Below are 72089 nucleotides of genomic sequence, written 5' to 3' on the forward strand. Positions count from 1 at the left end.
GTATGAAACATATAAGGTGTAGAATGTTTACGTCTATGCTAAACATATAGGGTTTACGATTCGTTCAGTGGACCATGACCGTTATTATATTTATAAGGTAACATATAGTTCTTTTACGTCAGTATGAAACATATATGGTGTAGAATATTTACATCTATGCTAAACATATAGGGTTTACGATTCATTCGGACCATGACCGTTATTATATTTTTAAGGTAACCATGGAATCTTAGTGAACATAAGTTCTTCTTCTTTGTTCAAAACATAAAGGGTGCGTTTGGTTGAATATTCCTATAAATATTACAAATCCTATTCCCAAAATATTTCTTTGTTTAATTATTTAGGAAATATTAGTATTTTTTTTAATTAATTTTAGACCCATTAAGTGAATTAATTTCATTAATACTACCTAAAAAAGTTTAAAAATTAACAAAAACACCCCCACACACCCAACTTCCAATATGCTGGCTACCGCCGACGGCTACAAATGACCGAAAATGGTCGATAATTCACTGATGTGGCCTTTTTCGGCCAGATCCACTGTGTATCTGCCCAGAAAAGGCCACATCTGGTCGTCATTGACTTTCAAAGAAATGGCCGACGTTGACTGTCAACGACGGCCAAATCTTGGGCATCGTTGACCGACAACGACGGCCATATATTTGGCCGTCGCTAACGACCAGATCTAGACTTATTCATTCATCGACAGCCAGATCTAGCCGTGATCTGACCTTTTTCAGCCACATCTGTGGTCTATCTGGCCGAAAAAGGTCAAATCGACGCCCTACCGGCCATATCCAACCGTTGTGCATCGTAACGCCTTTCTCGGCCAGACTCCAGTGGTGGTGGCCGGAATCTGGCACTGTGGGTAGGTGGGGGTGTATTTGTTAAATTTTAAAATTCTTTATGTCGGTATTTTGATATTAATAAACTTAAGGGTTCTAAAAGTAATAAAAAATATAAACTAATATTTACTAAATAATTAAACAAACAAATATTTTGGGAATATTTTAATATTTGCTTAAGCGATTCTGCCTAGGACATGATTGCTTACGCGATCTGAAATCGCTTAACGTTCCACTCAACGAATCGTAAACCCTATATGTTTAGCATAGACGTAAACATTCTACACCTTTTATGTTTCATACTGACGTAAAAGAACTATATGTTTAATATAAATATAATAACGGTCATGGTCCACTGAACGAATCGTAAACCCTATATGTTAAGAGTTCGAGCAATAAAATGGCTTCATAGTTGTGATATGGATAAACAAGAAGATGGTGAAATGTTTAGAGCATTGATAAATATTAAACTCTTTTGAGATTCTTCTCGGTCTGATTTTAAAAGAGTTATTATTTTAAGGAGTAACGAAGTTTGAAAGACTAATCAACGGATTGTTTGTGCAGATAGTTTTGTACAGTTACAGCTCCGCACGATTTGTTCAATAAAGAATACTTTATTGCCAACAACTAACAATTTTATGTACGGAGTTGTAACTGTGCAAAAACCATTTGCACAAAAAATTTGTTTAATAGTCGAAGAAACTTCGTTTACACAGGGTCGCTTAAGCGACTGTAGATATCGCATAAGCAATTCTTTTCTTTTTCACTTGGTCGATTAAGCGATCGTAGATCGCTTAAGCGATCATGTGATTGGCAAAATCAAATCTACCCAAGTGCATGATCGCTTAAGCGATCTGTGATATCGCTTAAGCGATTCTTGTCTTTTTCACTTGGTCAATTAAGCGATCATGTGATGGGCAGAATCAATATCTGCCCAAGTGCACGATTGCATAAGCGATTCGTGATATCGCTTAAGCGATTCGGTTTGAAAAACCCTTTGTCGCTTAAGCGATATACGTAGTCGCTTAAGCGATCATGGGCAATATATACTTTTCCAGCTTTTCTCCTGAATTTTGACAAACTAAAATTACCAACACGTATTAATTCCATACTTTCTCCTCAATTTGATAACCTAATTCCAAACTAAAATCACCAACAAATATTTAGGCCATGTAACAAGAATACTAAATGTAAAGAATGATTTATTAAAGGTAACATAAAATTTAAAACATCAATAATTGAAAACAATAACTCATCAACGATTGGCCTTGGCAACTCCCTGAATTTCATCATTCTTCAAACCTAAATTTTTGGATCTGCATGTGATTCCTTCTGGCAACTGCTTCTCTTGTGGCCAGGTTGCTTGCAAATTGAGCACTTATTCATTTTTCGGGGAACCTCAGAGGATGATGGACTACGCTTAACTCTTTTTCTCCCCTTTGCTGTCTTCTTGAATGGCGGATGGATGATAATGTCAGCCAACTCTAGCGGTACTACCCACTGCTCTTCTGGAGGCACTGGATATATTGTTTCTGAATAAGCTAGCATCTAGTGATCTGCCATATAGAGAGGGGAGCAAAGTTCCATGCAAATTCTTGAACCAAAATTCGGCTTCTGTTGGTGTTTCAGTGCTGCTAGTGCATGAGGACAAGGTAAACGTTGAATGTCAAGCACTTTACAGCTGCAAGTTTTACTAACAAGGTTAACTACGGCATCCGGACCATAGCTGCGCACAGTGAACTCTTGAGCATTAAGAGGATAGGCAAATAGTGCATTTGACAGTTCCATACGTTCTTGCAATAATTTTTCAGCTGACGAAACAAGGGTTGTAGTAAAATTATATGACTCTGTATGACGCTCAAGAAACCACCATGACAATGTCCTCTGGATTGCATCAAAAAGTGCAACTATTGGAAACTCTCTTTCTATTAACAACTTCGAATTTATGGACTCCGCTATATTCATGGTCATGACATCAAACCTTTTTCTAGGAAAGTAAGCTCTACTCCATCACTCGAAACCAACATCATGCTCAAAATACTTAGCAACTCTATCATCCTTGATTTGGATTTGCTGGAAGTGCTCTTCGAACTCATTAACCCGATAGGCTTTTACTACCATGTAGTATGTCTGAAGGAGGCCAGCACACTTAAACTTTTGTTTTATGTTCTCACCAAGGTATCCATACAGAATCCGTGATGTGCTTGATAGTAAATAGTGGCAATCCCCTTCTTTATAGAGTTGTACCAATCGGATATTATGCACAACTCATCACTGTCAGGCACTATCGTACGTAATTGCCAAAAAAACCAAGTCAACGACTCGTCATTCTCAGAGTCAACCACACACCATGCAACAGGATATGTGTGATTCTCGCTGTCCTGTGCAGTGGCCACCAACAATGTACCTCCATACTTTCCCGTTAGAAAGCAACCATCAACAGCCAACACCTTTCTCATGTTTACAAAACCCCTTATAGCAGAACTGTAAGCAACAAAAAAATATTTAAACATCATATTCATGTCCCACTTCAAAGCCGTCTTGCTACCTTGGTTTGTCAACTCAAGCATATAACAGTACGCTTCTAATACTTCGTACCTGGCTCTGGCGTGCCCCTCACAAAATCTTGTGCATGTTATCTCCCTTTCTAGCATTTCCAATAACTAACAGCACATCTCAACTTTGTGCGCACAAGTCTTTGAATGTCTTTAGGAGATGGACCTTTCCCTTCAACGAACCGACTTTTGACAAATTGTCCAATAACATCAGTGAACGCTTGTCGATGCTCACCTAAAATATGTCCCAAACCACATGTGTGCTCATGGGTATATGTGCTAAGAATAAATTTTTCCAACTCCGCCAACCTTCTACAATAAAACCGCCACTTGCACTTTCGATCACGACATGCAACCGTCATAGCAAATGAATTTGACTTTTTGGTGATGAACTCAAAATTACCTCTCACGACAACAAGTTTTAGCTTCCTCACCACTTCCTCTTTGTTGTCAAATATATACCCAATGCGCAACTCTGATCCATCCGTAAAAACATGAGCTGATTCACTACTACCTCCAATTGCCCCCTCTGAACCTGCATTAATTACTTTAGTGTTCTCTTCCTCACAATCTACTCCTTCTGCATAATCTGTATTTAAAGGAATCTCTACATCTGTGGGAACATGTATAGGGTCCTCCTCCTCAACATTTTCATTCTGCCCCCCATCACCAACCTCTTCTACAGTGTCCTCCTCACCACCCAATTCACCGTCTACTCTTAATTTTTCAACTAACAAATCAATGGCCTTGTAGTTTAAATTAAAACCAGGCAAATCTCCGCCTACTTCCTCGTTATCCACTTCCTTTGAACCAACTCCAGCGGTTTTTCTACAAAAGAAACCCTTAAAATCGGCCTCGAACCATTATCAGCCACATCAATCATACATTACTTCACACTTTCATTCGACTTTAATAGAGCAGAAGGTACCTTACTCTGCTTAAAACATACTTCACAACTATATCACTACGCAAGCAACTCAAATCACCTCTTCTAATAATTTCATCAATCAACTCATCAAAACTAACATCTGTGCTCACAGCAATTGGTATAACTTCTTTGTTTTTCCCAATCCACTTCCAGCTACTTTCTTCCTCCACCCACTCACCAAAATATTCAACACCCAAAACAACTTGTCCTATGTGTAATACTAGCCAACTATATGTAATGCAAGAAAAAAAATATTCTTAAATGTTGTACTAAGGGTTCAAATATTTTAAAAAAAATCTGTACAGTCGCTTATATGGTCTGGTGTATCGCTTAAGCGATCCAGTATGAATAACCATGATTGCTTAAGCGATCTTATGCCATTTACTGATCGCTTAAGCGATCTGCTCCTATACACCAGACTTTTAGAAGATCGTTTAAGCGATCTGCTCCTATACACCAGACTTTTAGAAGATCGCTTAAGCGATCCATCATACTCAGAACACATTTTCAGTCATCTCCACCTACAATCGATCCATCATACCCCAGAACACATACCCAAAACAAATTTTTAACATATTTCACTCATTTCAACTTCCATTACATCAAACACAGCCCAACAACCTAAACAACTAAATCAAAATCATAACCCAAACCCAATCCATGCTAAATCAAAATCATAACCCAGATCTTTGTAAATCGAAATATGAAATCGAAAGAGAGATACACATACCTGGACGAAATGTCAGGAGGAGGAGGAGGAGGATCTGTGTTGGAGAAGATGTTAATGGCAGAGGAATGCGTTAACATGGCGGAAGGAAGAAGAAGAAGGTGTTTGGGTTTGTTTGCAAGAATTTTAACTCTTTGGGGATATATTATAATTTTTAAAAGATTAAATAATTATTCATTAATCCTAATTAACTCCTAATCATATTTAATTAAGCTTAATAAAAAATAAGGCTATTTAGTTAACATTTATAAACTACATAACCTTTTAATTAAATTTTAACTTCAAATGAATAAACTGCCCCTGATGTTATATTTGTCGCATTAATTAATAAACAATATTCGGAGCCACTTTCTCGCAATAACACGTGTTTAATTGCGATTGATTAAAGAAAGAATAACAAATGGATACATAAGTTGTTTTAGGTCAAAACCAACATCATCTGGGCCCAAGAAATGGGGTTGCAAGGAACAGTAACAAGTACCAGAGAACGGATACTCATGGAAATGATCAAGGAGAGTTGACTTTTATTAAGAATGGTGGCACAAACAAATATGTTATTGCCTGTGCCATCTTTGCTTCTCTCAATTCTGTGCTTCTTGGCTATGGTTAGTCTTTCTTCTCTCTATTTCAACCCAATTAATGTTTTAAAGGAAATGAAGAGTGTGGAGTGATTATGAATCATCGCACATCATCGCACTATTAAATGGTTGGAAATTCTGCTTTTTGTTTTGGTGTAATTGTACTTTATTAACCTACTTTTGTTCTAAAATTTTAGATTAATGTTTATAATGGAAAATACTGCGTTATCAAATCTTATTCAAAACCTAAAAATCAGCTTAGTCCTCATTATTTATTGACAGTTCGAAATAGCGAAGAGTATGGTAGATTATGTGTTGAACTATCAAATTTAATGTTGTTTGACCAACCGTTTACAAATGTTGCACTGCTTCTGTTTTCACTTTTGAGAAATAGTTTTAGGTGTCATCGTACGGGGAAAAACGATAGTCAATTTGTTGTTGCCATGTTGGCTGGATTGTTTGTGTGTGGTTCAAATTAATTCACAGCGTTCTAATCACTCTGCAGATGTGGGTGTAATGTCCGGAGCAATTATATTTATTAAGGAAGATCTAAAGATAAGTGAGGTGCAACAAGAAGTTCTTGTTGGAATTTTGAGCCTAATTTCACTTTTGGGTACTTTAGCTGGGGGGAAAATGATACAATATGTGAAGTGCTGGTATATAATAAGAGGCGTGGGAAGAAGCACCAGGAGATCAACCGTGATAAAGAAAGCAATTAAAGTGTGAAGAGTGTGAAGAGAAGAAAAAGGTGGAGGGACAGGTGGCGAAAGATTAGTGGTAGAGGGTTAAATTCTGTTAAGGAAGGAAATGAATAAAGGGAGCAGCAGAGGATGAAAAAGGGATCGAGAAAGAAGTTAGTAAAGGGGAGGTAGCTGGCCATCGAAGTCCAGCATATCTGTTTCCATTGTTTTGTTAATTGAATTCTTGCAGATCTGATGTTGAGATATAGTCCATAGTTGAGCGTAATTTTGAACTTCTCAATACAATATATACTCTGTGATTCTGAATGTTTACAGGATGTTTACATTGAAATGTTGAATACATCTGGTGTTAGTATTTTGTGTGTGATTGAGTAAGAAATCTGGGTAGGTTCGCAACAGAAAACATCAGATGTATTTGGTAGAAAATGGACAATAGCCCTTGTGGCCAATGTTTTTCATTCGGGTGCATAATGGCTCTTGCCCCATCTTTTACAGTATTAATGATAGGCAGGGTCTTGGCTGGTGTGGGGATTGGATTTGGGGTCATGGTCACGCCTGTGTATGTAGCTGAGATCTCAACCTCTGTTGCAAGAGGATCACTCACCTCCTTTCCTGAGATCTTTATAAATATAGGAATTCTACTCGGATATATCTCAAATTATGCTTTTTCTGGACTATGAGTACATATAAACTGGAGGGTCATGCTTGGTGTAGGGATCCTTCCATCAATCTTTATTGGATGTGCGCTGTTTGTGATCCCTGAATCCCCGAGGTGGTTGGTGATGCAGAAAAGGGTTGATGAAGCAAGATTAGTTCTTTCAAAGACAAATGAAAGTGAAAAAGAAATGGAGGAAAGATTGGCCGATATAAAACAAGCTGCTGGGATTGTCAATGCTGAGCATTATGAAGCGAAAGCTGTGTGGCGTGAATTAATAAATCCAACTCCTGCAGTTAAAAGAATATTGATTGCAGGGTGCAGAATCCAGTGCTTCCACCAGATTACAGGTATTGAAGCAACTGTGTATTACAGTCCCACCATCTTTAGAAAAGCTGGGATTGAGAGCAATTCTGAACTTCTTGCTGCAACTATTGTGGTTGGTTTTGCCAAAACTATGTTCATCATGATAGCTATAATTCTTATTGACAAAGTGGGAAGAAAACCTTTGCTTTATGTAAGCACAATTGGAACGACAATTTGCTTACTTGGCCTAAGTCTTACTCTTAACATTTATGGGGAATGGACAACTTGGGATTGGATTGGCAATCCTATCAGTTTGTGGCAATGGAGCTTTCTTCTCTGTCGGTATTGGTCCCATATGTTGGGTGTTATCATCTGAAATTTTCCCTCTAAGGCTACGAGCACAAGCTTCTGCTCTGGGGGCAGTGGGGAGTGGGGTCAGTAGTGGCTTGATTGCTATGACCTTCCTCTCTGTGTCTCATGCAATTACGGTGGGTGGAACCTTCTTTGTCTTTTCACTGATTTCAGCTCTGTCTGTTGCTTTTGTCTATAAATGTGTCCCAGAAACGAAAGGAAAATCTTTGGAGCAAATTGAAAAGCTCTTTCAGAATGAGGGAAAATGGCATGGTGTGGTGGAATTAGATGTAGAGCAACTAGTGAAGAGACAGTAGTGACTAGCGAGTGGTATTTTTGGTCACCTACACGAGAAAAAAATCTTCGATACTACATGACACAATACAACAAGCCAATGAGAAAGTCAATGTATTCTACTCTGATGTAACATCCTCCCATTTTTTGATTGTATTGCAACATGTTGTATGGAAAACTTTTTCCATGAGAAATAACTTACTATAGAAGCGCTTGTAATTCTGAAACTAAAATTAGTCATCAATGTTAGTTTTATGCATCTATTGTAAAGCCTCCAGAAATAACATTGTAAATGATTCTTCTACTAAATCATTATTCCCACTGGTATAGTCCTACAATTCCAGAACCACAAAAATAATATAGTCATCAGGAACTTCATGTTGTTCTTGTTGGAAGTGTGATTGAAATTCATTTGATCCCTTATTATGATTCTTTTACTTTTGGAGCCTGGTGGAGATTGCAATTGAGATCATGACCAAAGGTATCTGAACAATTAAGCTGTTACATATACAAAAGCTTCTTTTGATTCTAGATATATGGTTAGTTTCTAGTTCAATATAGTGTTATCTTTTTCTTGGATGAGCATTCTGGTGTGGTGGGCTTAAAGTTTTCTCAGCCTAATAGTATTAACATGAGACCCATTTCTGGGTCATTGTTATTCTTATGTAAAAGGTAAGAAACGGATACTAGTTCTTGAAAAATATTTTATTCTTCCGCTCATGTTTTTGAGAAAGAACTTGATTAACATGAATATATTTAAAGCAAAAGAGCATAAAGTCACATGGCTAGAGAATGCCATGTGTAAACATAAGGACAATCCATAAAGGTAACTTGATTGAAAATAAATGTACAGAGTTTGGACCACCAAAGCAATTAGGCAGCAATCCCTCTCTAAATTCAACCATCTTCAGATACCGCCGCTTTATTAGCCTTTTTATCCCAAAATTTTAACATTGAATATAAGACAAAATATGTAGGAGTAGGAACTTAGCCATGTGCAGCCCCCACGAAATGCTATTTCATAATAACTACTAACATGAACCATTCAAGATTATTGTAAATCCGTGAAAATATGTTCGAAGGAAAAATAAAAAATAAGAGGAAATGACTTTTTCCCATACAAGGTTTGCCCTTAATGACACTTTTTCATCCAAAAAGTTTCAAAATACTACTTTGCCACCCAAAATTAATATTTCATTACTACACAAAGCCAATTCCAACAGCGAAAATTCTCTCTGTCAGCACCATCTAGTCTCCTCTCTACAAAAACCTTTTCACTCCGATACCTTATTTATCGCTGATTGTCGACCAGTGCAAAGCTAAGGTTTTTGTTCTTAACTGATTTCTGACTGATTCCTAAAGCGAATATTCAATCAGTCACCACCATTCGATCCACCAACCTTCACTCTACAAAAATTCTTTTACCCTAGCTCCTGGCAACTTGCCGAACGCCGGCTGAAAAAGTAAATTGTATTTTGGGTATTAACAAAAGAGTAAATGACTTTTTCCCACCCAAATAATGGCTTAATGACACTTTCCCACCCACGGACTATTAAAATACCACTTTTCCATAACACCTTTTAATAACACTTTCCCACCTATCCCGCCAATAGCCGGTCGATTCTGGCATCGTTGTGACCCCACACCACCACCATCTCTTCCCTGATCATCACTCACCAAAACTCTTCAAACCTTACTCTCGCCAACCCTGCCAATCGCTAGCAATCGAGCAATTAAGGTTTTCGCAACCGCCCCTTCAAAGTAAAATTCTGACCAATCATGACCACCAAAATCCAACCTTCTACCACCAAAAAACTCATAGGCCTCCCCTCTTCAAAAACCCTAATAGCATGGACCAAGTTTGCTCTCCGTTCACAGTTAAATCGAAAAGCTTATTTTTTGGGGTAGAAAAGTGATATTTTAAAATCTATAGATGAGAAGGTGTCATTAAGCCATTATTTGAGTGGGAAAAAGTAGTTAACTCTTGACGGAATATCAACAATGGGTGAGAAAGTGGTATTTTAAAACTTTTTGGGTGGGAAAGGGTTATTAAGGCAAACCTTGGGCGGGAAAAAGTCGTTTACTCAAAAATAAAACATAAAACATGAAGATATTAATGAAAAGTTCAGGCCTTGCCGCCATAGAGCATCTTTTTCTCATTTAACTTTAATATATATTAAAGTTTAGGTAGATACTAAAAACTTGACTTTAGTTTTTTTAAAGGAAAACAAAAGAAGTCAATGACTATGATCAAGTGCATCTAACCTCTCATTAATCTTGATTTTTATTTTTATATGTATTATAATCCTAATATTCATCGTATTTATGCATTAAAATACGCCTGGACTTTGTCAACCTCTGCCATGGATGGGAAAATCATGCTTTGAAGAATCAGTAAGAAGTTTATGTTTTAACCATTCAAGAGTGATTCACTGATTTCAGCTCTGTCTGTTGCTTTTGTCTATAAATGTGTCCCAGAAACGAAAGGAAAATCTTTGGAGCAAATTGAAAAGCTCTTTCAGAATGAGGGAAAATGGCATGGTGTGGTGGAATTAGATGTAGAGCAACTAGTGAAGAGACAGTAGTGACTAGCGAGTGGTATTTTTGGTCACCTACACGAGAAAAAAAATCTTCGATACTACATGACACAATACAACAAGCCAATGAGAAAGTCAATGTATTCTACTCTGATGTGACATCCTCCCATTGTTTGATTGTATTGCAACATGTTGTTTGGAAAACTTTTTCCACGAGAAAAAACTTACTATAGAAGCGCTTGTAATTCTGAAACTAAAATTAGTCCTCAATGTTGGTTTTATGCATCTATTGTAAAGCCTCCAGAAATAACATTGTAAATGCTAAATCATTATTCCCACTGGTATAGTCCTACAATTCCAGAACCACAAAAATAAAATAGTCATCAGGAATTTCATGTTGTTCTTGTTGGAAGTGTGATTGAAATTCATTTGATCCCTTATTATGATTCTTTTACTTTTGGAGCCTGGTGGAGATTGCAATTGAGATCATGACCAAAGGTATCTGAACAATTAAGCTGTTACATATACAAAAGCTTCTTTTGATTCTAGATATATGGTTAGTTTCTAGTTCAATATAGTGTTATCTTTTTCTTGGATGAGCATTCTGGTGTGGTGGGCTTAAAGTTTTCTCAGCCTAATAGTATTAACATGAGACCCATTTCTGGGTCATTGTTATTCATATGTAAACGGTAAGAAACGGATACTAGTTCTTGAAAAATATTTTATTCTTCCGCTCATGTTTTTGAGAAAGAACTTGATTAACATGAATATATTTAAAGCAAAAGAGCATAAAGTCACATGGCTAGAGAATGCCATGTGTAAACATAAGGACAATCCATAAAGGTAACTTGATTGAAAATAAATGTACAGAGTTTGGACCACCAAAGCAATTAGGCAGCAATCCCTCTCTAAATTCAACCATCTTCAGATACCGCCGCTTTATTAGCCTTTTTATCCCAAAATTTTAACATTGAATATAAGACAAAATATGTAGGAGTAGGAACTTAGCCATGTGCAGCCCCCACGAAATGCTATTTCATAATAACTACTAACATGAACCATTCAAGATTATTGTAAATCCGTGAAAATATGTTCGAAGGAAAAATAAAAAATAAGAGGAAATGACTTTTTCCCATACAAGGTTTGCCCTTAATGACACTTTTTCATCCAAAAAGTTTCAAAATACTACTTTGCCACCCAAAATTAATATTTCATTACTACACAAAGCCAATTCCAACAGCGAAAATTCTCTCTGTCAGCACCATCTAGTCTCCTCTCTACAAAAACCTTTTCACTCCGATACCTTATTTATCGCTGATTGTCGACCAGTGCAAAGCTAAGGTTTTTGTTCTTAACTGATTTCTGACTGATTCCTAAAGCGAATATTCAATCAGTCACCACCATTCGATCCACCAACCTTCACTCTACAAAAATTCTTTTACCCTAGCTCCTGGCAACTTGCCGAACGCCGGCTGAAAAAGTAAATTGTATTTTGGGTATTAACAAAAGAGTAAATGACTTTTTCCCACCCAAATAATGGCTTAATGACACTTTCCCACCCACGGACTATTAAAATACCACTTTTCCATAACACCTTTTAATAACACTTTCCCACCTATCCCGCCAATAGCCGGTCGATTCTGGCATCGTTGTGACCCCACACCACCACCATCTCTTCCCTGATCATCACTCACCAAAACTCTTCAAACCTTACTCTCGCCAACCCTGCCAATCGCTAGCAATCGAGCAATTAAGGTTTTCGCAACCGCCCCTTCAAAGTAAAATTCTGACCAATCATGACCACCAAAATCCAACCTTCTACCACCAAAAAACTCATAGGCCTCCCCTCTTCAAAAACCCTAATAGCATGGACCAAGTTTGCTCTCCGTTCACAGTTAAATCGAAAAGCTTATTTTTTGGGGTAGAAAAGTGATATTTTAAAATCTATAGATGAGAAGGTGTCATTAAGCCATTATTTGAGTGGGAAAAAGTAGTTAACTCTTGACGGAATATCAACAATGGGTGAGAAAGTGGTATTTTAAAACTTTTTGGGTGGGAAAGGGTTATTAAGGCAAACCTTGGGCGGGAAAAAGTCGTTTACTCAAAAATAAAACATAAAACATGAAGATATTAATGAAAAGTTCAGGCTTTGCCGCCATAGAGCATCTTTTTCTCATTTAACTTTAATATATATTAAAGTTTAGGTAGATACTAAAAACTTGACTTTAGTTTTTTTAAAGGAAAACAAAAGAAGTCAATGACTATGATCAAGTGCATCTAACCTCTCATTAATCTTGATTTTTATTTTTATATGTATTATAATCCTAATATTCATCGTATTTATGCATTAAAATACGCCTGGACTTTGTCAACCTCTGCCATGGATGGGAAAATCATGCTTTGAAGAATCAGTAAGAAGTTTATGTTTTAACCATTCAAGAGTGACTGCCAGTAGTAGATAGGTCACCAAATTTGTATTTAACAAACTAAACTTCCTGAAGAACCCATCACATTTTCTGGGTAATCATCATATTCACATGTAATAACCAACGCAGATCAACGACAAATATCAAACGTTTAAACAAGTTTAGCCACACATGCTGGTAGTTCAAACACATGACACAACCAACCATATTTAATAAACTGGTAGAATTTCTCTGTCATTTGACTAATTAAACATGGATTATTCTATTATTTCCTGCTCTATAATATTGTTATCTGGATCTATCATGACAGAAAATGGCGACATGAAAATTCATTTATTTCTTATTTCTCTCTTAATGACAACAAACGTTGCCGAATCTTTTTGTTCCTTGATATCTTTCCAGAGTGTCTGTAAAAACTTCAAAAAAAGAAACCTGGAGATAGTTGCCAAGCTAAAAAGCTCCTACTGAACTTTATTATGTATGGCACATGCTGAAGGAGAAAAGTAAAAGATAAAATGCATCATAGTGATGAAGACAAGGCCATGAAGTAGGTACCAATATTGATTGGAAGCTGAAAAATCACTATCATAATTTGTTTAATGAAATCAAAATTAAATGATGGCTTCTTCCTGCAGTATTAACATTTATGGTCCCCTATAGTCAAATATAGATCAAAACCCCAATCTGTTCTAGTTCTTGCTCTTAAGATTGAACTAACTTTTTCTTCAGATTTTCATGTATTGCAAGAAAATTGAATTACAAGAAACCACCATGGTGGAATTATCTGAGTGGTCCATAACCATACACAAACAGCAGCAAAATGACATTTCTCACTGATATTTAATACGTTGTCTTATTAGTAGATTAAAAATTAAAGGATATACGGATTGACTGCTATATGGATTTACATATCAAGAATCTGAATCTGAATGAAATGATAAATGAAAAGCAAACTCTAACTAAGAGAACATTTATTTTCTGTAATCACAGTTTGTGAATATGAGACAATCAGCAAATTGCCATGCTTTATTGTGTACTTACAAACTTGAGAGCGAGGAATTGCAGTAGATACAGCAGTCCAACCTTAGATGATCAACAATACTCCTTTCTTCGATTTTAAGCTGTCTACTCTGCTTGTTCCACAGATGAACTGCAAAGCTTTGGCGGCGAATAAGGTCGAGCTTCTTATGCAACCATTTCGAATGAATCTCGTTTCGAGGTCCTCTAAAGAAACTTCGAATTCTACTCCAATCCACAGGGTAGAAAGCCGATGGCGGCATCACGGTGATGTTAAACCCAGGTCTACCATTCACCCTTGATACAACTCTTGAGACCAAGTAAGGACCATTGTGACCCCACTTGTTACCATCAAATGTGAGAGCAAATTCTTGTATGAACTTAAAAAGTAATGGATGATTCTTATCAAAAATCAACACAGCATTGTTCAATCTGGTCCAATTCTTGGTTCCAGCATTAACAGTTTGTGCTCCAATTGTATTTCTCAACTTGGAAAAACTTTTGAGTACTATAACATCCGTATCCAAGTAAATGCCACCAAATTTATACAACAAAGCAAGCCTAAGTAAGTTAGACATATTTTGACCCAAGGAAATGAATCCAGGATTCACATTCCCTTTCTTCAATTTTTTGAACCACCCTTCAGCATAAGTATTCTTGAATATATAATCAAAATCAGGCTTAACTGCAATCAATTTGAAACCTTTATCTGAAAAAGGCTGAAGAATGAGATTTCCTTTACTTGAGTCCAATGAATTTGAGACCATAACCAGACAAGCATTGGGATGGGACTTAAATAAACTCTCTAAAGCCAAAAACTCTCTATGACCGAATGACTCAACTGAGGAAATCCAAGTCATGAAAAACTTCAACTTACATGAAGAATTCTCAAAAAATTCTTTAACTTTGGCTGAAAAACGCCTAGATTTTGCTCCCAAACGAAGAATTTTGAACTTGGTTCTCCTTTTATGCTCTTTTTTTGGTCTAGAAACCAAAGAACTATCAATGGGTACCACCAAGGAAAAGTTCTGTTTATGAAAAAGAGGCAACTGAGTCTTTAAAATCACAGGTGGGTTCTCTTCTTTCACAGCATACAACACAGAAGAACTGAACTTCTGAAGCGACTCACCGGCAACTTTTTCCGGCGAGAAAATGGCGGGAACCGGAGAGATTTTGGCGGGAAAGTAAGGGAGGTGAATGCTGAAGACAGAGAAAGCATTGTAAGCCGAAAGAAGAAGAAGAAGAAGAGCAAGAAGGGAAGTGGGTAAGCAAAAGAGAAAAGAAAAAACAGATCTTTTAATGGTTTGCAAATGCAGAAGAAAATAATGAAAGTGTTGATAAAGTTTGGTAATTGGGTACATAGTTTCGATGTCTTTTTAGCTTTTGAAGAAGCTAAAAAGAAGTTGAAAGTTTGGTGGTGTTGAAAAGAAGCTAAAAAGAAATTGCAGAAAGAGTAATGAAAGAAGAGAAGATTTTAATGGCGGAGGCGGCAAATGGAAATGTGTTTTGGTTTTGGTTTTGGTTTTGGTTTTGGACATTGGGAACCAAAATGTACATGCAAGTGGGGCTCTACTTCACTTTTGTAGAGAGAGAGAAAGAGACAAACCAGTACTTAAAGCCGGCTTTGGTATCTATGAGCTACTTACATTACACCAACTTTGGCTCTTCTTCTACTCTACAATCCCATATAATTTTGTTTTATTTCTTTGAAATAAGTTAGCGTCCGGTTCGGGGTAATATAAGATTAATCTTGTAATCTTTGTTTGGTTTTTAAGATTCTTTCATTCGATTGTTAAATAATAAAAGATTATGTAATTTTTTATTGTAAGTAGTGTTTACTGTTGGTAAAAATAGGGGTAATCATATTATCTTCCTAAGGGGTGTTAATATAAGATTACTGAGGTAATCTTAATTTTGACCCTATTTTGTCCTTAATCTTTTATCATTTCAGACACATTTGCCTTCATATGTGTACCAAATAATAATTACCCAGACCCCCAATATTTGAGAATTTAGCTAAAACACCCTGCCACAAAAAAGTTTAAAAGTTAACAAAATACCCTCAACCACCCAAGACCATCGCTGGCCGCCGGCGAAAGTCGTCATATCGGCACAAGACCTACAAGATCTTGCCAGTCATGTACCGATAAGGAACGACTAGATCTAGCCGTTTCACAGCCAAAGATGTGGCCGTGAAAAGCCATAGATTTGGCTGTGAAACGTCATATATTTGGCTGTGAAACGCCATATATTTGGCTGTGAAAATGCCAGATCCTTGACCATGAAATGCCATAGATTTGGCCGTGAAAAGGCCAGATCTTTGGCCATGAAATGGTCGCCGTTTCACGACCAAAGATCTAGCATTTTCACGTCCAGATCTATGGCCATTTCACAACCATATCTTTGGCCGTGGCAGCCATATTCACGGGTAGATCTGGTCGGATTATGCCTTATCGGTGCACAACCAACCAGATCTAGCCGATCGTATGCTATTATGGCGGCTACCGACAGTGGCTTAGGGTGAGTGGGGGTGATTTTGCTATAAATTAAAGTTGTATATGATTGGGGTGTCTTAGTAAAATTTCAAATATAGGGGGTTTAAAAAAATGATTTAAAAATAATATAATAAAATAATAATAAAAATAATATTATATTATTATTTAAAAAGGAGGGCAATTTAGTAATCTACATAACATACTCACTCATTTATCCTCCCAACCAAACATATTATTATAACATATTCATCAATTTATTCCAACCGATCAAACACATTTCTCTAAAGATTCCCTAGTAATCTATCTTTCCAATAATACAGCATTCCTTAGTAATATAGCATTCCTTGAACCAAACGCACCCTAAGAGTAAACCACTTTTTCCCACCCAAGGTTTGCCTTAATGACACTTTACCATGCAAAAAATTTCAAAATACTGCTTTCCTAGCTAAAGTTTATATTCCATTACTACTCAAAATACACTTCACTTTCTTAGCCAGCGTTCGACGAGTTATCAGGAGCCACAGTAAGAGGGGTTTTGTAGAGTGGAGGCCAGTGGATCAAATGGTGGTGATTAATTAAATATTTTCCACCGGAAATCAGCTATGAACAGGAAAATCTAGCTTTGTGATGGCTGACAATCGGCAAGAAATTAAGTGTGGGAACGAAAGGTAGGGCCGACTCAAAGGGTACCTTACCTGCCTAGGGCCCCAAAAAATAGGGCCAAATTTTTTATAAATTTGTTTAAATATATTACAAAAATAAAAATAATGTATAATTTCTTATCTAAGCCAATCCAAAGGGCCCCAAAAAAAACCAAAAGGCCCAAATTTATTATAAACTTTTTACTTATATTCTCACCCAAAGTTTGACGAAATAGCACGTTTGTACCTCTAGTTTCATATATTCTAATTTACACCCCTAAATTAACATATTGAATTTCTTTTAACAATGAAAGGCTAACATGGTCATTTACATGTCTCAAATTACTCACCCTCAATTCAATCCCACAATTCGACATTCACATAAATCATCTCCACCCCTCTTCCGTCGTCGGCCGTTTGGAGCTAATTTCGGTCAATTTTCTCACCAAAATCGATCGGAACAATCACTTTATCATTTTCCAAGTGTTTTCCCAGCCTTTATAGCCCTCGATTTGGCCGATTTTGTTATGAATCTCACATCCTAGTTCCACCGTGTGCGACAACCATTTCCGACCTTTTTGGCATGTACCTAGCATCATTGGCCTTCCCCAATACCACCATCTTCCTCCCCTCAGCCTTCTCACTAAAACCCTTATTTACCTCATCCGTTTACTCCACCAATCGTCAGCCACCAATACCTTTTGGGCCGCGACTTCTCAAGTCTTTTCCTGTCAATCCTAGCATTAGAAATCACCAATTTCACCACCCATCATTTCTCCAGCATCTGCTCTCTAAAACCCCCCAAAGTAATTTTTGTCTAGGGTCACAAATGTTCTTGAGACAGTCCTGGTGAGATGAGTTTTGTAGAGATGATACCAAATGTTCAAATGGTGGTAACAGAGAGAATATTTGCTGCTAGAATCAAATAGAATCGGTTTTGAGTAGTAACGAAATATAAACTCTGAGTGGAAAAGTGGTATTTTGAAACTTTTTTAGTGGTAAAGTGTCATTAAGGTACACCCTGGGTGGGAAAAAGTCGTCTACTCTTGAAATAAAAGATATACTTTTTAGATAATTAGGTACAGGATTGAATATTTATCCGACATTGTTAAGAAAACATTTTGAAATTTGTAATGTGCAGATTAACAATGGGTGTTTGACGCTAATTAATTGTACAAATCTTCAAATCAAAAGGATGCGATTTTAGTTTGTATAATAAAATTTTTATGAATTATGATTATACAATTAATAGCAAAATACAGTATTAATAAATAAAGAGGAAGATGGGCATTGACTTTGAAATTAATTTAACGAGCAAACGGTATGTCCCCACTAAGGTTTAACAAAATCACAAGTTAATACCCTTATTTGTATTTATTTCATATTATCACCCTTAAATTAATATCATTTTTTTTTGTTTTAACATATTTTCAACTTTTTATTATAACACGACACACGTTAGCATACAAAAGTGCGCCAACGTTTTCTTTGACAAAAGACATATTAATTTTAGCAAAAAAGGGCTCACATTAGTAACATATAAGTCGACAGTTTTTGGCTTTTTTCGGTCGATTTCGAAGTTTAAAATCACTTCTGAGATCACTGTTAGACTCTTCGCAACCTCCTCTACAAAACTCATACATTCACTTGTCGATCTCACTCACCATTTTTCATTACCTCCAACAATAATTAACAGTGTTATTTTAAGTATGAGAATCTAAAATAAATACAATTAAAAGTATCAAGTTAAGATTTCGTTAAATCTCAGGTGCGAATATGTCGTTTACTCTTAATTTAACATGTGAGTTATTTTTTTATTTTTTTTTTTGTTTCATAAGAATTAGTAGTAGGTAGCTAACTTTATGGTATTGCTCTTTGATTTTCAAAACCAACGAGTCTCATATGCTTTATATAAACTTTTCTTATGATCTCAGAATAATGGCGATTAAACTGAATAGGTGATTTGGAATGATTTTGTTGCATTAAACTTTAAAGTATTAAATTTGATGCATGTAAAAAATAGGATATCTTATTGATTCAAGGAATAACATGTAACTTAGATGCAATATTTGATATATTATCTCACTCGGGTTGTTTCATGTCAATTAATATTTAATTTAATAATCCATTTTTTTTTAAGTAGATAAGATAATGCTTAAATCAACAAGTAATCTTACGTATCCACCGTCAATTAAATATAATAAAGTAATGCATTTTTTTAGAATACCAAATGAGGTTCATTGCCCAAGTTAATAATTTTAATTTATTAAAAAAAAGAAGCCTAGCCATGCATCAAAATGGAAGCCGATGAAGCCGAAATAAAAAAAAATAAAAAAACTAGTGAAAGTAATGTCCATTCTTTTTATCATGGCCGTACACGTGGAAGCAAGAGAAAAGAGTTCCACTGAATTCATTTTGTGTTGCCAACTCCGTATTAATGGTATCGGGTTCCAGTTGCGGTCCTTCAGGAAAGTTGGAGAGTATGTGGTCGCTGCTACAATTGACGTAAACATCATTGTGTCTATCCTCCAATCTTTTAAAGTCTATGTATATATTATTTGATANGATGGGCATTGACTTTGAAATTAATTTAACGAGCAAACGGTATATTCCCACTAAGGTTTAGCGAAATCACTATTTAATACCCTTATTTGTATTTATTTTATATTCTCACCCTTAAATTAATATCATTTTTTTTATTTTAACATATTTTTAACTTTTTATTATAACGCGATACACGTTAGCATACTAAAGTGCGCCAACGTTTTCTTTGGCAGAAGACATACTAATTTTAGCAAAAAGCGGTTCACATTAGTAACATCTAAGTCGACAGTTTTTGATTTTTTTGGGCCGATTTTGAAGTTTAAAATCACTTCTGAGACTACTGTTAAACTCTCCACAACCTTCTCCACAAAACTCATACCTTCACTTGTCGATCGCACTCACCAATTTTTTATTACCTCCAACAATAACTAACAGTATTATTTTAAGTATGAGAATCTAAAATAAATACAATTAAAAGTATCAAGTTAAGATTTCGTCAAACCTCATGTGCAAATATGTCGTTTACTCTTAATTTAACATGTGAGTTATTTTTTTATTTTTTTTGTTTCATAAGAATTAGTAGTAGGTAGCTAACTTTATGGTATTGCTCTTTGATTTTCAAAACCAACGAGTCTCATATGCTTTATATAAACTTTTCTTATGATCTCAGAATAATGGCGATTAAACTGAATAGGTGATTTGGAATGATTTTGTTGCATTAAAGTATTAAATTTGATGCATGTAAAAAATAGGATATCTTATTGATTCAAGGAATAATATGCAGCTTAGATGCAATATTTGATATATAATCTCACTCGGGTTGTTTCATGTCAATTAATATTTAATTTAATAATCCATTTTTTTTTAAGTAGAAAAGATAATGCTTAAATCAACAAGCAATCATACATGTCCACCGTCAATTAAATATAATAAAATAATGCATTTTTTTAGAATACCAAACGAGGTTCAGTGCCCAAGTTAATAATTTTAATTTATTAAAAAAAAGAAGCCTAGCCATGCATCAAAATGGAAGGCTTCACCGAAATAAAAAAACTAGTGAAAGTAATGTCCATTCTTTTTATCATGGCCGTACACGTGGAAGCAAGAGAAAAGAGTTCCACTGAATTCCGTATTAATGGTAGTTGCGGTCCTTCAGGAAAGTTGGAGAGTATGTGGTCAGTGCTACAATAGACGTAAACATCATTGTGTCTATCCTCCAATCTTTTAAAGTCTATGTATATATTATTTGATAAGATTATTTCGATCCACTTAACTAACTACAAATATTTTGGATACGGGTTTGCGTTCAAACAAACAATTCAGATCTCACAATGACGCAAGGTTCATATCACTGGATTTCAATCCTTTCAATTAAGTAGACGCCCTCTACTCGATGCAATAATCTCAGGAGGACATGACGTCAATATTGCTACCTTTTCACTCACCAGATGCAATTTACAACGCCTTTTGGATGACCTAAAGCCCAAAAACAAACCCATGGACCTAAATCCACTTTGGATAGTTTCTACTTAATTAGACTCAAGATTTTAACATCTATACTTTTATAAAGTTCAATTTTCTCAACAATGGTTTTAATTCAAAAAAAATTACTTTTGAAAATTATTAATTTATTCTTCCACAACTGGGGTTTGATTAATAAAAACCAGCAAATCATATCCCAACTGTATAGCTTTTGTCAAAAGGAGATTCAAAACTAGTGTGCACATTTTATACAATGAACCCAGAAGAGCTGGTTTTTTAACTTTCCTCTTTCTGCTGAAAATGAAGAGTTGAGTACATGACTTATCTCATAACACCACCATGCCCATGGGCGTCCAAAGTTACATACATTAAGAATGATACTTCAGAGAATCGAGTTTTAAGGACCCAATAGTATCTTCAGACCGAAAAAAGAACAAGACAATAAATTGAATTCAGAAATTGTGAAATCCCCCCAAATGAAAGCTTCCTTGCTACATAATCCTTCAATTACACTCACAGAATGAACCAAACAACTTTTACTTGAACCAGATACTGCTTACTGAAACATCAAATTTCAGAGAAGCCCTCTTCTTCTCTTGTAATCACTTACTGTCAAGGTCAAAGCGTGTCTCCTTCCATCATTCTCTGGCACACGACATCCAACTGTTGCTTCTATCCTTTGCTTCCTTGACATGAATCCAGCCAGAGCTCCCTGAGGCCCACCAAATTTTTTAAGCGTATTCAAAGAGATATCAAGCTCAAAATCATGCAGCACATTTGACTCCGTTCCTTGATCAACAGGAGCACTAGTATCAACCAACTTCCCCGCACCAGCTGCAGCTTCCAAGGCTGCTGCTGTAGCTGCCATGCCAGCCCCTGCCCCTTCCCCATTAATTACTGCAGCTGCTGATGGATCATTACTGTCACCATTTGTCACTGCAGCTGTGTCTCCTTCATCCGGCTTAGAAACATAGTAATTTCTTGACCTTGTCCACCTTCTTGAAAATGGATCATACCCTGCCTCTCCTGCTTTCAAACTTGTATTTAAGGGCTTCAGTCCAGATGCATTTTTGAAGTTCTCAACTCTGTTTTTCCTATTCATCTCAGCAAGCCTAATAGCTTTAGCATCTTTTACCTTTGATTCCCGCGATGCCTCCAGTTGCTGCAATCTTTTCTTGATCCTCTCCACTTCTACTTCATCATGCCTACTTTGAGCAACTTCCAACTCCCTCCTAAGTCGGTCCTTCTCAGCAGCAATGTTTAATGGCCGTGATGAGGCAGATTTTTTCTCTTGCAACATCTGCTTTACAGTGGCTGCTGAATAGACAAACGTATTAGTTTTTTGTATAGCCTCCTTTTTTTCCAACACATCCTGTTTGCTTGGCATTCGGCCACCACTTCTCTCCACCTCTCTAACCCACTGTTTAAACTCTTCCTCAAGTGGAGCAGAGTCTGAAACCATAGCCATCTGCCACCGGGCAGCAGACCTTTCATCGCCCCAGGTGACATTGAGATACTTGTATGTTGTCTTGCTCTCTAGCTTGTATAACCGGTCAGGCTCTGTAGCATCGACATTTCGGACCATGCAGAGCCTATAAATAGGCCCACTCTTAGACCTGCCAATCCCAACCCTAACAAAGCAACCCACTATCAACTCCTCGAAGAACGGTTCCATGAACCACTTTGCAAGTTTTGACCTCTTGATAGTGATTTCCTTTATGTCTTCAAAAGTTGGTCCCCCTGAACCAGTCATGCCCCTTTCGTCATCACTGTCAGCCATTCCACCATCCCCTGTAGATCCTTCATCTTCACTGTGAGACCTACTTTCACCCTCACTCTGGCTGGAGCTACTCAGACTTGCAGGAGTAAATGTTTTTCGCTTGATTGGTGATAAACCCCTGTTTCCTGAACTGCCTCGAGATGCATCCCTCAACCTCCGGTGAGCCTCTGGGTCCTGCTGCTTCAACCGTTTTGCTCTCAGCTCATTCAATGCATCATCCTTTGCAGCTGCCCGATCAGCAGATCTAGTTGAAAGGCGCACACCTCGAGATGATGGAAGGGGAGGGGTCTCTTTTCTTGATCGGGTGGACCTCTCTTCCCGCCTTGATCTAAACTTATCCCTTAAATTCTTATCAACTTTCTTATCATCTCTTTCAAATATCATCATCTCTCTTTCAAGTTCAGTCATCTGTGCATGGTTATCATCATCAGATTCATTGCTGCTGTCACCTTCACGACCTGAACCACCATCATCAAAATCGCCTTCTTCCTGGCTACCCTGATCTTCATCTCTTTCAGCAGCTTCCAGCCTCTTCTTCAAAGGAACTTGAGATCCAGAGGGCTTTCTGCTAGCATACCCACGATCATCATCTGAATCATCATCCCTAGAGTCACTTCCAGAATATGAACCCTCACGCCGCCTTCTGGAGGGAGGAGCAGAATGACGGTTCCTTCCAGAATTATTTGTTCTTCCAGCTGCCTCCAGAAGCAAGTTCTCTAAGTCTGCCATGATCCACGCGCGACCCTAAGTGCTGATCAATTGTATCCAACCCTGCATAAGAATAAGCATTAATCAACTTTTTAAACAGTTAATAGTAAAACGGAGAATATATTCATTCAATCAAAAGAACAAGCACAGAACCACACACTCATATCACCAATTCTCAGCTCAAAAACATCATAATTTCAATCAAATAACTCTAGGAGGAGGTGAATATCGGATATAAATCAAAGTGCACCATCTATTTCTCTCTTGTTCACAAATCCACAAAAATATGCATCGAACACTTAGTCTTTAACTCGTTGTTTCGAAAATACACTTCTGGGTTTCTTAACAACGAGCTAATCGTGATTAAAAACACTCGCAATCTTGATAATGAGCACACGGATAAACAAATATGTCATTAAATATCCATTGTTAAAACCCCAAATTAAAAAAAAAAAAAAAAAAATTTACAAGAAGATACCTAATTTTGGGGTTGATTTAGGTTTTAAGGAGTAAAAAAATTTCAGCGGCACAGACAGATTTTTCGATATCTGTTTCAAAGGAAGAGCTACGAGACAGAGTGAATAATCAATTATCAAACAACAAAACGACGAGTCGGATTTACGAGTGGGGACGATTGAAAAAAGTAAGAGGCACGCTAATTATGTAGATTCTGAATCTCAATCAGTACAAAATTCTTTAAATGAATTAGAAAGAAACTAAAAAGAGAAGAGTTTCGGTACCTTTGTCAGGTAGTCGGCGGCCGGAACCGCGTCGATCGTCGGGAGAGTGTCGTCGAGAATGTGGCGATACTTCTTGCAGTGATTGAAATTTTAAAACGGGAATAAGAGAAAGGTGAGCTGAACGCTAATTGAAATTTCTACTATATTGTATGAGGGTAATTTCGAGAATTTGTATTTTTAGTTGGATATTTGTTTAGAGTGATGTCAATTTCCACACCGACCCTCCGTTGTTAAAAAATTATTTGCATTACGATTTTACCCTTAAATGAAATTGCTCAAGAAGGAAAAAAAGAAAACGCTAATTCATATAGGAAATTTAACAAAAATATTACGTTTACAACTGAATCTTACAATCTTCTCTTATAATCCTAACGTGATAATAAAATTGGCACTGTCATATTAACTGACGACTTTGACTAAATACGAATTGTCGTTCCTTAGAGACGAACGATTGCTTTTTAGGAAAGAATGATTTTTCATTCATAAGAAATTATTGTTCCATTCATAAAAAATATTTGTTCATTCATAAGAAATTATTGTTCCATTCATAAGGAATAGTTTTTCATTCATAAGAAATTATTGTTCCATTCATAAGGAATAGTTTTTCATTCATAAGAAATAGTTGTTCATTCATAAGAAATGGTTGTTCTTTCATAAGGAACAATCATTCTTTATGAATGAACAACTGATTTTTCACAAGAAACAATCATTCCTTATGAAAGAACAGTCGATCGTCCCTAAGAAATGATCGTTCGTGTTTAGTTAAAGTTATTTACTATTTGGTGTCTTGGTGTTATGGGAGCTAACATAACAATTGTCAACTCTAATACAGATTATAAGAGAAGATTATGAAATTGGGCTGTTAGCGTTAGAGGTGGGCAAGGCCCAGTCCTAGTCCCAGCCAAGCCCGGGAATGGTCCCAACTTGGCTAGGACCGGTCCCAGGCCCATGAAAATTCTTAGGGCCTGGATCGAGACCAGTCCTATGGGCCTAGAAAATTACATTTTGCCCTCCTAATTTATACATATTAGGGGCTAAATCGAAAATTATGTAGGGGGTTTATGTTATTTTTTAGGGGGTGATTTGTAAATTTTTTAATTAATTAGTAAATAAATATAAATGAATGTTTAATTGGTTATAAATTTATATGGTTTTAATTTAAAGAGATAATTTAATTTTAATATAAATATAATATTCATAGTTCACAAATAAACAATTAAATAAATTTGTTTTACAATGTCAAAATTTACATTGTCCAAAGTTGTATTTTTGACGAGGTCGAGTAGTTCGGGATCTTCAAGGTGCTATTATAGTCTTCTGTCTACATGGGTCCAATCCCATAAACATGTTATGACTTCAACCATCTCATTGGTTAAAGAGCATCTTCTGTCCTCAACAATGTGACCACTAATTGAGAATGTTGACTTTGATACAATTGTCGAAATTGGCATAGACAAAATGTCGCATGCCATTTGGGTTACAATGGGGAATCGACTTGCATTTTGGTTCCATCATTGAAGTAGATCCATCTCGCGTTTCTCCTTTTTGGTCATGTAGGACATGTCCATTTGTAGGTATCGTTATAGTTCATTTGGTCAATGTCTGTATAAGCTAGAGCTGCTATTATTGGAATAGGTGCCCTAAAGCCAATCAATTATTGTAGAATTGACTCTTTGTAATAATGTTCATTAATCAATAATAAAAGGCATTTTATTATATATCGCGTAAATCATTATTATTGCAATATGTATTGATATATGTCCTTAGAATGGTAGAACCGTGACGAGGGTATCAAGTGTTGGAAAATGATAGAGTCACCGAAGGTTGCGCACCGAATCTGTGCACCGAATGATGTGACAAAATCTTGACCATTGATTGATATTAACTGATAATAATAAATGGTCAGGATTTTGCCACGTCATTCGGTGCATAGATTCGGTGCACAACCGTTGGTGGCTGTAGCATTACTCATCAAGTGTTTTAAATCTTGATAGTGAGAACCCTATGAGCACATATAGTGGCCATTCTAGAAACGTCCGTAGCCCTAGTATTATTTTGAAGTAAGTGCACAGATAATACGGTAAGGCTATCATAGTATTGAACAACCCTGTCGAAAGGCAATGACTGATCTCACTTGTCAAGGTTGTTTGGTGACAACCTAGTGCAACACATGGGTGTTTGCTGTAGGCGGATACACCGCAGCAAGTTCACTGAACTGATCCACCAAAGGATTCCATATGGATGGTAACCCTAGTGTCTATGGAATAAATTCTCTAACGAATGGTGGTACATGTGATCCTTAGACTTGAGATCACCGAAGCACCTTATGCACCGATTGGTGCAGTTTGACACTAGTCTAATGTAGTTCTATTCAGAGCTGTCAATACGGTGGTGATTGGCTGCATCAAGGAGTGTATCAAGACTATGGTGAATTGACAGAGGATTCATCACTCCCGGGTACTGGAGAAAGTTATCTCACGGCGCAATTCAGTATATGGCAATGACACTAAAACTGTGGCCACAGTGGGATTGAGTTGTTGCTCTATCCGGATTATAATATAGGTCATTGGTCCAGAAGCTGAATACATAATATCGAGATTGACCGAAGGTTGACACTATTTCTATGCCTTCGTCTCGTCGAGATAACGTATGATGGAAGGATCGAATTGTACGGTAACCATATTGTTGACAGATAGCTACTTTGCTGAATCCGAATCTATCGGGTGGCCATGATGCCTTGCTAGGGGCCAAATCTTGGTCTGTGTATTAGTGAGACGATTAATTAGTGTTAATTGCGATACTATACACTGCCGGTATGATGAGGAGCCTATGGGTCACACACATAGAAGATAATTTAAGACATAGGAAGAAAGAAGGGCGTTTTCGTCTTTTTAGGCGAAAGGGTATTTTGGTAATTTCACAGTGCAATTAAATTTGCTGAGGTCGTAGCCTTTATTTAATTTATTAGAAAAATTAAATAAGTGAAATTACGTTTAAATATGTGTTCGCATATATTTAATTAAATCATCATTATTGTTAAATGTTAATATATAGATTAAATATATATTAATTGATTTTAATTGAGATAATGATGAAATAAAAATAAAATATCTAATTAGGAGTGTTTGGTAACATGGGGTGTTTGGGCTGGAGCCCAAGTCTATTCCATATGGGAATAGGGCATTAAAGTTTTACTATAAAAGAAAAATGTTATTTGTAAAAGGAGAGAGATTTTCATTAGTTCAATTTTTCTTTGAAAAACACAAACACAATAGCCCCTTAAACACTCTCCCACGGCAGAATTCATTTTTTTGCCCAAAATCAATTTCATTGATTTTTCTTCTTGATCTTAAAGCTAAGGAGGATCTAGCAAATCTCTCCTTAGTTCTTTGTGATTGTCTTCGTGTGGACTACGTGGGTTCGATCCTACACTTGGGTCGGTAGCAAAACGGTCATTGACAAATTTGGAAGAGCCTCCAAACGTGCGTATGTTTTTCTAAACTCATGATTAATTTCTGCAGATTTCTATTTTAACACAAATTATAAAATTGTACCTTTGATCTTGGCTTAATGGGAACGATGCTTGTTATTAAGATTTTGTTTTCCGCTGCGTATATGGACCGTTTCCTAACAGCTACTTCCACCACCATCGCTACTAATTGTCATATATGTCCACATGCTTGATCCTTGTTGATAAATGTCTTCATTAGGGTCTTGCTGATCGTCTCTACTGGGTGTTCCACTGTACCTAGACTGATATAAAGAAAAAAGGCTTTCTAATTTTATGTTAAAGTCTATCAAATAAGAACTATAATCATGTCCTAAATGCTGGCCTATCTTAGTAACCATACAATCAAATACATTTAATTTAAACCTAGGATCTACAATAAGGCACAATCCATATAAGAATGGAATATCTAACCAATATTTTCGGCATTTTGTTTCCATGTCTGAAACAATATGCATTAAGTTTGGATTATATCTATTTTTATCAAAAGTTTCAAAAATTTGAAGTAAAATATCTAACGCTAAATTAGTAGAAGGATGATAAATACCACTTAATGTATTAGTGAAATTGTAAAAAACTTTAAGAAATGAATGAAAAACATAGCAAACCGTCCAATCATCATTGTTGACGACTTTGTCCGGATAGTTCTTTTGTTCACAAACTCTGTAATTTGTGTTGCGGTTAGCATAGCTCTTTGCAACATCAAGTACGTGGAGTTCAAACGGATAGACATGTCCGTACATAACTTCCTTGGTCGAACCGGCGACTCCTCTTGGCAACAATATTTTATGTAATCATTCCATCTTGTATTGCTACCGGCGATGAATCAGATAGCCATGCACACCCTTTTAATCCTCACATGTATAACTTCTAAATTTGCTTTAACAATCAAATTCATGATGACGTGGCAAGCACATCTCTAGTGAAAAAAATTGCCTTCACCAAACGGATGGAATCTCTTTTTAAATAGCTGTTAGTAGCTGTATTATCAAGCGTTAGTGCCACAACTCTCTTAGTTAATACATAATCCTGCAAAACTTCAATAATTGTAAAATAAATAGTCTCAGCACTATGTTTAGTATATAATGGTTTAAAACCTATCAATTTTTGTTGTAAACACCAACTATAATATAGGTAATTATTGTGACACTAAAAAAGATCTGTTTTTGATCTAGCAGCTTAGATATCGTAATTAAATACAATAGATGTATTCGTAAAATTTTCAAATTCTTTTTTAGTTGATCTCTTATTTTAGAATAAAGTTTTTTTATGTCCCTTCTGTGGGGTTATGGTTGAATAATATGTAGAATATAAAACAATTTTTTTTTATTCAATTAACCCGTTAATCCCACAATCAAGATTGATATATACAATCTGCTTATAAAATAAAACAACCCATACAAGGTTTTTTGTTATTACCTACATTTGGAGGCTCCTTCCGGTTTATTTTATTTACTTTTAGCTAGTCGATTCAAAATTGAATCACTCCTGAGAAGTCCACGCAAAGGTAGGGAGGCTAATCCACATGCAAGGAAGTTTGTTAGAATCCTTCGGTGCAAGAAGAGAGAAACGCAATTGAGAGAAAGAAATTATCTCTCAAAAGCTAATAGGCAGCTACGGTTGCTTGGGAGAAAAATAATGAACTTCTTATGATTTAATTCTCCCATTCCTTTTCTTATATAGTGGGGAATAAAATATTCCCAATTAAGAATAGGAATATTTTTATTCCTTATTTTGGAGTGAGATATTTCCCAATTAAATATACCTTCCTATTTTACAATAGGATATTTCACAATTAAATATATATTCCTAATAAATAAATATGAATATTTATTTATCCATATATTTAATTAATGGGATATTTAAATATATTTAATTATATTAGATATATTTATTTAATCCATATTAATATTAATATAATTACAACTTTGCTAAATTAACTTCAATATAAATATTGAATGTTGGCAACGAACCTTCAGTGAATTTAATCGCACAGCAAAATTACCCAAATACCATTTTCATCCAAAAGACGAAATTACCCTTCATTTTCTTTCTCAATTAAAATTGCCTTTAATGTGTGTGACCCGTAGGCTCTTTATTATGTCGGCAGTGACCAGATTTATAATTAAGCATCAACTAATTAGTGTTCTGTACACCAATCAAGATTGGCCTCTAGCAAGACATCATGATTACCCAACAAATAAAGATTCAGCGAAGTAGCTACCTTTCAATAATATGGTTACTGTGCAATTCCAGTCCTTTCATCATCATTTATCTCATCAAGGTTTGAAGTGCAGAAGTAGTGTCAACGTCAATGGATGTACCTTGATATGTTTATATTCGGTTGTCGAATAAAAGACCATATAAATTGGATTCGAGTACTGACTTGATTCCACTATAGCCACAGATTTTGCGGTCGTAGTTCCTAACCGAATATCGTAGCGAGATAATTTCTCCTGTAAACAGGAGTGATGAATCCTTTGTTGATCCACCATACTACCATAACCATAGTGTACTTCTTGATGTAACCAACAACTACTACACTAATAACCCTAAACAAGATTACGTTAGGCTAGTGTCAAATTACATCAATAATTACACACGGTGCTCTGGTGATCTCAAGTCGAGGGATCACATGCACCACCATTTGTTGGAGGATATATTCCATAGACACTAGCGTTACCATCTTGTGTGGAATCTTCTAGTGGGTCGGTCCAGTGAACTTGTCATCAATCAGCACCTATGCGTCACATTAGGTTGTCACCTAACAACCTTGATATGTGAGAATTATCACTACCTTTCAGTAGGGTTGTTCAACGCTGTGATAGTCTTACCGTATAATCTGTGTCCTTGGTTAGATTAATACTGCAGCTACGGACAATTCTCAAATGGCCACCATATGTGATCATAGGGTTCTCGCAATTAAGATTTAAAACACTTAATTCCCTTGTCACGGTTCAACCCTTCTAAGGACATGTATCAATATATATATGAACATATAAATTAATGCTATGATATAGAAGTTATGCCTTTATTGATAATCAATAATATTATTACAAATGTCCTAATATTAAGTGCTTTAGTGCAGCTATCCTAACAATCTCCCACTTGCACTATAACTAATCATTCATGTATTTAATACCAAATGATGCTAAATGCCTATCATGCTTTTGCTACGACAGAGCTTTCGTTAGTGGGTCTGTTATATTGTCATCGGTAGGTACTCTACTAATTTGCACATCACCTCTCTGAATGGTCTCTTTAATCAAATGATATCTTCTGAGTATATGTTTGGATCGCTGGTGAGACTTTGGTTCCTTAGCCTGAGCAATGGCAACGTTGTTCTCATAGAATAGCTCGATTGGATCAACAATGCTTGGAACCACTACAAATTCAATAATGAACTTCTTGATCGAAACAACCTCTTTTGCCGCATCAAATAATGCTATGTACTCAGCTTCTGTTGTAGAATCTAGCTTTGTTTTGAACTTTTCCAACTCATTGCAACTCTGTTTAGACATAACACATTTCTTGATTGTGATCAAAAATCATGTTTGTCGGTTTGGAAACTAGCATCATTGTATTATCTTATTGTGAGCTCATCTTCTCCTCTATAAACCAAGAATGCATCCTTAGTCCTTTTCAGGTACTTAAGGATATTCTTGACAGCTGTCCAATGTTGTTTACTTGGATCTTATTGATATCTACTACAAATGCTAAAGGCATATGAGACATCAATCCTAGTACACAACATAGCATACATGATAGATCCTATTGCCGAGGCATATGAAATCCTATCCATCTTGTGTCTTTGGACACATATTCTTTAAGAGATATACGCCATGTGACATCAAAAGAAATCATTTCTTGGATTCTTCCATATTGAATCTTTTAAGTACTTTGTCTGTATACGTACTTTGACTTAGGCCAAGTAACCTACGAGATCTATCACGATAAATCTTTATACCGAGGATGTAGGCTGCTTCTCTTAAGTCCTTCATGGAGAAACACTTGAATAACCAAGTCTTTACCATTTGCAAGTTCGGTATGTCATTCCAAATGATTAATATGTCATCAACATAAAATACTAGGAATGCTATTGCGCTTCCACTGAATTTCTTGTACACACAAGGCTCGTCTTTGTTGTGGATGAATCCGAATTCTTTACGGCTTCATCAAAACGAATATTCCAACTCCTTGATGCTTCATTGAGTCCATAAATGGATCTCTTCAACTTGCACACCCTTTCTGCTTGTCCATCAAGAACAAAACCATCGGGTTACATCATATAAACATCATCCTCAAGGTTTCCATTTAGGAGAGCAGTTTTGACATCCATCTACCAAATCTCATAATCGCCGTATGTAGCAATCCAATTGTGTAAATTGAATCTTTGTAACTAGAAAAAATGTTTCATCATAGTCAATATTGTTAGAGTAGGTGGCCTAGAGCCAATCCAATTGTGTAAATTGACACTTTGTAATCATGTTTTATTATCAATAAAAGGATTTATCTATACCATATGTGTTAGAGTAGGTGCCCTAGAGCTAATCAATTATTGTAATATTGACTCTGTAATAAATGTTTATTTATCAATAAAAGGCATATTCCTCTATATCGTGTATGTAATGATATATGTCCTTAGGATGGTAGAACTGTGACGAGGGTATCAAGTGTTTCAAATCTTGATAGTGAGAACCCTATGATCACATATGGTGGCCATTCTAGAAACATCCATAGCCCCAATATTATTCTAAGGACACATATAATATGGTAAGGCTATCATAGTGTTGAACGATCCTGTCGAAAGGTAGTGACTGATCTCACTTGTCATGGTTGTTTGCCGACAATCTGGTACAACGCATGGGTGCTTGCTAGAGACAAGTTCACTGGACAAACCCACCAGAGGATTCCATATGGATGGTAACCCCAGTGTCCATGGAATAACTCCTCTAACGGATGGTGGGGCATGTGATCCTTAGACTTGAGATCACTGGAGCGCCTTATGCACCAATTGGTGTAGTTTGACACTTGCCCAACGTAGTTCTATTTAGAGCTATCAATACGGTAGTGATTGACTACATTGAAAAGCGTATCGAGACTATGATGGATCAACAAAGGATTCATCACTTCAGGGTACGGGAGAAGTTATCTCACTGGGTAATTCAGTAAATGGCAATGACACTAAATTTGTGGCCACAGTGGGATTGAGTTGATGCTCAATCCAATTTATTATTCCGGTTATTGGTCCATTAACTGAATACAAACATGTCGAGGATATCTGAGGTTGATACTATTTCTGTACCTCAGTCTCGATGAGATAACAGTTGATGAAAGGATTTGATTGCATGGTAACCAAACTGTTGACAGGCTACGGTTTCATTGAATCCGAATCTATCGGGTGGCCATGATGCCTTGCTAGGGGTCAATCTTGGTCTGTGTGTAGTGAGACGATTAATTAATGTTAATCGTGATACTACACACTGCCGATATGATGAGGAGCCTATGGGTCACACACTTAGAAGATAATTTAAGAATCAATTTGTGAGAAGGGTATTTTGGTAATCTCACAGTGCAATTAAATTTGCTAAGGTTGTTGCCTGTATTTAATTTTAATATTAAAATTAAATTAGTGAGATTATATTTAAATATATCTCTGTATATATTTAAATGAATTATTATTATTAATTAAATGTTAATATATTATTATATATTAATTGATTTTTAATAATTAATTAATTAAAATACCATAAAGGGTGTGTTTGGTTGCAAGAGTGAACTAGGGTTGGAGCCCATGGCTATTCCTAAGTGGAATAGGGTTTTAATTGTTGCACTATATAAGTGCAACTTAAAATTAAAACATAAGAGAATTATTCATTCAATTAAAACCCTAGCCACCCTATCTTTCTCTCTCTCAAGAAGAAAACTTTTCTTGTTCTTCTTTCTTGATTCTTGAAGCCCTTGATTGTTGTAGCAAAATAATCAAGGGTTCTGCGGATTATCTTCATGTGGACTTCTGTGAGTGCAATCCTACTTTGGATCAATTGGCGAAAAATCATGTGAATAGTAACTGTGAACAGTACCGTGAACAATGTTCCTATACGAAATCTGAGATATTTGAAGAAGCCTCCAAACGTACATAAGTATTCTAATCCTTGAATGGATTTACTTTATACAAATTTTGTTTATAAACATGTAAACGGTATAATCTATACTGGGATCTTGGCAAAGAAAGGTAATTGATTTACCAATTGAATTTTTTGTTTTCCGTTGTGTATGGTAGATCAATTACATAAAAAATTCGCATAGTTCCAGTACCTATTTTTACTCAGTTTTTTCAGTTCATATTGTTTATAGATTATGCGTGAATTGAGAGGTCTTTTTGAATCTTTTTTTTTCACCGTCTAATCAATATTGAGGTTTGGTAAACAGCATGCTCGAGCTTCCTGAAAACTGTGTTTAAAATAAGTAGAAAAGCTGCATAGTCCTAGTACCTTTTTTCACTCAGTTTTCTCCTAGCTTGTAGTGGACCTCGATTATGGGTTAATCAAGGAGTCTTGTTGAATCTTTTTTTGGGCTATCTAATCAATATTGAGGTTTGGTAAACAACATGCTCGAGTTCCCCAAAAACTGTGTTTAAAACGAGCAGAAAAGCTGCATAGTCCCAGTACCTTTTTTCAATCAGTTTTTTCATAGCATGTAGTGGATCTCGTTAATGGGTGACTCGAGGAGTCTTTGAATCTTTGTTTTCGCTGTCTAATCAATACTAAGGTTTGGTAAACTATTAGGAAGCGATCCATTTACATAGCGGAAAACAAAAGTAATAATAACAAGGATCGTTCCATAGAACCAAGATCAGGGTATAATTTTATAGTTTATATCAAAATAAGAATCTGTAGAAAACTAATATAGAGTTTAAGAAACCATACGCACGTTTGGAGGCTCCTCCAACTTTGTCTCTGAATGTGTTTTGCTATCGACCCAAGTGTAGGATCGAACCGACGTAGTCCACATGAAGACAATCGCAAGGAACTAAAGAGGGATTTTCTAGATCCTCTTTAGCCTTAAGAATTAAGAAGAAATGAAGAGTGTTTGATTTTTCAATCAAAACAAATTTGGCATGGGAGAGAGTGTTTTAGGCTGTGGGGTTTTCTTTTTCAATGAAAAAAATGAATAATGAAATCTCTCTTGTTCACAAAGAAACCTTTTTCTTTTATAGTGATGTTTTAATTGCCCTATTTCCATATGGAATAGGCTTGGGCTCCAACCCAAACACCCCATGTTTCCAAATACTCCCAATTAGATATTTTAATATTAGTTCATCATTATCTCAATTAAAATCAATTAATATATATATTTAATATATTAACATTTAACAATAATGATAACTTATTTAAATATATGCGAACACATATTTAAACGTAATCTCACTTATTTAATTTCTCTAACAAATTAAATAAAGGCTACGACCTTAGCAAATTTAATTGCACTGTGAAATTACCAAAATACCCTTTCACCTAAAAGGACGAAAACGCCGTTCTTACTTCCTTTGTCTTAAATTATCTTCTATGTGTGTGACCCATAGGCTCCTCATCATATCGGTAGTGTATAGTATCGCGATTAACACCAATTAATCGTCTCACTAATACACAGACCAAGATTGGCCCCTAGTAAGGCATCATGGCCACCTGATAGATTCGGATTCAGCAAAGTAGCTACCTGTCAAACATATAGTTACCATACAGTTCGATCTTTTCATCATACGTTATCTCGACGAGACGAAGGCATAGAAATAGTGTCAACCTTCGGTTACTCTCGATATGATGTATTCAGTTAGTGGACCAATGACCTATATTATAATCTGGATAGAGCAATAAATCAATCCTACCATGACCATAGTTTTAGTGTATTGCCATATACTGAATTGCGCTGTGAGATAACTTCTCCCGCACCCGGGAGTGATGAATCCTCTGTCTATCCACCATAGTCTTGATACACTCCTTGATGTAACCAATCACCACCGTATTGATAGCTCTGAAAAGAACTGCGTTAGGCTAGTGTCAAACTACACCAATCGGTGCACAAGGAGCTCCGGTGATCTCAAGTCTAAGGATCACATGTACCACCATTCATTAGAGGATTTGTTCCATAGACACTGGGGTTACCATCCATATGGAATCCTCTGGTGGGTTTGTCCAGTGAACTTGTTGCGGTGTATTCGCCTACAGCAAGCACCCATGTGTTGCATCAGGTTGTCACTAAACAACCTTGACAAGCGAGATCAGTCACTGCCTTTCGACAGGGTCATTCAACACTATGATAGCCTTACCGTATTATCTATGCCCTTACTTCAGAATAATACTGGGGCTATAGACGTTTCTTGAATGGCCACGTTATATGCTCATAGGGTTCTCACTGTCAAGATTTGAAACACTTGATACCCTCATCACGGTTCTACCATTCTAAGGACATATATCAATACATATTGCAATAATAATGATTTATGCGATATAGAATAAAATGCCTTTTTATCATTGATTAATGAACATTATTACAAAGAGTTAATTCTACAATAATTGATTGACTCTAGGGCATCTACTCTAACATAAACAACATGCTCGAGTGTCCCAAAAACTATGTTTAAAACAAGTAGAAAAGCTCACAGTTTTTTCCTAGCATGTAGTGGATCTCGATTATGGGTGAATCGAGGATTCTTTTTGAATCTATTTTTTCACGTAGTTTTTTCGTAGCATGTAGTGGATCTCATCAATGGGTGACTCAAGGAGTCTTTGAGTCTTTATTTTTGCCGTCTAATCAATACTAAGGTTTGGTAAACAGCATGCTCGAGTGTCCCGAAAACTGTGCTTAAAATGAGTAGAAAAGCTCAATAGTCCTAGTACCTTTTTTCACGCAGTTTTTTCCTAGCATGTAGTGGATCTCGATTAGGGGTGAATCAAGGAGTCTTTTAGAATCTATTTTTTTTTTCCATCTAATCGATACTGAGGTTTGGTAAACAACATGCTTGAGTGTCCCGAAAACTGTGTTTAAAACGAGCAGAAAAGTTGCATAGTCCCAATACCTTTTTTCACTCAGTTTTTTCCTCGTTTGTAGTGAATCTCGATTATAGGTGAATTGAGGAGTCTTTTTGAATCTTTTTTTTTTTTTTTTGTTGTCTAATCAATACTGAGGTTTGGTAAACAACATGATCGAATGTCCCAAAAATAGTGTTTAAAACGAGCAAAAAAGCTGCATAGTCCGAGTACCTTTTTTCACTCAGTTTTTTCCTAGCATGTAGGGGATCTCGATTATCGGTGAATCGAGGAGTCTTTTTGAATCTTTTTTTTCACCATCTAATCAATACTGAGGTTTGGTAAACATCAGGCTTGAGCATCCTGAAAACTATGCTTAAAACGAGCAGTAAATTCGCATAGTTCTAGTACCTATTTTTACTCAGTTTTTTTTAGCCCATACTGTTTATCGATTATGGGTGAATTGAGGAGTCTTTTTGAATCTTTTTTTTCATCGTCTAATGGATATTGAGGTTTGTTAAACAGCATGCTCGAGCTTCCTGAAAATTGTTTTTAATTGAAGTAGAAAAGCTGCACAGTCCCAATACCTTTTTTCACTCAGTTTTTTCCTAGCTTGTAGTGGATCTCGATTATGGGTCAATCAAGGAGTCTTGTTGAATCTTTATTTGGGCTGTCTAATCAATACTGAGGTTTGGTAGACTACATGCTCGAGTGTCCTAAAAACTATGTTTAAAACGAGCAGAAAAGTTGCATAGTCCTAATACCTTTTTTCACTAAGTTTTTTCCTAGTTGTAGTGGATCTAAATAATGGGAGACTCAAGGGGTATTTTTGAATATTTATTTTCGCCATCTAATCAATACTGAGGTTTTGTAAACAGCATGCTTGAGTGTCCTGAAAACTGTGTTTAAAATGAGCAGAAAAGCTTCATAGTCCCTATACCTTTTTTCACTCAGTTTTTTCCTAACATGTAATGGATCTCGATTATGGGTGAATTGAGGAGTCTTTTGAATCTTTTTTTTTTTGTCGTCTATTCAACACTGAGGTTTGGTAAACAGCATGCTGAAGCATCCCAAAAACTATGTTTAAAATGAACAGTAAAGCCGCATAGTTCCAGTACCTATTTTTACTCAGTTTTTTTTAGCCCATATTGTTTATCGATTATGGGTGAATTGAGGAGTCTTTTTGAATCTTTTTTTGCAATCTAATCAATACTAAGGTTTGGTAAATAGCATGCTCGAGCTTTTCGACTGTGTTTAAAATGAGCAGAAAAGCTGCAAAGTCCTAGTACCTTTTTTCACATAATTTTTTCCTAGCTTGTAGTGGATCTCGATTATGGGTGAATCAAGGAGTCTTTTTGAATATTTTTTTTGGCCGTCTAAGCAACACTGAGGTTTGGTAAACAACATGCTTGAGAATCTAGAAAACTGTTTTTAAAACGAGCAGTAAAGCCGCATAGTTCCAGTACCTATTTTTACTCATTTTTTCAGCCCATATTATTTATTGATTATGGGTGAATCGAGAAATCTTTTTGAATCTTTTTTTGGCCATCTAATCAATAATGACGTTTGGTAAACAACATGCTCGAGCATCCTGAAAACTCTGTTTAAAATGAGAGGAAAAGCTGCATAGTCCTAGTTCCTTTTTTCACTCAGTTTTTTCCTATCTTGTAGTGGATCTCGATTATGGGTGAATCGAGGAGTCTTTTTGAATCTTTTTTTTTTTTTTTGCCATCTAATCAATACTGAGGTTTGGTAAAGAGCATACTTGAGTTTCCCGAAAACTATGTTTAAAACAAGCATAAAAGCTGCAATAGTCCAAGTACCTTTTTTCACTTTGTTTTTTCCTAGCATGTAGTAGATCTTTATTATGGGTGAATTGAGGAGTCTTTTTGAATCTTTTTTTTGCCATCTAATCGATATTGAGGTTTGGTAAACAACATGATTGAGCGTCCCAAAAACTATGTTTAAAACGAGCAGTAAAATCGCATAGTTCCAGTACCTACTTTTACTCTGTTTTTTTTAGCCCATATTGGTTATCGATTATGGGTTAATTTAGGTGTCCTTTTGAATCCTTTTTGCCGTCTAATCAATACTAAGGTTTGGGAAACATCATGCTCGAGTGTCCTAAAAACTGTGAGCAGAAAAGATGTATAGTCCTAATACCTTTTTTCACTCAGTTTTTTCCTAGCTTGTAGTGGATCCCGATTATGGGTGAATCGAGGAGTCTTTTTGAAACTTTTTTTTGGTCTAATCAGCACTGAGGTTTGGTAAACAGCATGCTCGAGTGTCTTGAAAACTATGATTAAAACGAGCAAAATAGTTGCATAGTCCCAATATGCTTTTCACTGAGTTTTTTCCTAGCATGTAGTGGATTTTGATTATGGGTGAATTAAGGAGTCTTTTTAAATTATTTGTTTTGCCATCAAATCAATACTAAGGTTTGGTAAACAACATTCTTGAGCATCCCAAAAACTGTTTTTAAAACGAGCAGAAAAGCTACATAGTCCCAGTACCTTTTTTCACTCATTTTTTCCTAACTTGTTATGGATCGCAATTATGGGCTAATCGAGGTCTTTTTGAATCCCTTTTTTTTGCCATCTAATCAACACTAAGGTTTGCTAAAAGGCATGCTTGAGTATCCCGAAAACTATGTTTAAAACAAGTAAAAAAGCTGCATAGCCCCAGTACCTTTTTTCACTTAGTTTTTCCCTACCATGTAATGGATCTCAATTATGGGTGAATCAAGGAGTCTTTTTGAATCATTTTTTTTTGTCGTCTAATCAATACTGAGGTTTGGTAAGCAGCATGCTTGAGTGTCCCGAAAACTGTGTCTAAAACAAGAAGGAAAGCTGCGTAGCCCCAGTACCTCTTACCACTCAGTTTTTTCCTAGCATGTAGTGGATCTCGATTATGGTTGAATCGAGGAGTCTTTTTGAATCTTCTTTTTTGCCGTCTAATCAATACTGAGGTTTGGTAAAGAGCATACTCGAGTGTCCTGAAAACTCTGTTTAAAACGAGCAGAAAAGCTGCATAGTCCAAGTACCTTTTTTCACTATGTTTTTTCCTAGCATGTAGTGGATCTCGATTATAGGTGAATTGAGGAGTCTTTTTGAATCTTTTTTTTTTTTTTTTTAAGTGATTGATCTCGAAAAGGCAGCGGAAAAACAATAAATTAAAACCAAAAATCAATCACTTTCTACGCCAAGATCCGAGTACAGATTATAGTGTTTTCATGCATAAAATGAAACGTAAAATAAAACTGTATTACAAACAAATCCATACAAGGATTTAGTTCATACTGATGTTTGGAGGCTCCTCCAAATATCTCTGATTTCGGACACCGGCTACTGTTCATCATCTACTATTCACGTGATTCTTTGATAATTGATCCAATGTAGGATCGCACTCACGGAAGTCCACAGGAAGATAATCTGAAGAACCGACAATTGTTTTGCTAGAACAATTGCCAGCATCAAGAATAAAAAACAATCAAAATTGAAAAATTTTCTTCTTCACTTGAAGAAGAAAACGTGAGAGAGAGAGAACGTTTTGGGTGGTTTAATTGAATGAATCTTTCTATTTGTTTTAATTTTAAGTTGCACTTATATAGTGCAACAATTAAAACCCTATTCCACTTAGGAATAGCCATGGGCTCTAACCCTAGTTCACCCTTGCAGCCAAACACACCCGTTATGGTATTTTAATTAATTAATTATTATTATAATTAAAATCAATTTATGTATATAATAATATATTAACATTTAATTAATAATAATAATTTATTTAAATATATACATAGATATATTTAAATATAATCTCACTAATTTAATTTTAATATTAAAATTAAATACAAGCAACAACCTTAGCGAATTTAATTGCACTGTGAGATTACCAAAATACCATTTCGTCCTGAAAGATGAAAATACCCTTCTCACAAATTGATTCTTAAATTATCTTCTAAGTGTGTGACTCGTAGGCTCTTCATCATATCGGTAGTGTGTAATATTGCGATTAACATCAATTAATCGTCTCACTACACACAAACCAAAATTGGCCCCTTGTAAGGCATCATGGCCACCCGATATATTCAGATTCAGTGAAACCGCAGCCTATCAACGGTTTGGTTACCGTGCAATCAAGTCTTTTAATAAACTGTTATCTCATCGAGACCAAGGTACAGAAATAGTGTCAACCTCAGATATCCTCGACATGTTTGTATTCAGTTACTAGACCACTGTCAAGAATATTAAATTGGATTGAGCATCAACTCAATCCCACTGTGGCCACAGATTTAGTGTCATTGCCATTTACTGAATTACCCAGTGAGATAACTTCTCCTGTACCTAGAAGTGATGAATCATTTGTCGATCCACCATAGTCTCGATACACTTCTCAATGTAGCCAATCACTACCATATTGATAGCTCTGAATAGAACTATGTTGGGCTAGTATCAAACTACACCAATTGGTACACAAGGCGCTTTGGTGATCTCAAGTCTAAGGATCACATGCACCACCATCAGTTAGAGGATTTAGTCCATAAACACTAGGGTTACCATCCATATGGAATCCTCTGGTGGGTCTGTCTAGTGAACTTGCCTACAGCAAGCACTCATGTGTCGCACTAGGTTGTCGGCAAACAACCTTGACAAGTGAGATCAGTCACTGCCTTTCGATAGGGTCATTCAACACTATGATAGCCTTACCGTATTATCTATGTCCTTGGTCAAAATAATACTGGGGCTACGGACATTTCTAGAACAGCTACCATATGTGATCATAGGGTTCTTACTATCAAGATTTGAAACACTTGATACCCTTGTCACGGTTCTACTTTCCTAAGGACATATATCTAGGGTTGCAAAAAACCGGTTAACCGAACCGGATACATGCTTTTTGTAACCGAACCAGTTTTTTGGTTCAAGCCAAATTGCAAACTGAAACCGATTCGGTTTTTGCATAAACCGATTTGCAAATCAAACCGAATTTTTGGTTTGCAATCCGGTTAACCGGTTTGCAAACCGGTTTTATTAATAAATTTTTTTTTGCCTTTTTTTATATGTTCTAATAAAAAAAATTCCTATTTTTGGATGACAATTTCAAGAAACCAAAAAACCAAAAGATCCACAACAATTTGACCAATTAATCACCAATTAATGCTACTGAATTCTTCTCATCCAAGCATAATAACTAATAATCACCAATTACATTATCATAAAATACAAATTGTTCCTTTGATTTTTAATGATCAAGTACAAAAGTGATTAAGAAATAACAAGTGAAAGTTGTAAACAGACATCTCCCCTCCACTTTAAGGCTCAAGCATTCTTCAATTGGCCAAGTGCAATCACAGAATCACCTACAAGAGGAATGAAATCAGCTTTAATATTTTCTAAATAAAGAGAATGCATTTCGTTTTCAGCAAATGTCACTGCAGAAAATTAAAATAAACACATAAATAATATGATACAGTGAATGATTCCATAGGATTCTTGTTTATGGTATCTTAAAGTTATTAACTAATTTGTACTCAACCCATTTAACTTTTATTGTTATAGCCCTATAGGTAGCCAACGAGGTGACTTAATTTCACCAAACTAATTTAATGACATTGCACATTGCCTCATTTTCTGCCCCTTAACAGTAATCACAAATGACAAAATTAATCTTAATCCTCTCTCTTTCTCTCTCTCTCTCTCTTTCTCTGTCACAGTCTTTAATACAGAAAAATTATTCAATTTTATGAGTCCCAAAACCGTTTCAGTTACTCAACAAATCAAACATGTCAAACTGAATACTTATTGATCAACCAATCTTAACAAACCAGCTTATAAAATAATTAAGAAATGAGATCATAATCTTGTTTACTTTTCTTACGTATATCGCCCATTGACATACAAGATAAAAAATCAAAGTTAATATACCTCATATATTGGGTTGTCATTCAATCATCCATATGACTTGTGCTTTCTAATCCGAAACGCGCAATTTCTACAAATAATTGGACAAGCACATTAGATAGGTTATATTTGCAAAATATATTTAACAAAAACAAGAAATAAATAACCAAAAAATTAAAAGTAAATGAACAATTTTACCCATGTCAAGTTTTGATATTTCATCCAAGCTCTCCTCTATGATAAATGGTACACGCGAAGCCCGAACCCAATCCTGTGTACAAATAAGAGCCTCCACCATCTTGGGAGTGAGGGAGCTATGAAATGGATCTAATACACGACCCCCCATATTGAAAGCTGACTCAGATGCAGTGGTAGAGACAGGCATAGCCAATACATCTTGTGCTATCATAGACAGAGCTCCATATTTTGTTGAATTTAACTTCCACCATTGCAAGATATCAAAACTCTTATTGTCATCTTCACAATCGTCCGCTAAATATTTGTCTAACTCTGTTTTGTCATTCACAACTTTTTGTCCAGCATGTTTCTCTTTATACATAACCTTCATAAACTCCTCAGTATGAAGATCTACATCATCAACATCAATCTCCATTGCAACTCGAGTCTGCTCACTTGTTTGTGCACTAGGGACCACCTTAAACGAACTATATTGCTCAAATAAAGCCACCAAAACTTCTTTCACTTTTATCTTCAACCTCTCAGCAAGATCCGTATCAAAAGACTCATTAATAACCCAATTCACATATTCTAACTTGTGTCTCGGATCTAGTACCTCTGCAATGAATAACATGAGGTTGATATTATTAATATTTGACCAATATTTATCATATTTCCCCTTCATTCTTAGAGCCATAGCACGTAACCCAGGATCTACACTTCTACACCATTTTGAAATCTTCAATCCAACGCCAAAAATATCCCGCATGTAAGAATTACTCGTGACATAAAGTGAGCCAGAGACACGTAGAGTTGCATCATAAAAGACTTTCAAAAAAGGCAAGAAGTATCATGCATACTCCTAATCAATGCATGTAGGCAAACCTTTAAACCTTTCCCCACTGCTAAGCTCATCTGAATACTTACTATCCTCTATTTCCAACAACTCAAAAGCTTTCTAAAATTTTACCGCCGCCTCCAACATCAAGTATGTGGAATTCCACCTTGTTTGTAATAACTACTTCCTACTCAAATACTCATAAAAATATACATAATAAAATACATGTATGATAACATAAGTAGTTGGGCCCAAATTTTTCTTTTATTAAACATATACATTCTTTATACAAAATTAGTAACATAAACAAAAACTATCAAAAACTATGTAGACAGTGTAGCCATTCCTCCTTGCGTGCCGACGTCCATCCGACCGTGTCCTCACCTAAATCCTGTAAAAACATAGAAAGACAACGGGGTGAGCACAAATAATGCTCAGTAAGTAAACCCTCTAGTCATCTATCCTCGTAACTCTCTCTTTCTAAGTCTTTCCTTACAATTCTCATTTACTCTCTCTGTTTTCTCTTTCTGTTTCTCTCTCTCTGTTTCTCTTTCTTAGAACTCTTTTCTACTAACTCTCTTTAGTAAGCCACGACCCTATCTTACCGGGGGCATTGTCGAGACTCGCTCCCGCTCTCCGTGACTTCTACTCGTTCTTAGCCGATCGGACTCGGTTATGCATGGATTCGGAACCCTTGGCCATGTGAGTATATAATCTCTCTCTCGGGTACTCTCGGGTATAGCCCTCATCCGCATGCACTCTCACGGGCTACACCACTTCTCTCTCTCATACTCATGCCGCTCTCTCAATGCGGCGTACTTGCGGGAATACTCTACCCATTACTTACGGGTTCCCCATCGCATAACCTACTCTATTCTCTTTTTCTCTCTTTTCTCTTAATAAAGCTCACACTCAAAGTTCTCGACTTTTTTTCTACTCTTTCTCTAATGCATATGGATGATTCATGCTCATTAATGCACTCATGAAATCACAAATGCAATGTTCCATCAAGATAGTCATTCTGCATAGGTCACACTCAAGAAGGCATAACTTGAATTATACATATCGGATTGCTACGATTTTGGTCTCTTTTAAAGCTTAGAGACAAGGCTACAACTTTTATGTTTTGGTATTAGCCCAGTTCAATTTGTAAGATGCCCAAAAATCACTCAGAAGGTCATGGCTGTGACAGGGCAGTTTTCACTTAGGCATTTCATCAAACAATAAATGTGCAAACATAAATTCTACTTTAGCTATAACTCTTCTTCTTTCTTTAACCATCCAAAATGGGAGTAAAGCTTCCTTGTATCATCACAAAACCTGTCAATGAAAAACACTCCCAAAAGTTTACTCAAACTTCTTTCAACTTCAATCAAACTTCAACCCATCATCATACAATCAAAAGCACTTCTCATAAGTCAAATATATCCAACAGCAAGCATAATTCATCATCAATTTCTCAATAATCATAACACATACATAATTAAAAGAAATCTCTACTCACTTGATTTTCTTAAATCTTAACTTGGTTGGATTTACTTACCTTGAATTTGAGCTACTCCAACACTATGATCTCTCTTTGATAGAATTCTCTTTCCTCTTAAACCCCAAGCATATAAAACCATAAGAATTCAAAACTTTAAAATTTAATCTCACATCTTGATGCAAGAATCTTACCTTTGGATGCTTATGATTGAAAATCCACTCAAAAATACCCAAAATCTATGAATTTCCTTGGAAGTCTAGTGAAGAAATTTGAGAGAATTTGAGTAGAGAATGGCATGAATGGAGGGATAGAGTGGCTAGGGTTTCTACTCTTGAACTCTTATTACATAATAATATATATAGTTTCCCATTTTGCCCTTGCTCTTTCTTAGAAATTTCATCTATGTCCCTTAGTCAATTACAATAATGCCCTCATTTTTATTACATTCTCCATGAAATTCTATCTCTTTTCACTCCCCAATTTTTCAACTAATTTTGAGTGAAAAGACCATTTTACCCCTAATGAAAGTTTAAGGGATTTTCTTCACATTTTTCTCAAAATAACTTTAACAAAATTCAACTAAGGGCCAACCAACCAAAAATAACAATATGCAAGCTCAATTGAGAACAAATCAATAAACATTCAAGCAATGCAACAATAATTTAACTACATACCTCAAGTGGGGCGTTACATTGTTTCAACATCGAGAACCAAATGAGCTTTACTTTCAAATTTTTCTTTTGTCACACACTCCTTAAATTTCTGTAACCTTGCTGGAGAAGACCTTACGTACCTCACTGTCGAATGAATTTGGAATATGGAGTCCTCCATATCTTTTAATTCCTCTTTTACAACTAAACTCAATATATGAGCACAACATCTCATGTGGAGGAAGTCACCATCCAAGACACTCCCCTTCCAAATTCCCAACCGAGTCTTTAGATAACTTATTCCAGCATCATTAGAGCTTGCATTATCAACAGTGATTGTGAAAACTTTAGAAATACCCCACTCAAGCAAACACTTCTCCATGGCCTTGCCAATTGCTAAACCTTTATGACTGATAATGGGGCAGAAGTTTATAATCCTTTTTTGTAAAACCCAGTTTTCATCAATGAAGTGAGCTGTCAGACACATATAATTGAGGTTCTGACAACTTGTCCATGTATTAGTGGTGAGAGAAACTCTTTGTGAAAACTTAGTAAAGAACTTCTTCATCTTTTGGCACTCATCATTATATAATACAATCTGAAGCAACCGTTGTTCGGCTAGGAATTTGAAACCTTGGCTGAGCCATACTCATGAACTCCCGAAACCCCTCACGCTCAACAAACCTAAAAGGTAACTCATCAACAATGACCATTTTAGCTAAAGCCCGTCTAAGCCCATCCTGGTCAAATTTCCAAGTCAAAAGTGAAGAATGTGGAGCATTACTTGATTGATCACGTGCCTGTTGAAACACTAATGTCTTTTGCTTTTTATCCACTATATTGAAGGGATATTTTTTACACCTACTTAAATGGTTACGCAGACAACTTGTACTGTTCTTACTTGGACAAGCTAGAACATTCCCACAGTAATTACATGATGCAGTGGCATTATCCTTATACTCAGAATCAATCTTGGTAAAGTGATCCCACATTTCCGAAGTGTTCTTCCTTTGAGTAATAGAAGTCCCACGTTTTTGGGTTGGACGTGGCACTGGTGCCGTGCAAGTAGTTTGATTTGTGGCCACATTTGCAGGTGTCGGATTCGGTGAATGAATGTCACTTGAAGTCTGACAAGCACGAGTATTGTCTCCAATCGATGACATCTACAAAATTCGAAAAGAATTTTAATTGAGAAATTACACTTAATTAAAAAAATATATAGGTAGATGAATTCATGTCAGTTTCACATCGTGCAATACTTAAAAATGAAGAATAATCCGGAAAGAAAATTAATTGATAGAGAAAGAGGTAATGCAAAGTGGTATGAGACAGCAAGAAGTCAGCAACATTTTTTTTATATTTGTTTAGTTTGTCTTTTTCTCTTCCTTTATTTGTAATTTTTTGACTACATGGAAGACTCCCATTACTGACCATGAGAATTTTATAAAGAAATAAAAAAGAACATGTGGTGGGTATAGCTCAGAACTTTGACATCCTAAATTCCCAACTTGTATCTTTTTCTTTTTTATCTTTTCTAGATAGACCAACTACTATAGACTAATTTCTAATTGCTAGTGTATATTCTAATTTCTGATTGCTTAATGCTTATAGCAGTGAGGCTGCATTTTGGCTTGTGTATCTATGCAAAGATGGACAAATAGATTAGTCTTGTGTTTTCAAAGCCATCTTCATCTAAAAATAATTGCTTTTCTGGGTTTAAATTATAGTATCGGGAATCCTAATGTGGTTAAAAACAACTTTAGAGTTTAGACCATTGCTTATTTCCACCATAATATGACTTCAATTACCTACTACTGAAAAAGGAGTCTTATTGAAAAAGGCAACAAAAAGAAGCCTTAGTGCTTCCTGGTTATAAGAAACTATAAATCAACAAAAGTTATGCAAATTTCCTACATAGGGTCCTCTGTTTTCTCACAAATGTGTCAAGATATGATATATGCCCATTCATAATTTGCAGAAAAAAAAAGAAGACTAATTAAAGTCTTTAACATTTACTCGACCAAAAAGTGCGTAGAAATGAAAAGGATCTTTTACATTTACTCCACCAAAAAATGCACAGAAATGAAAAAGGACTTTTACATTTACTCAAAAAGTCTTTTATATTCATTCCACCAAACACAACACTGCATATATAATTATCTCACAACAACATAAGCATAAAAAAATATGAGGAAACACTAAAGTCAAAACAGAAACCTCCTGTAGTTTAAAGAGCAGATATTTAGGAAGAAGATGTTACACCTTTGGAGACTGGAGAGGGCAGCGGTGGCGACTGGAGTCTTGGAGAGTGGAGACTGGAGATGGCAGCGGCGGCCGAGGAGTTTGAGAGGAGAGGACGAGAGGAGGAGACACGAGTTTGAGAAGAAGATGTTACACCTTTGGAGACTAGAGAAGGCAGCAACGACTGGAGTCTGGAGTCTTGGAGACAATGGAGAGTGGAGAGGGCAGTGACGAGCTGATGACCGACGAGTTTGAGAGGAGGAGAGGAGGTATATGTCGTTAAGTGTGTACTGTGTAGTTGTTAGGGATTTCAAAGTTCAAACTAATATTAGATTTAGTCATTTAGATTTGGGTATTTAGGATTTTAGATAATAAAGGATTTTTAAAAATTAAAAATTAAAATAATATTATTATATTAAATTTATAAGAAAACCGGTTTATTAAACCGGTTTTGGTTAACCGGTTTAGAAAATGATATAAACCGTAAACCGAACCGAAAAACCAGTTTATTCATTTTTTGAAACTGAAACCAAAACCGAAACCAAAACCGGTTAACTGGTTTTTTGGACTGGTTTCGGTTTGGTTTTCTGGTTCGGTTCAGTTTCTGGTTTTTTTTTTTTTTTGCAGCCCTACATATATCAATACACATTATATGATTTACGTGATATAGTGGATAATGCCTTTTTATTGATTAATAAACATTATTTCAAAGAGTCAATTCCACAATAATTGATTGGCTCTAGGGTACCTACTCCAACAATCTCCCACTTGCACTATAGCCAATCATTCATGTATTTAACATCGGATGACCCAAGTGCTCATCATGCTTCTACTCCAACAGAAACTTCAACAGTGGGTTAGGTATTCTGCAAATGTGCTCCTTCTCTTTCTGATTGCCTTCTCAGGTCAGATTGAATCGACTAAGTAAGTGTTTGGATCACTGGTGAGACCCTGATTCCTCTACGACAAAAATGACTCCATTGTTATCGTAGTAGAACTTTATTGGATCAACAATGCTTGGAACCATATCAAGTTCAATAATGAACTTCTTGATCCAAATCGCATATACAGCTGCATTAAACAATGCGTTATACGTAGCATCAATCGTAGAATCTGCCACAGTACTTAAGTTCGAGCTCTCATGGCTCACTGCATCTCTATTGAGACAAAATATAAACTCGGATTGTAAGCGAAAATCATCTTTATCTGTTTGGAGATTAGCATCACTGTATCTTCTTACAGTGAGCTTATCTTCCCCTCTATAATTCAAGATCATATCCTTTGCCCCCTTTTTTAGGTTTTTAAGGATGTCCATTAACACTTATCCAGTGTCACTCACTTGGATCTGATTGATATCTTCTACAAGTGCTGAATGCACATAAGACATCAATTTGAGTACATAACACATTGCTCACTAAGATCCTATTGATATCTTCTACAAGTGCTTAATGCACATAAGATATCAGTTTGAGCATGCAATCGCAGCATCACTCTCTTGGATTCGATTGATATCCCCTACAAGTGCTTGATGCACATGAGACATCAATATGATCATACAAGATGGATCCACTTGCTGAAGCACGTGGGATCCTCTTCATTCTATTTCCCTTAATGTGTGGTTTAGGACACATATCCTCAAAGAGAGAGACACTATGTGCCATCGGATGAGATCCCTTCTTGGATTCTTCCACACTAAATCTTTTCAGTACCTTGTCTATGTTCTTCGACTTGGGCTAAGCAAACTTCCTGAGCTATTACGATAGATCTTCATTCCGAGAATGTAAGCTACTTCTCCTAAGTCCTTTATGGAGAATCACTTGGATAACCAAGTGTTTACAAACTGCAAGCTTGATATATCATTCCTGATAAAAAATATGTCATCGACATACAACACTAGGAATGCCACTACGCTGCCACTCACCCTTTTGTAAACACAGGCCTCACCTTCGTTCTTGATAAAACCAAATTATGGCTTCATTAAAACGAATGTTCCAACTCCTTGAAGCTTGCTTGAGTCCATAATGGACCTCTGCAACTTGCATATCCTTTTAGCTTGTCCATCAAGAACGAAGCCATCGGGATGTGCCATATACACATTCTCTTCAAGGTTTCATTCAGGAAAGCTGTTTTGACATTCATTTGCCAAATCTCATAGTCATGATATGCAGCAATCACAAGCATAATCAAGATGGATTAAATTATGGTAACTGGCAAAAGGTTTCTTCATAGTCAATACCATGAATTTGTATCAAACCTTTGGCAACCAGTCGTGCCTTATAGGTATGCACCTTACCATCCATGTCAGTTGATAATCCGTGAATTATACACTTTTCATTATACATTTTTGTCGGATTTCAGGTACTTTCTAGTGCATTTTGACCTGAATTGTTGCTTAATTCTTTACTTTTCGTATTTCAGGTTAAAATGGACATTTTGAGCAAATAAGGATAAAATTGGATATTTCTGACTCAGAAATTAGCGGATCTCAGAAGATAGGAGAGTTCCGGAGCAGGATAAAGCACGATGAAGCTTGTTTCCAAGGGAGAGCACCGAGAATCGAAGAATCAAACAAAGAAGCAAGCAGAGTGGCAGTTCTGTAATTTTAGAAGTCTTCAAGAAGCTTCGCCCCGGTGAAGGAATTGTCTTCGCCGCGGCGAAGTAAGCCAGGGACGAGCGTGTCTGCTTCAATCTTCGCCGCGGCGAAGAAGAATTCTTCACCGCGGCGACAGTCATTAATTTCAGTTTTGTTAAACGCACAGTTTTGTTCTGTGCGTGTTTTGGCTGGGTTATTTGGACGAAGTATAAAAGAAAAACTTAGCCTTTTGCCCAGGGTCTTCGTTTGTTTTAGGGTTAGCTACTTTTGCACTTTTCTAAGTAACTTTGAGCGATTTGGTTTGTAGAAGGGAGAAGACTTGATTTCTAACTAGAGGATTCATCTTTTGGGGAGATTTCTAATCTTTTATCTCAGTTTCATTATGTTGAACTTGTTTATTTCTGATTTTCGTTTTTGTATTATTGATTTAGCTATGAACTAATCTATTTTGGGTTAGGGTTTTGATGGTAGTTTGGATTTTAAATGGGTTAAGGGTTTGATTGTGTTATTTTCATATGAATATGCTTTGGTTGTATGTTACTCTGATTTTAAATGCTGTATGTGATGAACATGGTGAGATTGAGAAATGAATCATGTTAGGCTTCTTGGGTAATCACCATTATAGTATTGGATGCTAGAGATAGATTCAAGAATTAATGAAATCATTATAGGATTCTTTTGCTTAATGAGTTTGGAATTATTAATCTTCATTTTGTTGGGTGCAGAAGGTTAATAAGGATGAATAGGATAATATAGCCCGAGAGGGTATGTTTAACATATTAGTGAGTTCGATTTACAACCATTGCATATGAATGTGAATGTAGTGTAATTTTTAGGTTTAACCCATAAAAATCCAAATGAAGTCAAAACCCTACCCGTTTTACTTGAATTGATATTCCGTGTTTTCATATTGCTTTCTTAATTGAGTTTTAATTTTAGTTTAATTTTCATTGTTGTTTTTAATTAGAATTTGCTCCCACCAATCCAAAGAATTCGATTTCTTCAACTTGATAACATTAGGAAACTCAGTGCTTTGCTAACAATCCTCGTGGGAACGATACTCTACTCATCATTTTATTACTTGAGTGACTAGTATACTTGCTACATTTTGCATGTTATAGGAAACACGCATCACTTTTTCTTGAAGACTCATTTACACCCTATGGGTTTTACCCCTTCAGGCGAATTCACCAAAAACCATGTTTGGTTATGGTACATGGAGTCCATCTAAGATTTTATGGCTTTAAGCCATTTAACAGAATCTGGATCCGTACAACTTCATCGTAGGTTCTGGGTTCATTGTTTTGGTAGACCAGTACGTCTCCATGTTGAGTCACGAGAAAATCATATCTCTCGGGCTCACGACGTACTCTCCCAGATCTACATAGTTCCTACGCTACCTGAGGTGGTTCACTTTAATCCACAAGTTGGGGAGTAACCTCCTCCTGATGTTTAACCACTTCTTGTGGTACATCATCTCGTCCTTCGTCTAATGTATCTTATGGTACTAGAACTTCATTGAGTTATACTTTTCTCCCACTAGTACTTCTTAGAAAAAAAATTCATTTTCTAGGAAGACACCAGTATGAGCAACAAAAGGTTTTGTTCTCTTTTGGATGGTAGAAATAGTATCCTTTGGTCTCCTCAGGATACCCCATAAATATACTTTTTTAGGATTTTGTGCCCAGCTTGTTTGAAGTCAATTTCTTGACATAAGCTTCGCAACCCCAAATCCTTAGATAAGACAAGTTAGGCTTTTACCCGCTCCATTATTTATATGAAGTCTTATCTACAGACCTTGGTGCTACATGGTCTAGTGTGTGAGTCACAGTCTCTAGGGCATAACCCTAGAATTATGTGGGTAGATCACAAAGACCTCATCATAGACCTTATTTTCACATTCCCTTAGGTATGTTTAACTCAACTTGCCACATTTGGCATAGTTGTGACTTTGAGAATATTCTTATTGTCTATTTTTTGAAAACATATTATTGTGAAACATTTCCATAGAATATTATTTATACTAAAAGACAGCAATCCATTTGTAAAGCAATATTCTTACTTGTCCGAAGTAGACACAGAAAAATTATTTCTAGAAACTGAATGAACATCATAACAATCCATAAGTTCAAAGTAACAAGGCTGTAGGCAAAATCAGACAATAAGATCCTACAGCTAATGTAGCATCGTGTGCTCAATCTCCAACTGCTGATCCACCTCTCCCTCGACAAGCAATCTACTCTACTGTAGTCCCTGACGAAGAAGTAAAATTCTTCTTCCTTTTTGCTAGAAAGGCCTTGCAATGTTTCCTCCAGTGGCTGGGATTCCCACAGTGAGGACAAACACCCTTTCTATCTTTAGCAGTTCCTTCTAATGACTTCTGAGCCCTTACCTTCTCACTTGAGTTGGCTTCAACCAACGTCAATGTTTCTGACATTCTCATGCCTGACTCAGTAGCATTCAACATATCCAAAAGCTCGGAAAGGATATTCTTCTTATCATCCTCAATGAAGTCATAGACAAATTGAGAGAAAGAATCTGGCAAAGATTGTAATATTAGGTCTATTGCTAAACCTTCATTTAGTCTGCATCCCAAAATCTCAAGCCTATTCATATAATCGGTCAACTTGAGTATATGATTGCCAATTTCGGTACCCTCTACCATCATATATCTAAATAATGACCAAGACACCATATGCTTCTCATTTCTTTGAAGAAAATGAAGAATAGAAGCCAAGTCCATTTTCTGGCACTACTGTCGCAGTAATGGTGTCATTGATGCAAGCACAATGTATCTAGTCATTTCTGGTTTCACATCATATGTATGCTTCACATATACATACCCAACCTCATGGATAGAACTATCAGCAGGCTCTGGTGACAAAGCCTGCTCAATGGTGTATAATTTATCGCTTGACTGAAGTATATCATTTATACTTCTATACCAGTCAATGAAATTCTCACCATTCCATTTCTCTCCTAGTTTGATGATTTGTCGCAGTGATGTTGGGATCATTTTGCTCAATTAAAGTGAAACTACAAGTGCAGAATAAAGCAAAATTATTATCATGTTTATTGTCATTATTTAATAAGGCCTTTTATTAAATAAATGCTCCCACTATTTTCCTTAAGCCAATAGCCCTCACTATTAACTCGGGAAAGCCCGTTGGCATTCCTAGTAGGCTGAGATCCCATCTAGCCCATTTTAAACCTTCGCTTTGGCGAACAAGCCAAAATGGGTTGATTAGGTAGGCCGACAAATTTAATCCACACTAGTTGATAGCTCCCACTACCAACCTCAAATGTGGAGTAAGCCAATAAGCCAATCACACAAGACGATGACCGAAGCCATTGTCCTCAGGTGTGATTCTCAGTATCAGTAGAGTGGACACTACATGTCACCACGTACACACAACGAGTGTACTTCTCTACTATGCCTATGACGTGTTTATCAACCTTCGCTTTGGCAAACAAGCAAAACTGTCATTTTAAGTTGACCCATCACCATTAAGGAAAACTCCAATGAATTTTAACCTCCCACTGGTAGAAGTGTACCCTTCGCTTTGGCGAACAAGGTTCCGACGAACAGTGTTTTGATTAAAACCATGGTGATGGAAGGCATACGTGACTTAATATACTTAAGTTGAGGGTTTTTATTTAATGTCTCACCAGATTATTATGTTTGTTAGAATGTCATTGTTTGACATGTTATTGAACATTCAACCTTAGCATGCATTCTAAACAAAATAAAATGTGACGGTACATGGCCCACTAAAACTGATTTCCTCGAGCCTAGAGGAATCAGTGGGTTAACCTAGGGGTTTAAAAGTAAATCTTGGGTGTTCAAGTTATTCCTCTTCATAGCTCCTTCGTTTTTTCTTCACGATCAATACAAAATATTTTATAATAAAAATCCTATTCTAATTTACATCAATAAAATAGAAACCTCGCGTTACATACGAGAGGAGTGAGATGAGAAGAAGAAATACATGGAGATATAAGAGAGAGAGGCAGGACACGCAGGTCCTATTTCTTTATAAAATTACAAGCAAACCCAAAATTACAGAAACATACCAAAGGTCTAAGGCTCATGTACCGGGCACCATGCAATTTCAAACAAGAACATTGTACACATCCAAAATTAACATTTTGAATTTGGGTGGGTAGAATTATTAAATTACCCATTTTATATGAGCAGAATTATTATTGGCTTTATAGGTTCAAAAACTGTAATTTGGTCCCCTTTGCGAAAAACAGAAAAGCAAAATGGAATAATAGCTTTCTTGCCGCGGCGAATAAATTATTCGCCCCGGCGGAGTTCATAAACACATGGTTGCTGCGGCGAAGTTTTATTTTGCTGCGGAAAATACCATAAACTTCCAGAAAACACAAAACGTTCTAGAGACTTTGATGCCACGATGAAGTTTTATTTTGCCGCAGCCAGATCTACTTTTCCGGCAGGTCATCGCGGCGAAGGTTTATTTCGTCATGGCGAGATTCACTTTTTGCATCTCGCCACAGCGAAGTGTTATTTCACCGTTGCTAACGCCGCAAAATAGTGAATCGCAGAATAACCCTTTTTGCAGTTATTCACATAACGATATGGATCCTAATCGAATCGAATGCATAAGCATTCAACCAGGACATCAACCAACCAAAAATAACTCATCAACACATCATTAGTAAATTGATCAATTAAAATTTTTTTTACAGATTTAAAAAATCAATTTATGCATCAACATGTTATCAATCAACGATTAAACATTATAATCTAGTACCTGAGGCTCTGATACCACTGTAAGTGATTGATCTCAAAAAGACAGCGGAAAAACAATAAATTAAAACCAAAAATCAATCACTTTCTATACCAAGATCCGAGTACCAATTATAACGTTTTCATGCATAAACTAAAACGTAAAATAAAACTATATTAAAAACAAATCCATGCAAGGATTTAGTTCATACCGACATTTGAAGGCTCCTCCGAATGTCTCTGATTTCGAACACGAATACTGTTCACCGGCTACTGTTCACTTGATTCTTCGCTAATTGATCTAATGTAGGATCGCACTCACAGAAGTCCACACGAAGATAATCCGAAGAACCTACGATTGTTTTGCTAGAACAATTGCCGGCATCAAGAATCAAGAACAATCAAAATTGAAAAATTTTCTTCTTCACTTGAAGAAGAAAACATGAGAGAAAGAGAACCTTTTTGGTGGCTAGGGTTTTAATTGAATGAATCTTTCTATTTGTTTTAATTTTAAGTTGCACTTATATAGTGCAACAATTAAAACCCTATTTCACTTAGGAATAGCCATGGGCTCCAACCCTAGTTCACCCTTGCAACCAAACACACCCTTTATGGTATTTTAATTAAGTAATTATTACCATAATTAAAATCAATTAATATATAAAATAATATATTAACATTTAATTAATAATAATAATTTATTTAAATATATACATAGATTGCATTGTGAGATTACCAAAATACCCTTTCATCCTAAAAGACAAAAATACCCTTCTCACAAATTGATCCTTAAATTATCTTCTAAGTGTGTGACCTATAAGCTCCTAATCATATCGGCAGTGCATAGTATCGCGATTAACACCAATTAATCGTCTCATTACACATATACCAAGATTGGCCCTTAGTAAGGCATCATGGCCACCCGATAGATTTCGATTCAGCGAAACTGCAGCCTGTCAATGATATGGTTTCCATGCAATCAAATCCTTTCATCAACTGTTATCTCATTGAGATTGAGGTACAGAAATAGTGTCAACCTCAAATATCCTCAACATGTTTGTATTCAGTTACTGGACCAATGACAGGAATATTAAATTGGATTGAGCATCAACGCAATCCCACAATGGCCACAGATTTAGTATCATTGCCATTTACTGAATTACCCAGTAAGATAACTTCTCCCGTACCTAGGAGTGATAAATCTTTTGTCGATCCACCATAGTCTCGATACACTTCTCAATGTAGCCAATCACTACCTTATTGATAGCTCTGAATAGAACTACGTTGGGCTAGTGTCAAACTACACCAATTGGTGCACAAGGCGCTCCGGTGATCTTAAGTCTAAGGATCACATGCACCATTGATCAATGAACATTATTACAAAGAGTCAATTCCACAATAATTGATTGGCTCTAGGGCATATACTCTAACAATCTCCGACATTTCAATAGCATATGAAATTAATACAAATCAATTGCTTAATCCATAAGAATCCGAACTACATCAAAACCCTAACCCAAAATGGGTTAGTTCATAGCTAAATCAATACAATAAGCAAGCCAAACAATAAACACAAAGTTCAACATGATAAAATGAGAGAAAAGACAAGAGATCTCCCCTAGTTGAAGAATCCACCAGATTCAATCCCAAATCTTCTCACTTTTTAACACAAAATCGTCAAATCTAAAACTAAGAAGATGAAAAAGCTGCTCTAGACTAAGGAAAATGCAACCCCCTCTCAAAATGGTAAAGTTTCGCTTTTATACCTCGCCCAAAAACCTAAAACTTTGCCTAAAAATGAAACTGTGTGTTTTAAAGAAACTGAAAACTGCAGACTTCGTCGCGGCGAAGAAGAAATCTCACCGCAGTGACGAAGTGAAATGGATTCTTGTGCGTGACTCATTTTGTCGCAGCGAAGAACAAATTTCGCTGCGGGAAACCTCCATGAAGAATTCTAAAATTACAGAAATGCCCTCCGCTTGCTTCTTTGCTTGAATCTTCGATCTTTGGTGCTCTCCCATGGGAACAAGCTTCATAGTGCTTCATTCTGCTTCAGAACTCTCCCAAATTCTGAGATCCACTTACTTCTAAGTCCAGAAACTCCAATTCGCTCATTATTTGCTCAAAATGTCCATTTTAGCCTGAAACACGAAATGTAAAGAATTAAGTAACAATTCAGGCATAAATGAACTACGAAGTATCTAAAATCCAGCCTAAAAGCCTAATAAAAATAGTATAATTCTCAGATTATCAATTCACTTTGATCCACAAATTATAGAGTAACCTTCTCACGATGTTCAACCACCTTTTATGGCACACCTCGCTCTTCTGGGTGGTAGAAATAGTATCATTTGGTCTCCTTTGGATACCCCACAAATATACACTTACAGGATTTTGGGCCTAGCTTGTTCGAAGTCAATTTCTTTACATAAGCTTCACAACCCCTAATCCTTAGATAAGATAAGTTGGGCTTTTGCCCACTCAATAGTTCAAATGGAGTCTTATCGACAAACTTTGATGGCACATGGTTCAATACGTGAGTCGTAGTCTCTAGGGCATAGCCAAAGAATGATGCGGGTAGATCACTAAAACTCATCATGGACCTAACCATATCAAGTACAGTCCTATTCCTCCTTTCAGACACTCCATTGTGCTAGGGTGTATATGAAGAGGTGAGTTGTTATATTATGCCATACTCTTTCAGGTATTCAGAAAACCCTGAGCTCAAGTATTTACCTCCTCGATCCGACCGAAGAGCCTTAATACTTCTGTCCAACATGTTCTGTACTTCATCCCTAAATTCTTTAAACTTATCAAAGGCTTCAGATTTATGTCTCATAAGGTAGAAATAATCATATCTACTAAAATCATCAGTAAATGTGATGAGGAATATCCACCTCTGGCTTCAACTGTTAGTGGACCACATACATCACTATTGATGATGCCTAGCAGTTCAGTAGCCCTTTCACTTTATCTTTTGAAAGGTGACTTGGTCATCTTGCCTAAAAGGTCTGACTTGCATACCTCAATTGATTGGAAGTCAAAAGGGTCCAAAAATCCATCTCTTTGAAGTTTTGCAATGCGGGTCTGATTAACATGACCAAATCTACAATAAGAGAGGTATGTATGGTTTTGATCGCTATGTTTAGCTTTCTTAATTTCAACATTGAGAATATCTCTATTGTTTAAATAAAGAACATATAATATGTTATATAACCTTGCAATTCCAAGTAGAATACCATTCAAACTAAAGGACAACAATCCATTAGAAATCTCAAAAACAATATCCTATATTATCCAAAGCAAATACTGAAATAATGTTTCTAGAAATTGCAGGTACAAAATAACAATCTTTGAGTTCCAACAATAAGCTCGTAGGCGAAGATAAACAATAAGTCCCTACAACTAATGCAGTCACATGTGCTCTATTTCCAACTCGTAGGTCCACTTCTCCCTTGGCGAGCAATCTACTCTACCTTAGTCCCTACACATCAATACAAATGTGAGTACCACACCCTGTGTCAATGACCCAAGATGTTAAAGGAGAGAAGTTAATCTCAATCAAGTACATACCTAAAGTCGAAGCATCTAACTTTTTCTTGTTCGCGAGGAAAGCCTTGCAGCGTTTCCTCTAATGGCTAGGCTTGCCACAATAGTAGCAAACTACCTTCCCACCTTTCCCAATGCCATCCTCAGGCTTGAGACCATCTATCATTTGGGCTTGGCCTTGGGATTGGCCTTGGCCTTTCCCTTGCCCTTACCCTTACCCTTTCCTTTATTGGCAGTAACCAGTAAAACAGGCTTGGACCTTTTCATGTCCTACTTCACAATCCTTAGCATCTTCAGAAGCTCTAACAGTGATTTCACCATCATGTCATATTGAAATCTATAATGAACGGTGCAAAAGAATCAGGTAAAGATTACAGAATTAAATCCATTTGTAATTCTACATCCAACCCAAATCCCAAAGTCTCAAGCCTCTTTATGTACCCAATCATCTTGAGCACATGAGGACCAACTTGGGCTCCCTCAGTCATATGACTTCTGGTGTGCTGTCGTAGGCAACCAAGATTAAAAAGCTTCCTAACCTAACTGCTGAACTGTAAATAGGGTAAGCAAGGGTCGATCTCACGAAGAGTGTCTAGCCGAATTTTCGATGATGTAAACAAGGCTGTGGGGTTTTGAGTAAAACAGAAAACAATCTTAGTAATACAAAAACAAAAACAATTCAAATCGAAATCAATTAATATAACGAAACTTGGTCTCAGTCAACATCCACCATCGGAATCTTACACTGATCATTGATGCAAAATTAAATCAATTCATACCTGAATATTCACCGTTAGAACTATTTTCCTATCTCTCCTTAATTGTAATCAATTAAGAAACAAGAGATCTTAATTAATCTTACCACTAAACAACCCTAGACAAGCGCTCAAGATTTAATCTAGTGGCAGCCTTAAGAATTAGAGAAATCGATGAAGCTAAACAACACAAACTTAAGCGGTTGCATTTAATTTAGTCGAGTGTTCCTCTTAAGATTACTAATTCATGACTCAGCAAATTAATAACCCTAATTGCTTCACAAGTTAGAGGGATCAAACAATTACGGATTTGATATCTAACTTAACAGTAGATTGTAACAAATAATAGACTAGTAGGCCTCCTAGTAATTAAACGAAACAATCATAAAATTAGGCACAGGAAAACATCAAATACTCAAACATGAAAATTAAACACTAGGAAAAATAGATTAGATCTCACAGTTTATTGATTCCGAGGCCTCCGTTTCCTTCGACCAAGGTATAAAAATTAGCCTCTCATGGCCATAAACAAAAACTCAAAAGAGAAAATTGCAGAGAAGAGAAGAGAGAGGTGTGGTGTGTGTGATATGTCTTGTAATCCCTAATCTGATCTCTCATTTAAAAATATCTAAATTCTAATTCTAATTCTACTCAATCTCCTCAAAATATTCTAATATCCTAAAGTAACATTTATCCTAATCTGATTAATTGAAAATAAAATAATAAAGTCCTAAAATAAAAAGGGAAAGTGGTGTTTTCCAGCTGTAATTTACGTGCAATAGGTCTTCAAAACTTCTTGTAATAATCTGCCTATTTGAATTGCATGACAAGGCAGAATGTTCCAAAACGTCGGCAGTGCAGGTGTGTCAACTTCAAGCCCGATTACAACCTTGATGCAGCGAGTATCTCTCCAAAATCAAAACATGAAAGTTGTAGATCTCTTTCTTATGGTTCCACAGAATTTTGAATCATCTCAATTGGAGCTTGGATGAGAGAGTTATGCCCAGATTACGAAACAATGTTGAAACTGTACGAATTCACTTAATTAGTTCCGTTTTGCAATTAACGCCTCCATTTGCATCCTAAATCAAAATAGAATAATAATGAGTACATTTAGGCAACAAATAAGTATAAAATACTAGACATTAAGGGGGGTAAATATGACATTTTGCATTCTTATCAACTTATAAACAATGCACTCGACACCTTGTACCTCTCATGTTGAGCGTTTCCTTTGAAAAACTCTTTAAGGTGAAAAATTATGGCAGTAGCATCCATATTCTTATGCTGCTTTTGCAGCTCAGGTGTCATCGATGCTAACGTAAGTCATTGAACAGTATCAACATCATCAAGGAACCTTTGGTAAGTTTCTATTACTTCTTGAGTGGCATCAGGATCAGGCTTAGCCAAATAAAGCTTGTCAAGGATATATAATTTCTTTTTGGACTTCAGTACAATCTGAAGATTTCGATACCAGTATGAGAAATTAGATCCATCCAGCCTGCTTTCTTTCTCGATTATCAATCGTAAGTTGATATTGCTCATTTTTAAATGAATCTACAATACAGAAACGTAAAGCCAATATAATGTTTATTATTATTTTGATATGGTCTTTTATTAAAAATGCTCACACTATTTTCCTCAAGTCAATAGCCCTCACTATTAACTCGGGAAAGCCTGTTGGCTTTCCTAGTTGACTGAGATCCCATCTAGCTGATAAGAGTGTAATTTATATATTTTTATTCCTTCCATATTATGTTCGTTGTTATGTTTTATGCCTAGTTGAGTTGAGTAGAGTTCATTTTGTAAGTTTGGCATATTTGGATAGACTTTATGAAATAATTGAGAAAAGATCAGGAAATTCCTGATTTTTTGTTACTCTAACTAGTGCTGCGTTTTTTAGGTTTTTCATGGAGTCCGATTTCTCTATTGCAAAAGTGTTCTTCAGAAAAAGTAAAGTAGACGAATCAAGCTTTCCAGGAAGGTATTATGGTGAGAATCCGAGTTCGTTTGGGACATCATTAGTTGTTGCAAAACCGGACCTGGAATCCTCTTTGCTGAAGGATTTCCCGGCTGAGTATTGAGTCTTCGAATGGGCCTAACTAGAGCTTTAGATATCAAAAGCAGGTGATCCAAAAGCCCAAATTCATCTACACATCCAGGACTACAACTTTTGTGAAGTGACCAACCCCAGAAAGGCTCTTTTACATTGTGAGAATCCTGGTGCAATCTGGATTATGGATTCTGTTTTCCATATCTGATAAGGATTGACAGTTTTGGGAGTCTATCTTTTAGGAAAGGTCTAGGAAAGTAATTTTTGTTTTTCCTAGGACAGAATTGAGGAAAAAATATGTTATTTATTTAGGAGTTGTTAGGTTAAAAAGGGGGAGAACAGCAGTGGAGTTTTGTTTTTTAGTTTTTTACTTTCGACTTCAAGATGTGCTCCTGATCTTTCTTCTTCAGTTCAAGGGGATTTTGAAGCCTGAATTCATGTCATTGGTGTAACTTAACTTCAGTAACATTATTCTTAATCTCGTTCTTATTGGAATTGTTTATGTTATTCTGTTTTAATTGTTTATGAATTTTGTTTGGGTGATTTAGTAATGGCCTGCTAAATTGTTTAATCGGAATTTTATATGTTAGAATTAGGAATTAATTGTCCTCTTTTATTCAATGAGTAACACATGATGATAGATGATTATAGACAAGTTTTCAGTCTGTCACCTTGAATAACATAACCTAAGTTAAATAATCCGATCTTGCGTAACTGTTGCTTGGATTAATCTATTTTCCTAATTCTTAAGGCTGCCATTGAATTAAACTTAGAGAGCTTATTCTAGGTTATTCAAGGGTTAGGATCTAATTGAAGAGCTTATTTCAGTAGTGCCTATTAAGGGAAAATTCGGGTAACAGAGCTTGTTGTATCCTAGGGTTAGTAATTCCATAATAACGAGATAGAATAATGTTACGGTTAGTTCATGTCCAATACATGTTTAGGTGGATCTTGAACCAAGAACCGGTTGTTTTTAATCTGATATTTTCTACCATTGGAGATTTATTTGTTTCACTTTAGATTGCATTAATTACAACTCCTTTCATTATTCTGCTGTCGTGTTTACTATTTAGGATTTTATTTTATTTTCCTATTGTCTTCGTTGTGGTTATTGGCATAGAATATAGGATTTAATTGAATCATTCCCTGTGGCATCGACCCTTGCTCACCCTCTCTGCAAATTAGTAGTTAGTTTAGTAAGGTTAATTAATTTGGTGCATTCAGCACGCTACCACTAGCCCATTTCAAACCTTTGCTTTGGCGAACAAGCTAAAATGGGTTGATTAGGTAGGCCAACAAACTTAATCCATATCAGTTAATAGCTTCCACTACCAACCTCAAATGTGAAACAAGCCAACAAGCCAATCACACAATACGATGACTAAAGCCATTGTCCTCAAGTGTGATTCTCAGAATCAGTAGAGTGGACACTACATGTTGCTGATAATCCGTAAATTATACAGTTTTTATTAGATATTTTTGTCGGATTTCAGGTACTTTCTAGTGCATTTTGACCTGAATTGGTTCTTAATTCGTTACTTTTCGTATTTCAGGTTAAAATGGACATTTTGAGCAAATAAGCACAAAATATGATATTTTTGACTCAGAAATTAGCGGATTTCAGAAGATAGGGGAGTACCGGAGTAGGATTAAGCACGATGAAGCTTGTTTCCAAAGAAGAGCACCGAGAATCGAGGAATTAAGCGAAGAAGCAAGCGGAGTGGCAGTTCTGTAATTTCAGAACTCAGGAAGAAGCTTCGCCCCGGCGAAGGAAATGTCTTCGCCGCGGCAAAGTAGGCCAGGGACGAACTTATCTGATTCATTCTTCGCCGCGGCGAAGAATTCTTCTTCACCGCGGCGACAGTCAATTTATTCAGTTTTGTTAAACGCACAGTTTCGTGTTGTGCGTGTTGTGGCTGGGTTTTTGGACTAAGTATAAAAGAAAAACTTAACCTTTTTGCCTAGGGGGCGGAGCTGTTTAGGTTTAGCCGTTTTTACACTTTTCTTAGAGTAAAGCTTTGAGTTTTTCGGATTGTTTAAGGGAGAAGGTTAAGATTTTGACTAGAAGATTCATCTTTTGGGGAGATTTCTTATCTTTCATCTCAGTTTCATTATGTTTAACTTGTTTATTTCTATTTTTCGTTTTTGTAGTATTAATTTAGCTATGAACTAATCTTTTATGGGTTAGGGTTTTGATTGTAGTTTGGATTTTAAATGGGTTAAGTGTTTGATTGTGTTATTTCCATGTGAATAAGCTTTGGGTGTGTGTTACTCTGAAATTTAATGCTGTATGTGATGAACATGATGAGATTGAGAAATAATTCATGTTAGGTCTTGGGTTATCACCATTATAGTATTGGATGCTAGAGATAGATTTAAGAATTAATGAAATCAATTTAGGATTCTTGTGCTTAATGAATTTAGAATTATTAACCTTCAATTTGTTGGGTGCGGATTGTTAATAAAGATGAATAGGAAAACATAGCCCGAGAGGGTATGTTTAACATATTAGTGAATTCGATTTACAACCATTGCGCATGAATGTGAATATAGTGTAATTTTAGGTTTAACCCATAAAAGTCCAAACGAAGTCAAAACCCTACCCGTTTTACTTGAATTGATATTCCGTGTTTTTATATTGCTTTCTTAATTAAGTTTTCACCTTAGTAAATTTCATTTTGTTGTTTTTAAATTAAAACTTGCTCCCACCAATCCAAAGAATTCGATTACTTCAACTTGATAACGTTAGGAAACTTAGTGCTTTGCTAACAGTCCTTGTGGGAACGATATCCTACCCATCATTTTATTACTTGAGCGACTAGTGCACTTGCTAGTTTTGCATGTTGTAAGAAACATGCATCAGTTGCCACGTACACATAACAAGTGTACTTCTCTACTATGCTATGACGTGTTTATCAACCTTCCTTTGACAAACAAGCAAAACACGTCATTTTAAGTCGACTCATCACCATTAAAGAAAACTCTAATGAACTTTAACCTCCCATTGGTAGAAGTGTACCCTTCGCTTTAGTGAACAAGGTTCCAACGAATAGTGGTTTGATTAAAGAAATGGTGATTGAAGGCATTTCAAGTGACTTAATATCCTTTGTTTGAGGGTTTTATTTTATGTCTCACCAATTTATTATCTTTGTTAGAACGTCATTTGATCGGCATGCTATTAAACATTCAACCTTTGCATGCATTCTAAACAAAATTAAACATGCCGATACATGGCCCACTAAAACCGATTTCCTCGAGCCTAGAGGAATCGGTGGGTCAACCTAGAGGTCTAAAAATAAACTTAGGTCTTGAAGTTCGCCTCGCCATTGCTCCTCCATTTCTTCATCACGGTCATTACAAAGAATTTATAATAAAAATCATATTCTAATTCACATCAATAAAATAGAAACCTCGCGTTACGTACGAGGGAAGTAAGATGAGAAGAATAAATACATAGAGAATTTATAGAGAGAGGCAGGACATGCAGGTCCTATTTATTTAAAACTTTACAAACAAACCCAAAATTTTAAATAAGCACACCAAAGGTCTAAGGCTCATGTATCGGGCTCCATGCAATTTAAAACAAGAACATTGCATATATCCAAAATAAACATTTTGAATTTGGATGGGTGAAAATTATTAAATTACCCTCTTAAATGTGTAGAATGATTATTGGCTTTAAAGGTTCAAAAAACTATAATTTGGCCCCTGTGTGAAAAACGAAAAAGTGGAACAATAGCTTTCTTGTCGCAGCGAAGAACTTTTTTGCCATGGCAAAGTTCAAATACCATGGTCACTGCAACGAAGTTTTATTTCACCACATCGATCGTGAACTTCAGAAAACACAAAAAAATTCCAAAGAGTTTCATTCTGTGGCGAAGTTTTATTTTGTCGTGACGAGATAAACTTTTCGACAAGTCGTCGTGGCAAGAGTTTATTTCACCGTGGCTAGATTCACTTTTTGCCACTCGCCGCGACGAATGCTGTAAAACAGTGAATCGCACAATCACCCTTTTTTGTAGTTTTTCACGTAATGACATGGATCCAAATCAAATCGAATGCACAAGCATTCGACCAGGACACCAACCAACCAATAAGTTATTCATCAACACATCATTAGTCAATTGATCAATACAATTATGCAATCAACATAATTTTTCAAATTTATGGAAACAGTTTATACAAAAACAAGTTATCAAACAAAACATGTTATCAAACAAATCAATCTAGTACCTAAGGCTCTGATACCACTGTTGGCAAGCAACCATCTTCGTGCAATGGAAAAATGTATATTAAACGAAAAGATCACTTACACCTCCCAAAATCCAGGCATAGATTAAGTTGTTTACATGCATAAATTTAAAATGTATAAAACAGATTTGTGTAAAATAAACAACCCATACAAGGATCTAGAACACTTATGCACGTTTGGAGGCTCCTCCAAATATCTTTGGATTTGATTTTGCTACTCGATTCAACGTAGAAACCCACTCACATTGTCCACACGAAGGCAATCCGTAGAACCCTTGATTATTTTGCTAGAATAACCAAGGGCTTCAAAAATCAAGGAAGATCAAGAAAAGAATTTTTCCTTTTTCACTAAAGAGTGAAAACGTGAGAGAGAGAGAGAGACAAACAAACAGACAGAGCTTTTGGGTGGCTAGGGTTTTTTTTTTTTTTTTAATTAAATGAATCATTATATTTTTAATTTTAAGTTGCACTTATATAGTGCAACAATTAAAAACCCTATTCCACTTAGGAATAGGCATGGGCTCCAACCCTAGTTCACCCTTACAACCAAGCACCCTTTAAATGGTATTTTAAATTTTAATTAATTATTATTACAATTAAAATAAATTAATATATATACAATAATATATTGACATTTAATTATTAATAATAGTCCATTTCAATACATGCGCACAAATATATAAATATAATCTCACTAATTTTAATTTTAATACTAAAATTAAATACAGGCAACAACCTCAGCAAATTTAATTGCACTGTGAGATTACCAAAATATCCCTTCGTCCTAAAAGACTAAAACACCCCTCTCATAGACTAATTCTTAAATTGTCTTCTAAGTGTGTGACCCGTAGGCTCCTCATCATATCAGTAGTGAGTAGTATCGCAATTAACTCCAATTAATTGTCTCACTACACATAGATCAAGATTGGCCCCTAGCAAGGCATCATGGGCACCCGATAGATTCGAATTCACCGAAATCGCAGCCTATCAACAATATGGTTACCATGCAATCAAATCCTTTCATCATCCGTTATCTCATTGAGGCCAAGGTACATAAATAGTGTCAACCTCAGATATCCTCGATATCTTTGTATTAAGTTACTAGACCAATGACCGGAATAATAAATTGGATTGAGCAACAACTCAAGCCCGCTGTGGCCACAGCTTTAGTGTCATTGCCATTCATAGAATTGCACTGTGAGATAACTTCTTCCGTACCCAGGAGTGATAAATCCTTTGTTGATCCATTATAGTCTTGATACACTTCTTAATGCAACTAATCACTACTGTATTGATAGCTCTGAATAAAACTACGTTAGGTAGTGTCAAACTACACCAATCGGTGCACAAGGTGCTCCGGTGATCTCAAGTCTAAGGATCACATGCGCCACCATTCATTAGAGGATTTATTCCATAGACACTAGGGTTACCATCTATCTGGATGTTAGTAATTGACTGGATTCACACAGCGGAAAAAACGTAATATTTAAAACGAATCGATCAATTACACGAACCAAGATCCGAGTACAGATTGTAACGTTTTCATGCATAAACTGAAACGTAATATAAAACTGTATTAAAAACAAATCCATACAAGGATTTCGTTCATACCGACGTTTGGAGGCTCCTCTGAATATCTCTGATTTCGGACACGAACACTGTTCATCGACTACTATTCACCGGTTATTGTTCACGTGATTCTTCGCTAATCAATCCAATGAACGATCGCACTCACGGAAGTCCACACGAAGATAATCTGCAGAACCCTTGATTATTTTGCTAGAACAATCAAGGGCTTCAAGAATCATGAAAGAAGAACAAGAAAAGTTTTCTTCTTCACTCAAGAGTGTAACGTGTGAGAGAGAGAGACAGATAGACAGAGACAGAGATACGGTGGCTAGGGTTTTTAATTGAATGAATATATCTCCTTGTTGTAATTTTAAGTTTCACTTACATAGTGCAACAATTAAAACCATATTCCACTTAGGAATAGCCATGGACTCCAACCATAGTTCACTCTTGCAACCAAACACACCCCCTTTATGATATTTTAATTAATTAATTATTATATAATTAAAATCGATTAATATATAATAATATATTAACATTTAATTAATAATAATAATTCATTTAAACATATACATAGATATATTTAAATATAATCTCACTAATTTAATTTTAATATTAAAATTAAATACGGGCAACAACCTCAGCAAATTTAATTGCACTGTAAGATTACCAAAACACCCTTTTGTCCTAAAAGACGAAAATACCCTTCTCACAAATTGATTCTTAAAATATCTTCTAAGTGTGTGACCCTTAAGCTCCTCATCATATCGGCAGTGTAGTATCGCGATTAATACCAATTAATCGTCTCACTACATACAGACCAAGATTGGTCCCTAGCAAGGCATCATGGCCACCCGATAGATTCGGATTCAACGAAACTGCAGCCTATCAACGGTATGGTTACCATGCAATCCAATCATTTCATCATCTGTTATCTTATCGAGATTGAGATACAGAAATAGTGTCAACCTCAAATATCATCGACATTTTGTATTCAGTTAATGGACCAATGACCAGAATAATAAATTGGATTAAGCATCAACTCAATCCCATTGTGGCCATAGATTTAGTGTCATTGCCATTTACTAGATTACCCAGTGAGAGAACTTCTCCCATACCCAAGAGTGATGAATCCTTTGTCAATCCACCATACTCTCGATACACTTTTAAATGTAGCCAATCACTGCCGTATTGATAGCTCTGAATAGAACTACGTTGGGCTAGTGTCAAACTACACTAATTGGTGCTCAAGGTTCTCTGTTGATCTCAAGTCTAAGGATCACATGCACCACCATCCGTTAGAGGATTTATTCCATAGACACTAGGGTTACCATCCATATGGAATCCTCTGGTGGGTCTATCTAGTGAACTTGCCTCTAGCAAGCACCCATTCGTTGCACTAGGTTATCGGAAAAAACCTTGACAAGTGAGATCAGTCATTGCCTTTCGATAGTGTCGTTCAACACTATGATAACCTTACCGTATTATCTGTGTCCTTGGTCAGAATAATACTGGGGCTATGGACGTTTCTAGAATGGCCACCATATGTGATCATAGGGTTCTCACTATCAAGATTTGAAACACTTGATACCCTCGTCACAGTTCTACCATCCTAAGGACATATATCATTACATATAACTGTGATTTACACGATATAGAAGAATATGCCTTTTATTGATAAATAAACATTTATTACAGAGTCAATTTTACAAAAACAGATTGGCTCTAAGGCACCTACTCCAACATTGGAATCCTCTGGTGGGTCTGTCCAGTGAACTTGCCTATAGCAAGTACCCATGTGTCGCACTTGGTTGTCGGAAAAAAACCTTGACAAGTGAAATCAGTCACTGTCTCTCGACAGGGTCATTCAACACTATGATAACCTTACTGTATTATCTATGTCCTTGGTCAGAATAATACTGGGGCTACGGACATTTCTAGAATGGCCACCATATGTGATCATAGGGTTCTCACTATCAAGATTTGAAACACTTGATACCCTCGTCACGATTCTACCATCCTAAGGACATATATCAATGCACACAATTTTGATTTACATGATATAGAAGAAAATTGCCTTTTATTGATTAATAAACATCATTACAAAGAGTCAATTTTACAATAATTGATTGGTTCTAGGTACCATCTCTAAAAAATCGAGCACTAGTTTTTGAGTGTTTTCTTTTTTGTATAATCATTATTGAGTTTAGGCAAACAGCAGGGTTGATCTCGTCGAAAACCTCATGACAAAACGAGCAGAAACCTGCATATGCCTTATACCCCATTTTACTCAGTTTTTCAGCCACCGATAATGGATCTCGATTGTAGGTGAATCGAGCACTAGTTTTTGAGCGTTTTTTTTTTTTTTTTGTATAATCAATACTGAGTTTAGGCAAACAGTAGGGTCGATCTCATCAGAAACCTGATGACAAAACAAGTTGAAACATACACAGGCTTGATACCCCATTTTACTCTATTTCTCAGCCACCGATAGTGGATCTCCATTTTGGGTGAATCAAGCACTAGTTTTTGAGCGTTTTCTTTTCTGTATAATCAATACCGAGTTTAGGCAAAAAGCAAGGTCAATCTCGTCAAAAACCTGATGAAAAAACGAGCAGAAAACCGTATTGGCCCGATACTCATTTTACTTAGTTTTTCAGCCACCGATAATGGATCTCGATTGTGGGTGAATCGACAACAAGTTTTTGAGCATTTTATTTTTTGTGTAATCAATACTAAGTTTATCCAAACAGTAGGGTCGATCTCATCAAAAACCTAATGACAAAATGAGCAGAAACCCGCATAGGCTCGATACCTCGTTTTCTCTCAGTTTTTCAGCCACCCATAATGGATCTTGATTGTGGGTGAATCTAGCACTAGTTTTTGAGAATTTTCTTTTTCATATAATCAATACTGATTTTAGGCAAACAGCAAGGTTGATCTCATCAAAAACCTAATGACAAAACAAGCCAAAACCCGCATAGGCCCAATACCCCTTTTTTCTCAGTTTTTCAGCCACCTATAATGGATCTCGATTGTAGGAGAATCAAGCACTAGTTTTTGAGTGTTTTATTTTTCATATATTCAATATTGAGTTTAGCCAAATAGCAGGGTCTATCTCATCAAAAACTTAATGACAAAACGTGCAAAAACCCGCAAAGGCCCAATACCCCGTTTTACTTAGTTTTTCAGCCACCGATAATGGATCTCAATTGTGGGTGAATCGAGCACTAAGTTTTGAGCGATTTATTTTTTGTATAATCAATACTAAGTTTAGGCAAACAATAAGGTCGATCGCATCGAAATTCTAATGACAAAATGAGCAGAAGCCGTATAGGCTCGATACCCCGTTTTACTGAATTTTTCAGTCGCTGATAATGGATCTCCATTTTGAGTCAATCGAGCACTAGTTTTTGAGAATTTTCTTTTTTTGTATAATCAATATTGAGTTTAGGCAAATAGCAGGGTTGATCTCATCAAAAACTTGATGAGAGAACGAGCAGAAAGCCACGTAGGCCCGATACCCCGTTTTACTCAGTTTTTCAGCCACGGATAATGGATCTTGATTGTGGGTGAATCAAGCACTAGTTTTTGAGAGTTTTATTTTTTTTATAATCAATACTGAGTTTTGGAAAATAGTAGGGTCAATCTCATCAAAAATATGATGACAAAACGTGCAGAAACTCGCATAGGCCTGATACCCTGTTTTACTCAGTTTTTCAGCCACCGATAATGGATCTCGATTGTTGGTGAATCGAGCACTAGTTTTTAGTGTTTTATTTCCCTTATAATCCATATTAAGTTTAGGCAAATAACGAGGTCAATCTCGTCGAAAACCTGATGACAAAACGAGTATAAACCCGCATAGGCCCGATACCCCTTTTACTTTGTTTTTCAGCCACCAATAATGGATCTCCATTTCGGGTGAATCGAGCACTAGTTTTTTACCATTTTCTTTTTTTTTTATAATCAATACTGAGTTTAGGCAAAGAGCAAGGTCAATCCCATCGAAAACCTGATGACAAAATGAGCAGAAAGCCGTATAGGCCTGATACCTTGTTTTACTTAGTTTTTCAGCCACCGATAACAAATCTCGATTGTGGGTGAATCGAGCACTAGTTTTTAAGCGTTTTCTTTTTTGTATAATCAATACTGAGTTTAGGCAAACAACATGGTCAATCTCATCAAAAACCTGATAAAAAAATGAGCATGAGCCTGCATAGGCCCAATACCCTATTTTACTTAGTTTTTTAGCCACCCATAATGGATCTCGATTGTGGGTGGATCGAGCACTAGTTTTTGAGCGATTTCTTTTTCGTATAATCAATACTAAGTTTAGGCAAACAGCATGGTCGATCTTCTCAAAAACCAAATGAAAAAATGAGCAGATACCTGCATAAGCCCAAGACCCTGTTTTACTCAGTTTT

At 36.1% G+C, this 72089-nt stretch overlaps 2 protein-coding genes and 1 pseudogene across 2 annotated transcripts; 1 reads left to right on the plus strand and 2 right to left on the minus strand.

Moving 5' to 3' along the window:
• The first annotated feature begins 5133 nt into the window (after positions 1-5133).
• On the plus strand, positions 5134-8096 carry LOC116133218 (annotated as a pseudogene).
• A 5735-nt stretch (positions 8097-13831) lies between these two features.
• Positions 13832-15281, minus strand: LOC116133248 (uncharacterized protein At4g19900-like). Its single transcript, XM_031418957.1, has one exon. The coding sequence runs from the start codon at positions 15279-15281 to the stop codon at positions 13941-13943; it is 1341 nt and encodes a 446-aa protein (XP_031274817.1). The 3' UTR covers positions 13832-13940.
• A 6122-nt stretch (positions 15282-21403) lies between these two features.
• Positions 21404-24411, minus strand: LOC116133227 (protein RTF1 homolog). The gene is made up of 2 exons (XM_031418922.1): positions 24311-24411; positions 21404-23633 (listed from the first exon to the last, which is right to left on the minus strand). The coding sequence occupies exon 2, from the start codon at positions 23589-23591 to the stop codon at positions 21657-21659; it is 1935 nt and encodes a 644-aa protein (XP_031274782.1). The 5' UTR covers positions 23592-23633; positions 24311-24411; the 3' UTR covers positions 21404-21656.
• Positions 24412-72089: the final 47678 nt, after the last annotated feature.

The sequence above is a fragment of the Pistacia vera genome, unplaced genomic scaffold (genome assembly GCF_008641045.1).
Source record: "Pistacia vera cultivar Batoury unplaced genomic scaffold, PisVer_v2 Contig267, whole genome shotgun sequence".
In the NCBI taxonomy this organism is placed as follows: domain Eukaryota; kingdom Viridiplantae; phylum Streptophyta; class Magnoliopsida; order Sapindales; family Anacardiaceae; genus Pistacia; species Pistacia vera.

Coding starts and splice junctions, on each gene's coding strand:
- LOC116133248 (XM_031418957.1), bottom strand. CDS start 15,281: ATGTACCCAATTACCAAACTTTATCAACACTTTCATTATTTTCTTCTG.
- LOC116133227 (XM_031418922.1), bottom strand. CDS start 23,591: ATGGCAGACTTAGAGAACTTGCTTCTGGAGGCAGCTGGAAGAACAAAT.